The sequence below is a fragment of the Stomoxys calcitrans genome, chromosome 1 (assembly GCF_963082655.1).
Source record: "Stomoxys calcitrans chromosome 1, idStoCalc2.1, whole genome shotgun sequence".
In the NCBI taxonomy this organism is placed as follows: domain Eukaryota; kingdom Metazoa; phylum Arthropoda; class Insecta; order Diptera; family Muscidae; genus Stomoxys; species Stomoxys calcitrans.
In genome coordinates this window covers 80,334,855-80,406,943 of record NC_081552.1, presented here as the reverse complement: position 1 = coordinate 80,406,943, position 72,089 = coordinate 80,334,855, and the positions used below count along the sequence as shown (strand labels likewise).

The window sequence follows — 72,089 nt, the reverse complement described above, 5'->3', positions numbered from 1 at the left end:
CAAATCGAATAGGAATTGAGCCCTCTTAATGCTGAAGAATTCAAGACCCCGGATCGTTTATATGGCATCTCTAACAGGTTATGAACCGATTTGGACCATATTTAGCACAGTTGTTGGAAGTGACACCTTAACACCGTGTGAAAAATTTCACATTTCACATTTCATTTCATTTATTTAACACCAAGCACAACAAGATTATATCTTATATTTTACTGTGCTGGTTCACAGCAGTGCAGTTTCATCAATTAATTCCATTATAAACTATAACTTATAAAAAAATAAATAAATAATTTAATTATAACTTATACTACTAGACTACATACAATTTATACTTATAATAATCATGTAGCTCCTTTTTGAATTCAATAGCATTGCTTACGAGTTGTATATATGATGGGAGGGTGTTCCAGAGACGAATACTGTTTACAATAAATTGCCTTTCAGTGATTTGAGATTCAAATCTAGGTTGAATCAGTTTGCGCCCTCGATTTGATCTAGCAAATTGTAGGTGTTTGTAAAGATATTCAGGTTCTTTGTTATAAAAAACCTTATGTAGTAATTGCAAGCATTTAACATTTAGTAAATTTTCAACTGAAAGATCAAAAATCTGATAAGCAAATTGTGATATGTGGTCATACCGTGGTCTGTTGTATACATATCGTGCAATATCATTGTAGGCAACTTTGATTTTCCTATTGTCATCAGCACAGCAACTTGCAAATAATTCACAATTATATAGAAGAGTTGGGATTAAGTAAGATTTAGCAAAAAGCATACGAATTTCGAAAGGAGTTGACAGACGAGCTGCCCACATATTCCGCAGCATACCACGAACTTTTCCCACAGCTGCATTTATATGATTCGTCCAAGTTAAGGTAGAGTTGAATGTTAAACCCAAGTTTGTTGCTGCTTGAACACGGTTTACAATCGTGTTCTCAATCTTTACTTCAACTTGGTCAGGGATTGTTACACTTCTTTTGTGTATGATGATCAGCTTAGATTTGGTAGGATTTAAACGTAAGGCATTATTAATAGCCCAACAATATATTAAATTCAAATCATTATTTACATTAGAAATACATGTTTGAAAGTCATTCAGTTTCGTGCAGGTATACAGTTGAACGTCATCAGCATACATTTGTATCTTACATGTTAAAGGTACATCGGGCAGATCATTAATGTACATGGTGAATAACAATGGGCCCAAGATTGAGCCTTGGGGCACACCATTTGGAACATGAAGCGTATTTGACCAGATATCATTACAATATACGGACTGAGATCTTTGAGACAGGTACGATGATATCAGTTGACAGGCAGTTCGGGAAAAATTAAATAGTTTTGAGAGCTTGACTACAAGAATTTGATGGTTTACAGTATCAAATGCTTTACTGTGATCCAATAGAAGGAGAAAAGATACCATCTTGTTGTCCATATTTTGTCTAATATTTTCAACAAAGTCTATTAAGACAGATGTGCAACTTCTCTTTTTTCTAAAACCAGATTGCCATTCTGATAATAGATTTTGAGTGCACAGGAATTGTTCGATTTGATTCGCCATTATGCATTCTAGCGCTTTGGATAAGAACGGTAAGATTGCAATGGGGCGGTATTCATTATTCGATTTTCTAGTCGGTATGATTTTAGCGAGCTTCCATTCATGCGGAAAGGTGGACTTGGTCAGAACAGTATTGAAAATATATGTTACATATGGCAGCAATTTTGGCATGATAATTTTGATAAATCTTGGATTTAATCCGTCAGTTCCAGTTGCACCAGATTTTATTGAGAGTATGCTGTTCAAAACGTCAGTTTGGTCTACACAGCAAAAGGAAAATGGATTTTCCACTTGTACAGTGTTCATATTTTCATATATATTTTCATGGGGACATATAGAGCAAACAGATACAAAATGCTCATTCAGTTCATTGATGTTTAGATTGGGCGGAAAGTTGGTGTTGGTTTTCGCTCCTATGCCAATTTTACGAATTTCCTTCCATTTAGATCTGCTGTTAACAGCATTCAGAAATTTTTTCCGAAAGAATAGCGTTTTGGCCTCGTTTATGCTTTTCCCAACATTTCGCCTGGCACACTTAAAGCGCTCATGCAGTTGTGTTGTTCTGTATCGTTTCCATCGTTTGTATGCAATATTTCTTTCATCGATTATCTCCCGCAATAACAATATCATTATATCGTAATGATATTCTTTCAAGGCACGATATCAGCATGTCAAACGGTGTGCTGCTGTTGGGCCTATATACACATCCAATAAGCATTGACGAGTTAGAAATGCCAGTTATTTCAACAAAGAGGTATTCAATACAGTTGCCTTGCTCAGACTTCAGTTTTATAGTACCGTGGATACAGTTTTTTAAATATATTGCAACTCCACCAGCATGGGAGTGCCTATCAGCTCTCAAAACTTTATATCCCGGTAAAGAGTACAAATTGTCAGATATTTCAGGATGGAACCAGGTTTCGGATATACATATTATATCTATATCAGAGTTAACAAATATATCACGAAGTTCATCTAATTTATTATTTAGACTTTGGGCATTGATGTGGACAATCGTTAATCCTGATTTCTGGTTTTTAAGAATTCTAATCATACAGGTATTTGGAAGTTAAGTACACATCTGTTAAAGAATCCAATGTGTCAACGGGGCCTCCCTTACCTTTAAAACCCAGCCGCCCTGCCGTTCAGCAGGACATGTATATCGCGACAATAAATAACTCTAATAATTTTTCTTTTGGGTCAAAGCGTCGGGAGGACCGTCACTCTCCTCCCAATAAAAACAACACAAAACTATCACGTAGGATGACCGAGAAAATATTGTACTCAAATGAGAGGACGTGTAGGAGGGAAATCCCTTTCCCCCTATCCTACCCAAAAATAATATATGAAGGCCGACCAGGATCGAATAGGACAGCAATAAAAAGTCTTTGGTAGTAGAGTATACTTTTAACCCTAAAATTGGAATAGACACAGAAGGGCCTACGGATCTTTAAAAATGTGGTATCACAAGTGGTAACTTTGAAATATGACTTTAATTGTAGTCAGATGTGTGGATCTGAACGAGATGTTGCCCTGAAAAACTTGATCTCCACCTTCAAAATGCTTCACATTATAGGGCTCAATCGAAATCGTGCTCTAGCACGATGCTGATATTATTTCATTGTCCGCCCCCTAAACTCCCTTCAAACCGGCCATGTTTGCCTACTATGGCAATAAATAATAGGTTTTTGATAGTAGAAAATGAATTTCGTATTCAATTTTGAGGCCAAGTATTTGGAGGTCGTCTCACCCCATAAACGGGGCGAAATTTAGTTTGTTTATAATAACTCTAAAGATAAATTTGGTATCCTTATTAAGGATGGGATATTTAGGGGCCCGCTGCACCCCCAAAGCCCATCAAATGGAATTACGAACCAATTATGACAATATGAGGCTCAAATGAATGGACACGAATCTGATATACGGGCGTTTATCTCACCCCCTTACCGAATATATTTACCGACCACAGTAAAAGCTCAAATGAAAGGTACTTGGGTTTGGAGCACGAAAATGATATCCACATTGGGGCGCAATATGTAAAAGGCTGTACCAGCACCCCAAAACAGTACTTATTTCCTGACTCAGATAAAATAAGAGAGTGAATATCTTATATAAAAATCAATTTGTGTTTGTTTGCAGGTTTGTTTGTTTGTGTGTTCCTTATAGACTCAGGTCCACCCCTTTCCCAAAACACCCCCCAAACAGGACTTATTTACTGACCATGGGAATATAGGGCTTAAATAAAAGGTATTTGAGTGCAGAATTAGAATCCGATATCCAAATATGAGACCAAGTGTTTATTTTCAACAATTAAAGAGCTTTCAGTGATATATCATGCTACGAAAATAGTATATCGGTTGACTAACAATTTAACAATATAAGTGCCTTTATCAGAATTCCATATGATCTTTATGGGTCTACGAATTTAAGTTTGGATGTAAGGTGTACTCCATTCTTAAAATATTTTATTTCAGCCCGATATTCTAATGATGTCTGCTTTAGGGGTGTTTTCGGGGATGAGGTGGTACCCCAGATACTTGGCCCTGAAAAATATCAGCATCGTGCTCTTCTCTCAAATACCATTTATTTAAACGCATTTTTCAATTGGTTTTGAGGGCAGTTTACAGGATGAGGCGTCCCCCAAACACACGGCTTCAAGATTGGTTATCAAATTCGTTTTCTAATCTCAAATAACTTCCATTTGAACCACATATTGGCATGGTCGAAAAATTTGTATCCCTTTGGGGAAGTTTTGGGGAAGCAGGGTCCAACATTTGGAATCAAATTCGTATTCTACTTCCAAATACCGTTTTTGAGGACCATATTGCGAAAGTCAGTAAAGAATTGCTGTTTGTGGGGTATTTTGGGAAAAGGGGTAGACCCCCAGAAAATTGGTCCGGAAAATGAGTATCAATTCTTGCTCTACCCCCCAATTCCTTTCATTTGAGCCCTAAATTGACATGGTCGGTAAATATGCCCGATTTAGGGGTGTTTTGAAGAGTGGGTGTTTTATGGTGGTGGGACGTCCCCTAGACAGTTGGTCCCGAATGATGATGTCAGATTCATGGTTTACTCCCAAATACCCTTCATTTGAGCTCCATTTTTCCATAGTCGGCAAACATGTTCGGTTTGGGGAGTGTGTTGGGGGATGGGGTGACTTGGCTTTGAAAATATATTTAAGATTCGTGTTCTACTTTAAAATACCTTTTATTTGAGCATCATATTGCAATATCACCAAATACTTCCTATTGGAGTGGTGTTATGAAGGTGGAGTGACCATAGATACAAACATTGATATCAGATTCGTGCTTTACTTCCAAAAACCTTTCATTTGAGTCCCATATTGCTATGGTCGTAAATTTGTCTCCTTTGGGGTATGTTCTCGGGGATGGGCGGTCCCCATACACTTGGTCCAACTGAATATAAGATTCGTTTTCTACACACAAATACTGTTTATTTAAGCCCCATTTTGCCGTGGTCAGTAAATAAGTTCTGTTTGGCGGGTGTTTTGGAGAAAGGGAGGACCCCCAGAAACTTTGACCCAATTTTGGATATCAGATTCGTATTTTACTCGCAAATACCCTTCATTTAAGTTCCATTTGACATGGTCGGTAAATATATCAGATTTTGGGGTTGTTTTGGGGGTTGGGGTGGTCCCTCAAAGACTTGGTCCGACAATTGGATATCATATACGTTTCTAATCTTAAATACCTTTCATTTGAGTCCCATATGATTCCATATGATGGGCCCCTCCCCTCTATGTACCCCATCCTAAATTTGGGTACCAAATTTTTGTTTGTAGGTTACTATAAGAGAGCATACCACATTTCGCTTAATTCGCAACTCCCATCTCCGAGATCTGGCGTTTCTGAAAATTAAGGATGGAGGGTCCGCTTCCCCTTCAGATATCAAAAAAGTTGATCCTGTTTTCACCACAGGATCAATATGCACCATCAGTGAAAATTTCAAGAAAATCGGTTCACCCGTTTCTGAGCCTATAAGGAACACACAAACAAACAAACAAACACAAATTGATTTTTAAATGTAAGAAGATTTTGACATTTTCTAAGTCTGCCTTTTTTCAAAATATTTGTTTATTTGATTTTTTGTATGTCTGTATCTTTGTTATTTTTTTTTACACATTGTAGGGAGTTGTCCGGAAGGTATTCGGAAGTAGAATACAAATTTGATATCACAGTTTTGATCCAAGGAACTGGAGGACCGCCGCGACGCCAAAAACTTTTTTTGTTTATTGGACGATAATGACAATATGGGACTCGAATGAAAGTTATTCGGGATTAGATTACGAATATGGTCAGGAAGGAGATATAGGCTTTATAATTTGTTGATATCGGATGAGGGGCGTACCCTTACCCAATAAGTACGACTCAAAAAGAAACAAGTAAAAAGCCGTTAGGTTCGGCCGGGCCGAACTTTGGATACCCACCACCTCGTGTATATATGTAATCCACCTTTTATCAAAATCCGGTGAAAATTGCATACCTTATGTCCCATAGCCGTTATATCGAAATATGATCCGATTTGGACCAAATACTAATAAGTACAAGTCATTGTTCAATTGTGTATAGCAAAATATTGGTCTTTTTAGTAGCTATATCTAAAAATAAACCGATCTGAACCATATACAACATGGATGTCGAAAAGCCTAACATGAGTCAAAGTGTAAAATTTCAGTTAAATCGGATTATAAATGCGCCTTTTTTGGGGCCAAGACCTTAAATCGAGATATCGGTTTATATGGCAGCTTTATGCAAATCTTGATCGATGTAGACGAAATTCCAGAAATATGTGGAGGGTCTTAACTTAACACTCTGTCCCAAATTTCGGCATCATCGGACAATAAATGCGCCTTTTATGGGCCCAAAACATTAAATCGAAAGATTGGTATATATGGCAGCGTTGTCCAAATCTGAACCGATTGCGGCGAATTCGGACAATAAATGCGACTTTTGTGGGCTCAAAACCTAACCGAGAGATCGGTCTATATGGCAGCTATATCAAAATCTGGACCGATGTGGACCAAATTGACGAAGGATGTCGAAGGGCCTAACTTAACTCACTGTCCTTAATTTCAGCAAAATCGGATAATAAATGTGGCTTTTATGGTCCTAAGACCCTAAATCGGCGGGTCGGTCTATATTGGGGCTATATCAAGATATAGTCCGATATAGCCCATCTTCGAACTTAACCTGCTTATGGACAAAAAAGAATCTGTGCAAAGTTTCAGCTCAATATCTCTATTTTTGAAGACTGTAGTGTGATTTCAACAGACAGACGGATAGACATATCTAGATCGTCGTAGAATTTTTCGTTGATCAAAAATATATATACCATTTAGGGTCGGAAATGGATATTTCGATGTGCTGCAAACGGTATGACAAAATGAATATACCCCCAACCTTCGGTGGTGGGTATAAAAAGGACTAGTCGTTAAAATATGGTAATCAAATGAAAGGTATTCAGGAGTAGAGTACGAATTTTACATCAACAAGTAAAAAGGCGTTAAGTTCGGCCGGGCCGAACTTTGGATACCCACCACCTCGGGTATATATGTAAACCACCTTTCATAAATATTCAGTGAAAATTTCATACCTTATACTCATATAAATTTCATACCTCATACCGATCTGAACTATATACGACACGGATGTCGAAAAGCCGAACATAAGTCACTGTGTCAAATTTCAGTGAAATGGGATTATAAATGTGCATTTTATGGGGCCAAGACTTTAAATCGAGATATCGGTCTACATGGCAGCTATATCCAATATCTGGACCGATTTGGGCCAAGTTGCATTAACATGTCGAAGAGCCTAACATTAAGCACTGTCCCAAATTTCGGCGAAATCGGACAAAAAATGCCTCTTTTATGGGCCCTAAACCTTAAATCCAGAGATCGGTCTATATGGCAGCTATATTCAAATCTGGACTGATCTGGGCAAAATTGAAGAAGGACGTCGAAGAGCCTAACCAAACTCACTGTCTCAAATTTCAGCGACATCGGCCAATAAATGCGTCTTTTATGGCCCCAAAACCTGAAACCTAGATATCGGTCTATATGGCAGCTATATCCAAATCTGGACCGATCTGTGCGATATTGCAGAAGTATGTCAAGGGGCTTAACTTAACTCACCGTTCCAAATTTCGGGGACATCGGGCAATAAATGAGCATTTTATGGGCCCAAAACCATAAATCAAGAAATCGGTCTATATGGCAGCTATATCCAAATTTGAACCGATCTGGACCAAATTGAAGAAATATGTCAAAGTGCCTAACACATCTCACTGTCCCAAATTTCAGCAAAATCGGATAATGAATGTGGCTATTATGGGCCTTACACCATAAATCGCAGGATCGATCTATATGGCAGCTATATCCAAATCTGGACCGATCTGAGCCAAATTAACGAAGGATGTCGATGGGCCTTACACAATTCACTGTCCAGAATTTCATCAAAATCGGATAATAAATGTGGCTTTTGTGGGCCTAAGACCCTAAACTGGAGGATCGGTCTATATGGCAGCTATATCCAAATCTGAACCGATCTGGACCAATTTAAAGAAACATGTCAAGGGGCCTAAGGCAACTCATTGCCCCAAATTTCAGCGAAATCGGACCATAAATGTGGCTTTTATGGGCCTTAGACCCTAAATCGGAGGATCGGTCTATATGGCAGCTATATCCAAATCTGGACCGATCTGAGCCAAATTGACAAAGGATGTCGAAGGGCCTAACACAACTCACTGTCCCAAATTTCAGCGAAATCGGACCATAAATGTGGCTTTTATGGGCCTTAGACCCTAAATCGGAGGATCGGTCTATATGGCAGCTATATCCAAATCTGGACCGATCTGAGCCAAATTGACAAAGGATGTCGAAGGGCCTAACACAACTCACTGTCCCAAATTTCAACAAAATCGGATAATAAATGTGGCTTTTATGGGCTTAAGACCCTAAATCGGCGGATCGGTCTATATGGGGGCTATATCAAGATATAGTCCGATATAGCCCATCTTCGAACTTAACCTGCTTATGGACAAAAGAAGAATCTGTGCAAAATTTCAGCTCAATATCTCTATTTTTAAAGACTGTAGCGTGATTTCAACAGACAGACGGACAGACGGACAGACGGACGGACATGGCTAGATCGTCTTAGATTTTTACGCTGATCAAGAATATATATACTTTATAGGGTCGGAAATGGATATTTCGATGTGTTGCAAACGGAATGACAAAATGAATATACCCCCATCCTTCGGTGGTGGGTATAAAAATATGTTCAAGTAACTGGGGGGCCGACCCGATTTAAAAACACCTTAAAATAATTTTATTGGAAAATAATGAGAATATTGGACTCGAATAAAAGGTATTCGGGAGTAGATAACGAAGATGACATAAAAAATGAGGTCAAAATGATTGGGGGTCGCCCACAACCAAAAAGCCGCCCAAATGGGACTATTACTCGATCATAGCTGTATTAGACTCAAGTTTATGGTATTTGGGAGCCGATTACTAATATCACATCAAATCGCCTCCAATAGGTTATTTGACCCATAAAAACAATAAGAATCAAGTGATATATATTCAAATTTGTGCTCAAGTGGCAGATGGTGTGTGACGCACAATCATGACAATGTGGGGATTAAATGAAAGGTATTAGGTTGTGGACTGTGAATCAGATATCTTTATTCTGCTCATATATCTGGCGGACCACCTCACCCCAAAACAGTCGATCAATCATAATGACCTAAAATGTTACTGTGTTGGCCGCCATAGCCCCAAAAATTATGAAGTTCAACCTGATAGGACAAGGGGTTCATCGATAAGGGGCATTCTTTTCCTAGACAAGTCTAAAGGACGTGCTTCTGGGCAAAACTTTTTTGTTCAAAATCAAAATTGATCTTACAGCATTTACATTTGTTATAACAATCTATTGGTCTTTTAAATAAAGAAAACAATAAAAATAAACCGATCTGAACTATACACGACACGGATATCGAACAGCATAACATAAGTCAGTATGTCAAATTTCAGTGAAATCGGAATAAAAATGAGCCTTTTATGGGGCCAAGACTTTAAATCGAGAGATCGGTCTATATGGCAGCTATATGCAAATCTTGATCGATCTAGACCAAATTGCAGAATTATGAGGAGGGGCTTAACTTAACCCTTTGTCTCAAATTTCGGCAACATCGGACAATAAATGCGCTTTTTATGGCCCACAAAACCTAAAACCGAGAGATCGGTCTATATGGCAGCTATATCCAAATCTGGACCGATCTGTGCGATAATGCAGAAGTATGTCAAGGGACTCAACTTATCTTACTGTACCAAATTTCAGCAAAATCGGATAATAAATGTGACTTTTATGGACCTAAGACTATAAATCGGAGGATCGGTCTATATGGCAGCTACATCCAAATCTGGATCGATCTGAGCCAAATTGACGAAGGATGTTGAAGGGCCTAACACAACTCACTGTCCCAAATGTCAGCAAAATCGGATACTAAATGTGCCTTTATGGGCCTAAGACCCTAAATCGGCGGATCGGTCTATACGGGGGCTATATCAAGATATAGTCCGATATAGCCCATCATCGAACTTAAACTGCTTATGGACAAAAAAGATTCTGTACAAAGTTTCAGCTCAATATCTCTATTTTGAAGACTGTAGCGTGATCTCAACAAACAGACGGACGGACATGTCTAGATCGTCTAAGATTTTTACACTGATCAAGAATATATATACTTCATAGGGTCGGAAATGGATATTTCGACCCTCCCCCTCCCCCTAATATTCAAAAACACCAGATCTCGGCGATGGGTAGGCCGATTTAATGAAATTTTATTTGCACACTTATAGTAACCTAAAAACAATCAAAATCTAAGGGAGTGCCTACGGGGGCCGCCTACCCCAAAGCCGCCAAACGGATCTATGGGCCAAACACTACAATAGGATTTCGTGGGTCACCCCACTCCCAAAAGAACCTTCAAATTAGACTTAATTGCCGACCATAGTATTATGGATTATAAATGAAGGGTGTTTGGGAGTAGAGCAGGAAATTGACTTTCACTTCTGGGACCAAGTCTCTTTTACTGACCATTGCAATGTGGCATTTAAAAAAGAGGTATTTCGCCATATCGCCAAATCTTGGAAATGGGCGGTTCGATTTAAGCGAAATTGTGAGTGCTCTCTTATAGTTACCTACAAACAAAAATTTGGTACTCAAATTTCAGATGGGGAACCTAGGGGTGGGCGCTCCACCCCAAAACCTATCAAATATATATATACATCAATCACACCAATATGGGACTGAAATGAAAGGTATTTAAGATTAGAAAACGTATATGATATCCAGTTGTCGGACCAAGTGTTTGGGGGACCACCCCAACCCCCAAAACGCTCCGAAATCGGACATATTGACCGACTATGGCAATATAGGACTTAAATGAAAGGTTTGCGAGTAAAATACTAATCTGATTTCCAATTCGGGACAAAGTTTCGGGGGTGCTCCCCCTCCCCAAAACACCCTCCAAACAGGACTTTACTGACCACGGCAATATGAGGCTTAAATAAAAGTTGTTTGTGTGTAGCGAACGAATCTGATATCCAGATGTGGGACCAAGTGTATGGAGGATCGCCCATCCCCGACAACATACCCCAAAGAAGACAAATTTGCGACCATAGCAATATGGGACTCAAATGAAAGGTTTTTTGAAGTAAGCCACGAATTTGATATCAATGTTCGAGAAAAGTATCTATGGGGCCACCCCACCCTCATAACACCACCCAAATAGGAAGTATTTGCTGATATTGCAATATGAGGCTCAAATTGAAGGTATTTTAGAGTAGAACACGTATCTGATATATATTTTCAAGGCCAAGTCAAAGAGTGGCCGCTCCATCCCCCAAAACACTCCCCAAACCGAACGCGTTTGCCGCCTATGAAAAATGTAGCTCAAATGAAGGGTATTTGACATCAACATTCGGGACCAACTATCTAGGGAACGTCCCACCACCATAACAACCTCCAAGCAAGACGTATTTGCTCACCAAGACAATTTGGGTCTTCAAGACTGTGGAACTCGATATTCATAGTTTTTAGGGCCCATACCCCAAACCGGACATATTTGCTGACTTGTTCAATAAGAGATTTAAGTGAATGGTATTTGAGATCATAAAACGAATTTTATATCCAATTTTAAGGCCAATGGCAATAAGGCAATAAATGAGAGGACGTGTAGGAGGACATTCCCCATCCCGTATCCTACGCAAAAAAAAGGAACTCAAAACAAGTAAAAAGGCGTTAAGTTCGGCCGGGCCGAACTTTGGATACCCACCACCTCGCGTATATATATAAACCATCTTTCGTCAAAATCAGCTATATCACTATATATTCAGATCTCTTTGGTAGTCCGAGGTCTTTGGTAGTACAGTACGCTTTTTACCCTCAAATTGGGATGGTCACAGGAGGACCTGCGGATTTCTTAGAATGTGGTATCCCAAGTTGTCGCTTTGAAATATGATTTTGAATGTAGATAACCAATACAACAAATTTATTAGTGTGAATCTAAACGAGACCCGAGTTCTATCACTACGTTGATATAACTTCAGGGTCCTCTTCTAAACTCCCTTCAAACCGGTCATGATTGCCTACTCTGGCGATAAATAATAGGAATTTGATAGTAGAAAACGAATTTGATATCCAAATTTGAGGTCAAATGTTTGGTGGTCGTGTCACCCCATAAACTCACCCTAAACCAACGGTAATTGGGGCTTAAATGAAAGAAATTTGAGAGCAGAGCACTATGCTGATATTTTTTCATGGCTATGTACGTGGGAGGCCGCCCTACCCTGCGTACCCCTCAAACTGAACATATTTGTGCATTATGGCAAAAAGGGGCTCAAATCTGTATCTGTTTCATCAGTGTTTCAGGGACGCCTCACCTCATAAACTGCCCCTAAACCACACACCGACTATAGCAAGAACTATAGTAGCTCCAATGTGGTTTTTGGGAGTGGAGTATGAACCTTTGTATGAACCTGAAAGACTTACCAGAACCTCCAAACAGGTCTAATTTCCAGATAAAATAAGAGAGTAAAAGAAGGCGCAATATGTACGAACTTCAAAAAATTGTCTTGTCGTCCGGTGTATGCTCTCAATGTGTATGCGTATTGAAAATTTCAGACATTTAGCTCAATCCGTAAACAAAGTTCCATTTTATACGTTTTAGTATTTAAATATACAAATTTTTATACCCTCCACCATAGGATGGTTGGTATACTAATTTCGTCATTCTGTTTGTAACTACTCGAAATATTCGTCTGAGACCCCATAAAGTATATATATTCTTGATCGTCGCGACATTTTATGTCGATCTAGCCATGTCCGTCCGTCTGTCCGTCCGTCCGTCCGTCCGTCTGTCTGTCGAAAGCACGCTAACTTCCGAAGGAGTAAAGCTAGCCGCTTGAAATTTTGCACAAATACTTCTTATTAGTGTAGGTCGGTTGGTATTGTAAATGGGCCATATCGGTCCATGTTTTGATATAGCTGCCATATAAACCGATCTTGGGTCTTGACTTCTTGAGCCTCTAGAGTGTGCAATTCTTATCCGATTGGGATCAAATTTTGCACGACGTATTTTGCTATGATATCCAATAACTGTGCCAAGTATGGTTAACATCGGTCCATAACCTGACATAGCTACCATATAAACCGATCTTGGGTCTTGACTTCTTGAGCCTCTAGAGTGCGCAATTCTTATCCGATTGGAATGAAATTTTGCACGACATGTTTTGTTATGATATCCAATAACTGTGCCAAGTATGGTTCACATCGATCTATAACCTGATATAGCTGCCATATAAACCGATCTTGGGTCTTGACTTCTTGAGCCTCTAGAGTGCGCAATTCTTATCCGATTGGGATGAAATTTTGCACGACGTGTTTTGCAATGATATCCAATAACTGTGCCAAGTATGGTTCACATCGGTCCATAACCTGATGTAGCTGCCATAAAAACCGATCTTGGGTCTTGACTTCTTGGGCCTCTAGAGAGCGCAATTCTTATCCGATTTGCCTGAAATTTTGTACGACGGATCCTCTCATGACCGTCAACATACGTGTTTATTAGGGTCAGAATCGGTCTATAGCCCGATACAGCTCCCATATATTTTACTTTTTGAGGCCCCAACATATAATTTAATTGTGGTCTAAACCGGATCATATCTTGATATCGCTCTAATAGCAGAGCAAATCTTTTTTTATATCATTTTTTGCCTAAGAAGAAATGCCGGGAAAAGAACTGACAAATGCGCTCCATGGTGGAGGGTATATAAGATTCGGCCCGGCCGATCTGAGCACGCTTTTACTTGTTAAAAATCACCTTGTCCCCCGATATGAACTGTCGCAAAGATACTGCATCCCGATTTTGAGAGCTGTAGGTCAATTTGTTAAGAAAGTTAAATTGTTGACCTTTTAGTACTTTAATATACGTATTTCAAGAAATTCTTCTAGCCGGCTGGTGTATACTCTTAAGGTGTACCTGTATCCCAAATTTCAGAGCTCTAGCGTAGTTCGTAAAAAGTACTATTTTGTACGTTTTAGAACTTAAATGAACAAATTTCGAAAAATCACCTTGTCCTCCGATATATACTGTCAAGTGTAACTATGTCCCAATTTTGAGAGCTTTAGCTCAATTCTTTAAAAAAAAAAACCATTTTGTACGTTTTAGTACCTTAATGTACAAATTTCAAAAAATTCTTCTAAACGGCCATACCTCCCAAATTTAAGAGCTCTAGCTCAGTTCATGCAGAAAGTGTCATTTTGTTGCTTTTAGTACCTACATAGAGCGATACGTATATATGAGAGCTATGTGCGCATCTTATCCGATTTGGATAAAACTGAGCAGAGATGTGTCTCTGATAAAAAATTTATATGGGCAAAATTTCGTGACGAGTGGGTAACAAATGCGAAATGTGCCTTGATTACAAGACACGGACAGACAGAAAGGCAGATTAGCGGCCAAACGGACATGACTAGATAGAACAATGAACTAATTCTGAATCGATCGATACAATTTTACATACAAGACTAATGCATGTAGATGTAACTTGTGTTTAACTAACAATAAATTCCATATAAATGTTTACTTTATGCTCAAATTGAATTCCAAGATTTAAAATCATCCAATGGATCCAAAAAACAAGTAAAAGCGTGCTTAGTTAGGCCAGGCCGAATCTTATATACCCTCCACCATGGATCGCATTTGTCGAGTTCTTTTCCCGCCATCTCTTCTTAGGCAAAACAGGATATAAGAAAAGATTGGCTCTGCTATTAGAGCGATATCAAGATATGGTCCTGTTTGGACCACAATAAAATTATATGTTGGAGACCTGAGTAAAATGTCAGCCAATTCGAATAAGAATTGCGCCCTTTGGGGGCTCATGAAGTAAAATAGAGAGATCGACTTATATGGGATCTGTATCGGGTTATAGACCGATTCAGACCATAATAAACACGTATGTTGATGGTCATGAGAGAATCCGTCGTACAAAATTTCAGGCAAATCGGATAATAATTGCGACCTCTAGAGGCTCTAGAGGCTCAAAAAGTCAAGATCCCAGATCGGTTTATATGGCAGCTATATCAGGTTATGGACCGATTTGAACAATACTTGGCACAGTTGTTGGATATCATAACAATACATGTCGTGCAAAATTTCATTCCAATCGGATAAGAATTGCGCACTCTAGAGGCTCAAGAAGTCAAGACCCAAGATCGGTTTATATGGCAGCTATATCAAAACATGGACCGATATGGCCCATTTACGATACCAACCGATCTACACTAATAAGAAGTATTTGTGCAAAATTTCAAGAGGCTAGCTTTACTACTTCGAAAGTTAGAGTGCTTTCGACATACAGAGGGGCGGACGGACGGACATGGCTAGATCGACATAAAATTTTACGACGATCAAGAATATATATATTTATGGGGTCTCAGATGAATATTTCGACTTGTTACAAACAGAATGACGAAATTAGTATACCCCCCATCCTATGGTGGAGGGTATAAAAATCATTTTTTTCGTTATCGGTAACCTATTGTTAGTCGTATTTTACTTATTGGGATCAAAAGGAAAAAAATGGAGGAAATGTGTTTCAAAAAAAAAAAAACGCTTTTTGTTTTTTGGGACACTCCTTCCAGACACCCTAAGACTCGAGTATATACTTCAGGATGTTCTACGTATAACAGCGAAGTGGGCTACCGAAACTGGCTTAGGCGTTAATCCGTCTAAGGGTTGGTTTTCTGTTCTGCTTTCGGAATATTCGCTGAAATGTTTAATTATTTCGCTAGCGAAATTTGACAGCAATAATTTGTTTTTATTATATTTACATACCAAAATACGTTTTTTATCTGCACTTATGGATTTATATTTTTTCGCAAATAAATAAAATAACAAAAAAGACAGAAAACCCAATAAAACAAACAAAATGATGCCAACAATGGTTTCAAGCGTTGTGACTAAAATTTCGTCTTGCTATTTTCCTCATTATTAACAGAGTACTACTTTTTCGCCTATTTATCCCAACGTTTCGCCGACGTTTTTTTATATGGAGTTATATAGCATTCCGCATGAAAATCTGAACAGAATACTCAGCTTAAGACGGATGTTGTTCTTTTCAAGCTATCCACAGGAGAGAATATTCCATTTACTCAAAACGCCAAATTCCTGGGGGTTTTGCTGGACACCAAATCGAACTCCAAACATTTTGGAAAGGGCAAGAAATGCAACTCTTGCCCTATACGCCTGCAAGAGAGTAATTGGCAAATGTTGGGAAATTACACCGCGTGTCATTCACTGCAGTTATCAGACCTATAACGCTATATAGTGTTGTGGTCTGGTGGACGGCGCTTCAAAAGTCCACCTACTGTTCAATACTCAACACTGAGGACAACACCATGTGATTAACTGAAATTAAGGCTACATCTAATGCCTCTGTACATCGTGGCTAGTCAAATCGTTGCGTCCACTACCCTGAGGCTATGTTAGCTTTTTCTTTAGTCATGCAGCAGCTACGGACACTGTGTCAAGCTTAATACATTTGCCGATGTTTGAGAAATAGTTCTGTACTACTATTCCTGATAGAACCGATTGCAAATTTGCCCATGCACATATCAGTGAGTGCTATGCGATTCACTTTTAAGCTCAATGATAAGGGGGCCTTTTTTCTATAGCCGAGTCAGAACAGACTGCCGCATAGCGACACCACTTGGTAGTAAAATTTTGACAAATAACCAATTAAATATACGATATCACTGTAATAAAAGTTGCATAGACTTCTATACGAATGTCCTAAAATGAGCCCCTTTTCATTGACATTAAATTTTAGTCCAACTGCACTCACTGATTGAGAGACGTATCTATGTTGCAAAATTTATGTTGCAAATTTATTAAGCAATGCAATTAAGGGCCTTCCAAAACGGCTTTGCATATTTGGATGCGGCAATGAATAATTTTGCCCTATTTCGCCAGTAAAATCTTCGCCTTACGTTAAAGCCTGCTTCGTTTGTTACATAGCAATTAAAATGCATCTCAAAAGCTGAGTTACTGCATTCACGATAATACAGACATATTCTTTTTAAGTTATATCCATACGTACATGCTTTCTCCACATATACCTGTCATACACGTGAACATTAATTGTTATAGCTTGAACATATCCCAAAAAGTTGTTGTTTTTAGTCTTTACCTTTCTTTTACAAATGCGCTAATGCGGTAAAAGCTGCAGATTACGTTTTGTTTTAACATAGTAATAAGAAAACCACAAAAAGTATTATTTTTAAGGGAATGGGGTGTGAATGAATGAAGTGATAGAACGGAAACTTTTAAATAAAAGATTTTATATTCCGGAAAATGACGATTTACTCTCAGACACCCAATAACGATACATTCGAGGAAAATTAATATATTTTTATACCCTCCACCAAAGGATGGGGTATACTAATTTCGTCATTCTGTTCGTTACTCCTCGAAATATTCATCTAAGATCCCATAAAGTGAATATATTCTTGATCGTCATGTCATTTTAGGTCGATCGAGCCATGTCCGTCTGTCTGTCGAAAGCACGCTAACTTTCGAAGGAGCAAAGCCTGCCGCTTGATATTTTGAACAAATACTTCTTATTAGTGTAGATCGATTTGGATTGTAAATGGGCTATATCGGTCCATGTTTTAATAAAAATTTTGCATGAGGGGTTTTGTTATGATTTCCAACAACTGAGCTAAGTATGTTTGAAATCGGTCCATAACCTGATATATCTGTCATATAAACCCAATTGCAATTATTATCCGATTTGGCTGAAATTTTTTAAAATTTTATTTAATCGATAGAGAACAAATGGGGGCACGAAATCTCGCTCTAATTGTTGATTATATTTTTCCGTATCTTTTTGGTATTTGCAATATATTTTCTATTCATTTAAAATTCCTCTACTGGATAAAAAAAAACGGGTAAAAATCTAAACATAATTGCAAGAAAACTTTTTAAAAGCAGTATTAGCATTAAATTTTGGAGCTTGAGAGTGAGTTTTGCCAAGGGAAACGCAAAGTTAGATACAAATTTTTTATTTAATACTAGCTGACCCGGGCCCGCTCCGCTGCGCCTTCTTTCACTTTATATGGATCAAAGGTTTCCTTGGAATATTTATTTTCGACTATTAAAGAGCTTTTAGTGAAATACCATGCTAAGAAAATAGTATTTCGCTTGACAAACAGTTTTACAATATAAGTGTCTTTATCTGAATTCCATATGATCTTTATTGGTCTACGAATTTGAGTTTGGATGTAAGGTATATTCAATTCTAAAAATACATTATTTCAGCCCGATATCCCCATGATATCTGATTTAGGGGTGTTTTCGGGGTTGAGGTGGTCCCCCGGACACTTGGCCCTGAAAAAATGTGAGGTAATGCCCTAAATACATGGTCCTACATTTGGATATCAAATTCGTATTCTACTCCCAAATACCTTTATTTGAGCCCCATATTGCGGTGGTCAGTAAAAAATTGCTGTTTGTGGGGTCTTTTAGGAAAGGGGTAGACCCCCAGAAAATTGGTCACGAAAGCGAGTATCAATTCCCCAATACCTTTCATTTAAGCTCCACATTGACATGGTCGGTAACTATGCTCGATTTAAATATATCAGCAACGTGCTCTATTCTCATATATCTATATATCATTTATTTGAACCCCATATTGCCATTGGCCTCAAGATTGAATATCAAACCCGTGTTCTAGTCTCATTTAAAGTCCTTATTGTAAAAGTCAGCAAATATGTTCGGTTAGGGGTATTGGCCCTAAAAACTATAAATATTTAGTTCCACTCTCTTTAAGACCCAAATTGTCGTGGTGAGCAAATACCTCCTATTTGGGGGTTGGTATGGTGGTGGGATGATACGTGGTCTACTCACAAATACCTTTAATTTCAGCCCCATATTTCCATAGTCGGCAAACATGACCGGCTTGAGCGGTGATTTGGGGGATGAGCGGCCACTCAGTGAGTTGGCCTTGAAAATATATGTCGGATTAGTGGCCTACTCTAAAAAACCTCTTATTTGAGCCTCATATTGCAATAGTCAACAAATACTTCCTATTTGGGTGGAGTTGAAGGGGTTGATTGGCCCCATAGCCACTTTTCCCGAATATTGATATCAGATTCGTACTTTACTCCCAAAGACCTTTCATTTGAGCCTCATATTGGTCGTAAATTTGTCCGTTTTGTGGGATGTTTTTTGGGGAGAGGCGGCCCCCAAACACTTGGTGCCCTATTTAGAAAACAGATTCGAATTCAACACCCAAATACCTTTTATTTAAGCCCCATATTCCCATGGTCAGGGTGTTTTGGGGAAGGGGTGGACCCCCAGAAATGTGGTCCCACATTTGGACATCAGATTCGTATTCTACTCGCAAATACACTTCATTTGAGTCCCATATTGCCATGAGACAAATAAAGGGTGATTTTTTTGAGGTTAGGATTTTCATGCATTAGTATTTGACAGATCACGTGGGATTTCAGACATGGTGTCAAAGAGAAAGATGCTCAGTATGCTTTGACATTTCATCATGAATAGACTTACTAACGAGCAACGCTTGCAAATCATTGAATTTTATTACCAAAATCAGTGTTCGGTTCGAAATGTGTTCAAATTTTGACAAATTTTGTTCAGCGATGAGGCTCATTTCTGGTTGAACGGCTACGTAAATAAGCAAAATTGCCGCATTTGGAGTGAAGAGCAACCAGAAGCCGTTCAAGAACTGCCCATGCATCCCGAAAAATGCACTGTTTGGTGTGGTTTGTACGCTGGTGGAATCATTGGACCGTATTTTTTCAAAGATGCTGTTGGACGCAACGTTACGGTGAATGAACACATTTCGAACCGAACACTGATTTTGGTAATAAAATTCAATGATTTGCAAGCGTTGCTCGTTAGTAAGTCTATTCATGATGAAATGTCAAAGCATACTGAGCATCTTTCTCTTTGACACCATGTCTGAAATCCCACGTGATCTGTCAAATACTAATGCATGAAAATCCTAACCTCAAAAAAATCACCCTTTATATGTCAGATTTAGGGGTGTTTTGGGGATTGGGGTGGTCCCCTTACACTTGGTCCGACCATTGGATATCAGATACGTTTTCTTATCCTAAACACCTTTCATTTGAGTCCCATATTGTCGTGATTGATCTTAATATATGTTTGGTAAGTTTTAGGGTGGGAAAGCCCCTCTAGGTACCCCATCCGAAATTTGGATACCAAATTTTTATTTTTAGGATACTATATGAGAGCACACAAAATTTCGCTTAAATCACACCACCCACCTCCGAGATCTGGCGTTTCTGAAAATTAGGGTATGGGGGACGGTCCGCCCCAACTTCAGATATCAAAAAATGTAGTACCCTATTTTCAATCCGGGATCACTATGCACCTTCTGTAAAAATTTCAAGAAAATCGGTTCAGTCTTTTGTGAATCTATAAGGAACACAGAAACAAACAAACAAACAATAAAATAAACTAACACAAATTGATTTTTATACCCTCCACCATAAGATGGGGGGTATACTTATTTCGTCATTCTGATTGTAACTACTCGAAATATTCGTCTGATACCCCATAAAGTATATATATTCTTGATCGTCGTGAAATTTTATGTCGATCTAGCCATGTCCGTCCGTCTGTCCGTCCGTCCGTCTGTCCGTCCGTCCGTCTGTCCGTCCGTCCGTCTGTCCGTCCGTCCGTCTGTCCGTCCGTCCGTCTGTCCGTCCGTCCGTCTGTCTGTCGAAAGCACGCTAACTTCCGAAGGAGTAAAGCTAGCCGCTTGAAATTTTGCACAAATACTTCCTATTAGTGTAGGTCGGTTGGTATTGTAAATGGGCCATATCGGTCCATGTTTTGATATAGCTGCCATATAAACAGATCTTGGGTCTTGATTTCTTGAGCTTCTAGAGTGCGCAATTATTATCCGATTGGAATGAAATTTTGCACGACGTGCCAAGTATGGTTCAAATCGGTTTGTAACCTGATATAGCTGTCATATAAACCGATCTTGGGTCTTGACTTCTTGAGCCTCTAGAGGGCGCAATTCTTATCCGATTGGAATAAAATTTTGCACGTGGTGTTTTGTTATGACATCCAACAACTGTGCCAAGTATGGTTCAAATCGGTTCACAACCTGATATAGCTGTCATATAAACCGATCTTGGGTCTTGACTTCTTGAGCCTCTAGAGTGCGCAAGTCTTATCCGATTGGAATGAAATTTCGTACGACGGATTCTCTCATGACCATTAACATACGTGTTTATTATGGTCTGAATCAGTCTATAGCCCGATATAGCGCCCATATAAATCGATCTCTCTATTTTACTTCTTGAGCCCACAAAGGGCGCAATTCTTATTGGAATTGGCTGACATTTTACACAGGTCTCCAACATATAATTTAATTGTGGTCCAAACCGGACCATATCTTGATATCGCTCTAATAGCAGAGCAAATCTTTTCTTATGTCCTTTTTTTGCCTAAGAAGAGATGCAGGGAAAAGAACTCGACAAATGCGATCCATGGTGGAGGGTAGATAAGATTCGGCCCGGCCGAACTTAGCACGCTTTTAATTGTTATATATGTACTAGCTGACCCGGGCCTTCTTTTAATTTATATGGATCAAAATTTTAATTGGAATATTTTTTTCGACAATTAAAGAGCTTTTAGTGAAATACCATGCTACGAAAATAGTATATCGCTTGACTAACAGTTTATGATCTTTATTCGTCTACGAATTTAAGTTTGGATGTAAGGTGTACTCCATTCTTAAAATACTTTATTTCAGCCCGATATTCTCATGATATCTGATTTAGAGGGTGAGGTGGTCCCCTAGAAACTTGGCCCTGAAAAATATCAGCATAGTGCTATTCTCTCAAATACCATTTATTTAAACCCCATATTGCCATTGGTTTAAGGTGAGTTTACACGATGAGGCGTCCCCCAAACACATGGCCCCGAAATTGGTTATCAATTTTGTTCTCTTATCTCAAATACCTTTCATTTGAGCCATATATTGGCATGGTCGAAAAATGTTTACCCTTTGGGGGGTGTTTTGGAGAAGGGGAGATGCCCTTAATATTGGGTTGCCCAAAAAGTAATTGCGGATTTTTCATATAGTGGTATATTTTGAGCTGCTTCCAAGGAACCAAATGATTAATTCGGATGTTTACTGTCAACAATTGGACAAATTGAATACAGCCATCAAGGAGAAGCGACCAGAATGGGTCAATCGTAAAGGTGTCATATTCCACCAGGACAACGCTAGACCGCACACATCTTTGGTCACTTGCCAAAAACTGAGTGAGCTTGGCTGGGAACTTTTGATGCATCCAGCATATAGCCCTGACCTTGCACCACCAGACTACCATTTATTTCGATCTTTGCAGAACTCCTTAAATGGTAAAACTTTCGGCAATGATGAGGCTATAAAATCGCACTTGGTTCAGTTTTTTGCAGATAAAGGCCAGAAGTTCTATGAGCGTGGAATACTAAATTTGCCAGGAAGATGGCATAAGGTTATCGAACAAAATGGCAATTATATATTTGATTAAAGTTCATTCTAAATTTTATTAAAAATGCTTTTACTTTCTTTAAAAAAATCCGCAATTAATTTTTAGGCAACCCAATACATGGTCCAATATACTATTATTTGAGCCCCATATTGCGATGGTCAGTAAAAAATTGCTGTTTGTGGGGTATTTTGGGAAAGGGGTAGCCCCCCAGAGAATTGGTCCCGAAAATGGGTATCAATTCTTGCTCTTCCCCCCAATACCACATTGACATGGTAGGTAAATATGCCCGATTTAGGGGTGTTTTGGGGATTGGGGTGGTCCCCCCACATTTCAAATGCAAATTTTGCCCATGAACATTCCACTAGGGAACAGGGGCAAACTTCTCACATATCAATGAGTGGAGTCCGATTCAAGATTTTAAACTTAATGATAAGGGGCCTCCTTTTTATACCGGAGTACAGACGGCGTTCCGCAGTGTGACACCTCTTGGGGGAGAAGTACCACCGAGACCGTCGATGGTCTCGCCAGCATTCGCCTGGGTTCGACTCCTGGCGAGACCATCAGAAAAAAATTTTCAACGGTGGTATTCTCCACCTTATGCTGACAACATTTGTGAGGTACTATGCCAAGTAAAACTTCTCTTCCAAGAGCTATCGCACTGCGTCACGCCGTTCGCACTCGGCTACAAAAAGGGGGCCCCTTGTCATTGAGTTTAAACACTTGAACCGGACTGCAATCATTGATATGTGGGAAGTTTGCCCCTGTTCCTAAGCGGAATGTTCATTGGCAACATTTGCATTTGCAATGGGGGGGGACCACCCCAATCCGCAAAGCACCCCAAATCGGACATATTTACCTACCATGTCAATGTGGAGCTAAATACAAGGTCTTGGGGGGTAGAGCAAGAATTGATACCCATTTTCGGAACCAACTCTGGGGGTCCACCCTTTCCCAAAATACCCCACAAAAGGCAATTTTTTACTAACCATCACAATATGGGGCTCAATTAAAAGTATGTAGGACCATGTATTTTAGGCATCACCCCTTCCCCAAAACTACCCCAAAAGGGTGAAATTTTTTCGAAATCAAATTTATTAACCAATTTCGGGGCCATGTGTTTGGGGGACGCTTTCGTTTGTAAATATGTTACTTGTTTTCGTTTGAAAATATTGAATGTTATTGAAATTTATTGAAATCTTTCTGTTAGAAAAACAAAATTTCGAGTGGGCATATTTTTTACATTTTGCCTTTACACAATATTTCATTAAAAGTTAGCCTTTAGAAAAATAATATACATACATAGAAAACATTTCATTTTGTGATTTTTCATTCCGTTTTTGTTTTTATTTGGGACAAACAAGCATAAAAAAAATTTTAAAATATTCAGGCAAAGGGTAGTGTCGCAAAATGCTTGAACGGGCACAAAAAATTTTATTGAAATTTTGGTTTTATAAAATAAGTAGCTGCGCCTTCTTTAACTATATATGGAACAAAAGTTTCCTTGGAATATTTATTTCCGACAATTAAAGATCTTTCAGTGAAATGCCATGCTACGAAAATAGTATATCGCTTGACTAACAGTTTAACAATATAAGTGCCTTTATCTGAATCCCATATGATCTATTCTTAAAGTACTTTATTTCAGCCCGATATTCTCATGATGTCTGATTTAGTGGCGTTTTTTTGGGGGATAGGTGGTCCCCCAGATACTTGGCCCTGAAAAAATATCAGTATCGTGCTCTTCTCTCAATTACCATTTATTTAAACCCCATATTGCCATTGGTTTTGAAGGGAGTTCACAGGATGAGGCGTCCCCCAAACACATGACCCCAAAATAGGTTATCAAATTCGTTTTCTAATCTCAAATACCTATCATTTGAGCCACATATTGGCATGGTCGAAAAATTTTTTCCCTTTGGGGGTGTTTTGGGAAAGGGGTTCGTATTCTACTCCCAAATACCTTTATTTGAATCCCATATTGCGATGGTCAGTAATAAATTGCTGTTTGTGGGGTATTTTGGGAAAGGAGTATATCCCCAGAATATTAGTCCCGAAAATTGGTATCAATTCTTGCTCAACCCCCTAATACCTTTCATTTTAGCTCCACATTGACATGGTTGGTAAATATGCCCGATTTAGGAGTGTTTTTGGGATTGGAGTGGTCCCTAAACAATAAGCCCGGAAAATATATCAGCAACGTGCTCTATTCTCATATATCTATATATCATTTATTTTAACCCCATATTGCCATTGGCCTCAAAATTGGATATCTAATTCATTTTCTAACCTCATTTAAACTCCTTATTGCAAAAGTCAGCAAATATGTCCGGTTTGGGGTATTGTCGCTAAAAACTATGAATATTTACTTCCACTCTCTTTAAGACCCTAATTGTCTTCATGATCAAATATTGGGTTACCCAAAAGTAATTGTCGGTCATATAGTAGTAATATAGTCGGCGTTGACAAATTTTTTCAACGGCTTGTGACTCTGTAATTGCATTCTTTTTTCTGTCAGTTATCAGCTGTTACTTTTAGCTTGCTTTAGAAAAAAAGTGCGCGAAATTTTGTTTACATTTGTTTGTTTGGCGTCAATTTTAATATGGGTACCACATGTATTGAAAGAAATTCATTTATCCGAATCAACCTTAAACGCAATGAATTCGATCCGTTTTTAAAACGAATCATAACTGGAGATGAAAAATGGATTGTTTTCAACAACGTTAGTCGAAAACTGCACAAATCTTTGGTCACTCGCCAAAAACTGAGTGAGCTTGGCTGGGAACTTTTGATGCATCCACCATATAGCCCTGACCTTGCACCATCAGACTACAATTTATTTCGATCTTTGCAGAACTCCTTAAATGGTAAAACTTTCGGCAATGATGAGGCTATAAAATCGCACTTGGTTCAGTTTTTTGCAGATAAAGGCCAGAAGTTCTATGAGCGTGGAATACTAAATTTGCCAGGAAGATGGCATAAGGTTATCGAACAAAATGGCAATTATATATTTGATTAAAGTTCATTCTAAATTTTATTAAAAATGCTTTTACTTTCTTTAAAAAAATCCGCAATTACTTTTTAGGCAACCCAATACATGGTCCAATATACTATTATTTGAGCCCCATATTGCGATGGTCAGTAAAAAATTGCTGTTTGTGGGGTATTTTGGGAAAGGGGTAGCCCCCCAGAGAATTGGTCCCGAAAATGGGTATCAATTCTTGCTCTTCCCCCCAATACCACATTGACATGGTAGGTAAATATGCCCGATTTAGGGGTGTTTTGGGGATTGGGGTGGTCCCCCCACATTGCAAATGCAAATTTTGCCCATGAACATTCCACTAGGGAACAGGGGCAAACTTCTCACATATCAATGAGTGGAGTCCGATTCAAGATTTTAAACTTAATGATAAGGGGCCTCCTTTTTATACCGGAGTACAGACGGCGTTCCGCAGTGTGACACCTCTTGGGGGAGAAGTACCACCGAGACCGTCGATGGTCTCGCCAGCATTCGCCTGGGTTCGACTCCTGGCGAGACCATCAGAAAAAAAATTTCAACGGTGGTATTCTCCACCTTATGCTGGCAACATTTATGAGGTACTATGCCATGTAAAACTTCTCTCCGAAGAGGTGTCGCACTGCGGAACGCCGTCTGTACTCCGCTATAAAAAGGAGGTCCCTTATCATTAAGTTTAAAATCTTGAATCGGACTCCACTCATTGATATGCGAGAAGTTTGCCCCTGTTCCTTAGTGGAATGTTCATGGCAAGCGTCATAGGCGGACATGCTAACCTCTGCGCTACGGTGGCCTCCAACATTAAGATGGTCCCCCAACATTAAGAGGGTCCCCCAACATTAAGCCCTGAAAATATATCAGCAACGTGGTCTATTCTCTTATATCTATACATCATTTATTTGAAACGTATTGCCATTGGCCTCAAAAATTGACATCAAAATCGTTTTCTAATCTCGTATTCAGTTCCACTCTCTTTACTCACCAAATAGTCTTAGTGAGTAAATACGTCCTATTTGGGGGTTGGTATGGTTATGGGACGTCCCCTAGAGAGTTGGTCCCTAATGTTGATATCAGATACGTGGTTTACTTCCAAATGCCTTTAATTTGAGCCCCAAATTTCCATAGTCGGCAAACATGACCGGATTAGGGGGGTGTTTTGTGGGATGGGCGGCTACTCAGTGATTTGACTTTGAAAATATATATCGGATTCGTGTTGTACCCGGAAATCCCACTTATTTGAGCCTCATATTGCAATAGTCAGCAAATACTTACTATTTTGGTGGTGTTGTGAGGGTGGCGTGGCCCCATAAACACTTTTCCCGAATATTGATATCAAATTCGTGCTTTACTCCCAAAGACCTTTCATTTGAGCGCCATATTGCTATGGTCGTAAATTTGTCCCCTTTGAGGGATGCTTTTGGTGAGAGACGGCCCCCCAAACACTTGGTCCCATATTTGGATATCAGATACTAATTCTACATTCAAATACCTTTTATTCAAGCCCCATATTCCCATGGTCAGTAAATAAGTCCACTTTCCTTTGCCTTTCAGTAATGACGACGCACCGTCTCTGTCCGTGGCACCACCGGTTGAGTAAAAAAAGAAGCACCCACACAGCGCCTTTCGAGCAAGATTTACCTTTTTTATACCCACCACCGAAGGATGGGGGTATATTCATTTCGTCATTCCGTTTGCAACACATCGAAATATCCATTTCAGCGAAATAAGAAGATCTAGACATGTCCGTCCGTCTGTCTGTTGAAATCACGCTACAGTCTTCAAAAATTGAGATATTGAGCTGAAACTTTGCACAGATTCTTTTTTTGTCCATAAGCAGGTTAGGTTCGAAGATGGGCTATATCGGACTATATGTCGATACAACCCCCAATTAGACCGAACCACCGATTTAGAGTCTTAGGCCAATAAAATCCACATTTATTATCCGATTTTGCTGAAATTTGGGACAGTGAGTTGCGTTAGGACCCCCGACATACTCCGTCAGGTTGGCTTAGATCGGCCCAGATTTGGATATAGCTGCCATATAGACCCATCCTCCGATTTAGGGTCTTAGGCTCATAAAAGCTACATTTACTATCCGATTTGGCTGAAATTTGGGACAATGAGTTGTGTTAAGCCCTTCGATATCCTTCGTCAATTTGGTCCGCCGATTTAGGGTCTTAAGCCCATATAAGGCGCTTTTATTGTCCGATGTCGCCGAAATTTTGGACAGTGAGTCAGGTTAAGCCCCTTGAAATACTTCTGCACTATGGCCTATATCGGTCCAGATTTGGACATAGCTGCCATATAGACCGGTCTCTCGATTTAAGGTTTTGGGCTATAAAAAGCGCATTTATTGTCCGATGTCCCAAAATTTGGGACAGTGAGCTGTGTTATGGCCTTCGATGTCCGTTTTCAATTTGGTCCAGATCGGTCCAGATTTGAATATTTGGACATAGCTGCCATATAGACCGATTTCTCGATTTAAGGTTTTGGGCCCATAAAAGACGCATTTATTGTCCGATTTCGCCAAAGTTTGGGATAGTGCTTTGTGTTAGGCTCTACGACATTTTTCTGCAACTTGGCCCAAATCGGTCCTAATTTGAATATAGCTGCCATGTAGACCGATATTTCGATTTCAAGTCTTGGCCCAATAAAAGGCGCATTTATGATCCGATTTCACTAAAATTTAACACAGTGACGTATGTTATGCTTTTCGACATCCGTGTCGTATATGGTTCAGATCGGTTCATTTTTATTTTTAGACATAGCTACTGCACTTATTAGTATTTGGTCCAAATCGGAACATATTTCGATATAACTGCTATGGGACATAAGGTATGAAATGTTCACCGGATTTTGATGAAAGCAGGTTTACATATATACCCGAGGTGGTGGGTATCCAAAGTTCGGCCCGGCCGAACTTAACGCCTTTTTACTTGTTGTTAATTCGTTTGATAATATTAAGCAAACTCCGAAATAGTTTAAATTTCACAATGATTTTATTTCTATTCAACGTATGTGAAAATATAGCTTATTGCTTATATACAAAAAAATAACACTAGAATGTCACCACTTGTGTTCTGGGAGCTCTTTTTCGTTGCGCGAGTGCTGCAAGCCGGTCAAGTACGGGAATATAAGTGAGCACCCAAAAGTAAAACGAATAGAAGAAAAAGGGCATCCAGAACCCAGAGGAGGAAAGACCGAGACGATCGCCGTCAAATGCGGGGTACAGCGACGTTTATGCAGAAGTACTGCCAATGCAGCGTTTTCTACATAAACATCCCGCCTCCTTGCGATCACCTCGCAATAAATTAAATTAATTTCCAAGCAAAACTTCAAAAATTAAAGGTAAATAGAATTCAAGAGATCAGTGGTGCTTAGCAGTAATTAAAAATATAATTTAGCAAGTTCCATCCGGCGAAACGCTTGTCCTTCAGTGCCTCTCCAAAGAACGTCCACCCAAAAATGGTATTCTAGGCGTAGGGTAGGCCCCGTTCCAAAATTGGCAAACCCATGTACACGCGTTCTGCAACATCTTTGCCCAAGATGACATGGATATTGGTGGGCATATGGGGTGTCTTGTTTGCCAGCGCATCTCCCGGATATACCTTGAGCAAGTCCTCCAGGTCTAACATCTTGGCCGGTTCGGTTATGGAGGCCGGTCTTTTGCGGAGTACTCTTGTGAGAGTGCGCACATTATTATTTCAGAAGAGAGTACCACTGGAAGATTTAGTCCAATGTCCTGTTTCGCCAGAGGAAGGGGATATCCGAAGAAGGTGGAACTGGATTCGGCAAACGGATCCAAAAATGCCCTTACGAGAACCGGAGAATCAATTTTACCCGGGCTGGTTAACATCATCGCCGCCGTCATTCGCACCCACAACTTCTGATGGAGATTGATGGGGTGCAGAAGCGTGTGGTGCGGGTTGTTGCACTTGGGGCATCCCGTTTGTAAAGGGCAGTTCAAAACCGTGTGGGACATGCTTAAGCAATTAAGGCAGAAATCGGGACTCCTCACGTATGCTTCCTTATTGACCAGCGCCATTTGGAGGAAGGCTCGACAGTGACGCAGCGAGTGCCGTGTGTCACAGATTGGACATTTAAAATCATCCTGGAAGGGCATTCCTAAAAGGAAGATTGAAAACAGCATGGTTGAGAGGCACACTAATAGAATTTAACCTAGGATAGAGTAAGGGACAACATTGGCTGGATTGTATAAGAGGCTAGTCGGAACGAGGAAGCAAAACGAGTTTATGAACTGGGCGTGAAATAACCCCGGATTGGGTTCGCAAGTCCACAACTCTGACCTTTTTATCATAGCCGTAATAGAGTTTTACCACTCGTCCTAAGCGCCAATCGTTCCGAGCAAGCGATTCGTTTCGAAGCACAACAAGATCGTTGACCCGTAGGTTCTCTTGGGTACTCTTCCATTTTGTACGCTTGTGTAGTTCCTTAAGATATTCCAACGACAACAAAATTCGTGTTGAGCCAGCTTCAAACGTTGCCAGCGATTGAGCAGCGATAACTTTGTGTCAACCTGTTCGGGCTCGGCTGGAGAAAGCAACGTGCCACCTATGAGAAAGTGGCCCGGATTAAGCTCACCAAGGTCGTTAATGTCATTTGACAACGGCGTAAGTGGCCTAGAGTTAAGGCAGGCTTCGATTGACGATAGAATAGCTGCGACTCTTCGAAGGTGTGCCTAATTTGCCCTGGCATTTTTTAAATGGCTCTTGCAGCTCTTAACGCCTGCCTCCCACAGACCTCCCATGTGAGGGGCAGAGGCAGGTATTAAGTGTCATTCCAATCGTTGATGGCCATAACGACTCACAGCTTCATCCTTAAGCATGGAGACAGTTTTCTTAAAGTTCGTTCGCAGCTCCCTGTCAGCGCCCACAAAATTCTTTCCGTTGTCGGAGTAGATACGATGAGGACAACCCCGGCGAGAAACAAAGCGTGACAGTGCAGCTAGAAAAGCAGAGGTAGGGAGGTCACTGACAGGTTCTAAATGAATTGCCTTTGTAACAAAGCAAACGAACAAGCAGATGTAGCCCTTTGAGATACGACACCCACGACCACTAAAGTTTTTAACCTCGAAAGGGCCAGCAAAATCCACACCAGAGATAGAGAAACGACGACCGAAAGTAGTTCTTTCGGGAGGAAAAGCTGCCATGAGTTGCTTTTGGCGGTTCTTGTTAGCAATAACACATTCTTTGCAATTACGATAGGACGACTTTACCAAATTCTTCCCCTTAATTCTCCAGCATTCGAGTCTGGTGGTGGTCAGCTGAATTCCCCCATGGTTTGTCAGCTGGTGGACAAATGCAACATAGAGTTTAGCAAGGTACTCTGATAAGCCAATATGACCGGATGTCTTTCGTGGTACGGCAAGGCCTTTGTCGACCCCAACCGGCCATTGGCGCGAATAATGTGATCGTTGTCCAAGAAAGGAGTCAGAGAGAGAAGTGAGCTACCGGGCCCCAAATTATGTTTGTGTAGAAGGCAGTCGTATTCGGATGGGAAATGGATCCATTTCGAAAGAGCCATCAAGCGGTGTCGGGAAAAACGTAACTCTCCTGCTGAGAGGCGAATACTTTCGTGATTAAAGGCGGTCTTCCGTACAGGGTGAGAGTGTCGAAAAAATCTAAACATATAAGAAATTACATGGATGGCCCTAGAGAGACTAGAGAACCTTGCCAAAATATCTTCATCATTTAATCGCCTTCGATTCAACTTTGGTCTCCGGAATCACTACGCCTGATGACCACACATGTTGGGAATATTTGAGCAAATCTGGCCCATGCACACCATAAGTGGTGCACTTTGTATTGCCTTGACTTATCAAAATGGGTATACTACTTCTGGGGGTTCTGAGAATTTTAAGAAAGATTAACGCTGGTAATATCTGATACACTCTTTAGTACTTGAAATCTGTCTGTGAGGAATTTGTTTAATTCGTCCCAACGAGGCTGCCCTGTTTTATTCATTAATGACTGCTCCCACAGAGCCAGTGTAAGTTTCTGCATCTTTGTGGAGCATTGATACACAAATATCGGGTCCCACGACTTTACGTCAATTTTATACAATTCTAGGACCGTAATACAATTTGTGACATCCCTCTGAAGTTTTTTGATACCACTAGCAGACTCTTGTGAGCAAGGGGCCAAGTTAAATAGGTTCCTAAATTGCGAATTAATTAATATTCTCTTATTTTCATATTGACTCTTAAGGTCTTCCCAAGCAACACCAAAACCATCAGCATTCAATTTGATATTCCTATTTATCTCTCTCGCCTCGCCAGCCGTTTTCTGAAACAGATTGTATAGTTTCTCGACAGCGCTCAATTTCTTATTATTGACGTATATGGCCGTGAATAAATCACGAAAGCTACGCCAAAAGACATAGTCCCCGTAAAATATCTCCGTGTCGCACGGTGGGACAGCGATCGATGAAGATGATTTCTGATTGAGCGAGCTCACACCCACTTTAACTTTTTCTCTCCAGTCGCCCAAGATACTAACATTCATACAAAACCTTTTTCTTCGCTTTAAGAACCTCCTTGTTCTTTTTGTTGCACTCTGGATCCGCCACACAGTTCTTGTAGGCTTCCTTCCAATCAGCCCATAAGCTTTGTATCTCTGACCTTGCAGCTTCGATCGCTGACTCATTATAGTCAGTGGCATCAGTGTCGCTGAGCTGTTGCCCAAACCCAAGTACCTCCTCACATTGAGTAAGAAAATCTTCTAAAATGGACATTTCCACAAGGAGGAATTCACTTCAAACCAAATCAAACTATCTTTATTACCAGAGGCGAGACAGACAAACACGGTCGAGGTCCAAGAGAAAGTTACATCCAATATTAAACTGGCACTCGGCAGACAAATCACAACACTTTTCGAGAAAAAGTTAACTCGGTTTTAAAATGTTCTATTTCTTTCTACTAAGCGATAACTAAATATAATTTTGTACGCAGTGACTGCAACATCACCATTCTATTTCGAGGAAGCACTTCTGTCTTCTTTATTACCTTAACAATGAAGTTTAAACTCCAAATATATTCGTACCAAATATGGCAGACAGTTTCCCAATATTTTTGTTTTATCAAATTTCCTTACCGTTGCTGCGATACAATCTACTTTTCGATTGTCAATGACAAATACTAATGCACCCAATGTGTCATCAAATATCGTATGATTGTCCGATACAACGAACGGTAATTAAGCCAATGAGCCAGCTGCAATTTGCCTTAATACGCCAATGTGCCTTAATATAACCACGTATGTCTTCTTTCAATCAACGAGAGACCAATTTCTGTCACCACATCTTCTCCAAATCACAAGATTTACTTATTTTATTTTAAATGATAAATTATCTTGCTGTTGTATTTCTTAAAATACACAATCTCAAGCGGGGATAACATAAAGGTTGTCGTTATGAGCCAAAAATATATCTTTTTGCGAGAAAGAACCAAGTTAATTTATTTATAACTTATACGACTTATAAGCTCTGCAAACCACTGTGCCAGTGTTTTTCTAATTCTTTTTTCCTTTTCACTGACCTACTTTCAATTTCGTTTTCTCGTCAGTTCATTGACCTACTTTCAGCGTTTGTTTTGCTCTCGTTTCGTACATCACTGACCTAATTTGCAAAATTCGTTTCCATACTGCTTTTCTTCATTTGTTTTCATCAAACTTTTGCTTAAAATAATGGCCATACATGTAGGCAAACGAATTGATGTTGAAACAAAAAGAACAATGTCGGAGTGAATGCAGCTTTTAATAAGTAAGGGCACATGCGCCAGAAAACAAAAGCAGCATAATCAGTGACACAGGCGCTAACCGAACCAAAGAGTATAAGATCTAAAACAAGAGAGGGTTTCTGCTTTGTCTTCCCCGTATCGTAAAATAACTCGCGTTAAAGACCTTTTCAATGTATTCCAATTGGAATCACTTTGAGGGTTGCAACATTTTTTTGTTTTGATTTGCCATCCTTTGGAAAATTTTTTTGTATTTCACTTCGTGTTATTAATTCATCGTGAATTAATTTTAGTTCCTTTCGGGTTTTCAAAACGCAAAGTATTTTTTTCGTGTTGCTTGTGCTATTTGTTAACTTTTGATTTTATTTTTTGTTTAATGTGAAAAAAAAAATGATTAAATTTAAAGGGAATTAGATTTGTAGTCTAAGTCCCTTTGGATTTACTCATTTTAATAGTGAAAAGTGTCGGTTTATTACGGGTGACAAACTTCGGTCGTCGCGAGTTAAAATGTTAAAAAAATAAGAAAATAGTTTTTTAAAGTGGTTTAATTTAAAGGCACTTAGATTAACAATCTAATTTCCTTTAAATTTAATCACTTTATGTGCCAAAAATTAAAAAAAAGGTTTCGGTTGTCGCGTGTGTTTGTGTGTTGATGTCGTATTTGGTAAAAAAGTTCAAAAATAAAAACAATTAACATAATTTAAAAATGTTCAATAAAAAGTTTAGTGAAGTGTTTTAGTGTGAAGTGAAACAGAACATCCAGGTAAAAACTCAATTTCATCCGTTTACTGTAATTTATTTAAATATTCGGTAATGGATGAAATTGTGTCCTTAACTGGATGGAGCATCGTATATAAACTCCAAATTTTCATAAACTCCAATTTTCTGGAGTGTTACAGGATTCCATCGTGGAATGAAACCCTATAACAGTTGGAAATTTGGGGAAAGTAATTTCTCTCTTGTATAAATCTCTTTCTAGGAGAGAGCTATCCATTTGGCGCGCTGTCAATGGAAATCGCGCAAAATTTCCATTATTATATAAAGGAAAATTCTCAGTGCGGTCGAGAATTTATAAAAAAGTAAGGAAAATTCTCAGTGCGGTTGAGAATCAATTAAAAATAATGAAGTGCGTACTGTGCCGGCGGGAGAGGAAACTTGGCGAAGTGGATATCCACTTCGTCACGTTTCCAAAAGACGATATGGACCAGTGGTGCGCTAACCTGCGTATTAAAAAAATTGAAGTTAATAGTGGTACACGGCTATGTGGTAGACATTTTGAGCCGGAATGTTTTCTAAAGCGTCGGCTCCGCAAGGGATCCAGGCCTACCCTGTATTTAGGTAAGTACCCTCGTTCTGTCCCTTGTATGTGTTTCTTTTTTTTCATGTAATGAGGCAGAACTACTTTGGTTTGCCGGGGAATCCAATTTCTTGAGGTGAAAAGGCGTAGAGTGCCACAATAGGTGCTCAACAGCCTATAACTGCTCCTCATCCACACAAATCAAACATAGCTCCATTACATGTCAAAGCCCTTACATTGCAATGTTTCCCTAAACCACCACTGTGGTACAGGGTATTAAAACTTTTTGTATTTGTTTGCATCGCTTTGAATTAGATGGTCCAATCTTAACAAAATTTACCATGAATCTTACATTGGACTATGGACTGTGGTAAATGCAGCAGCGTTCAGGATATTCGAAGTTATCTAATCCGTATTGAGTAGCTTCATGAGGTAGTCTCTAAAAGTTGACGCTGATATATTCGGGTCCATATGAAAGTGGTTATTGTTAATTTTCCTTACTAATTTCCTTATTGTTTTTAATATTGTTGTTTTGTTCGCTTAACATGCTGTAATGAAGCCTTTTTGGTCGTAACGGCTTTATGTAAATTGACTTGTTTTCTTATGTCCTTTTGAAAAACATCTCAACCATCCACACTGGTTGAGATGCTTTGGCAATTTCTCTTTTCCACAATCCAACATAAATGTTATAATTATTTTTTTTTTGCTTTGTCGCAAATTTTTATTCATTTAATAATTTGTTTTTTCACATTATTCAGGGCTGTGCTTATGTAGCACAATTTAGTATTTCTCACCCTCTTTTATGTAGTTGGGCTCTTGTGCTGTTATTGACTCATTCAAATTAAATTTCATTTTCAAATCAATGGATTGGTGGTCGCACCCGATATTTCCCTCGACGGTAAAATTGTCCACATTGTGCAATACAATGGTAGTACCTGGAAGTTAAGTTGGCCTAGTTTTAAATATAATGTTTTTATTCCAGTATATATAGCGAATTGATGTTACCCAACCAATTGCTCGCGTTAATAACAACGCCGTAGCAACAGCTAAGTTTTTAGCTACTGTTAATGAAGGCTTCGACTTAAGCAACGGCCGAAGTTTTGGGCATAAGAACCCAAATAAACGACCGATCACTAGAGGAAACTACATTTTGGCCAAAGTTGCAAAATTCACTGGATGTTTAAAGACTTTGATCATCGCGGGTAGGAGCATCAGCATCAATAACTTAATCAGTTATTTCGAAGCCATGTCTGATATCGCCAAGTACATCTTCGATACGATGCCTGATGTGGAATTTATTTGTCAAGGCCGGTTTAACCACTATGCTTTGGAAAACCTGATTGCAGGAGCACGTTCTCGTGGCCGAAACAATACCCACCCTTCGGCTCGAGAATTTGCATAGACGGTGTCGAATTTAAGCTCCATGACATTTGTCGAAAAGCATTGCAAATTGTCAAATTGTGAAGAAGATGGAGGTGAAGACCTAAACTGCAAAGTGCCAGTTTTAAATGAGTTAGATTGTGAGGTAGACTTGAGTGATAACTGCGTTGCTAATAAACCAGCAGATGAGCTAAAAACTCTTCAAAATGTAGAGACTACATCTGTTCATTTTGATAAGAATGAGGCTCTTTTGCTGGACGAAACAATGGATATGATATCTGCAGATGAAGTTTCTCATGATACTTTGTCTGCAGATGAAGGGTCCATTATAATCTCTGCAGATACTTTATCTGCAGATGAAATTAGCAACGCCAGTGTGGAAACCATATCCGCAGATGAAAACTACGGATTTGGTAACTTCTTGGCAGATTTATCGGTCAACGAAGAAGGAGCATTGAGGTATTTTGCCGGCTACAATGAACGATGGCTTATAAAGAAGGGACACCCCAACTTCACTTGCCACAAAGATTTGACAGAAGCCGAAAAAATAAGCGAAGTGTCAGAAAAATTTATTGCTTTGCGAAATTATAATGAGGATTTGCGTCTTTCAAATCCCAGCGATGAATTCTATAAAGTTATTCTTGTACACGTTTCGACTTTTATTCGCATCCTCGAAGACAATCTTGAAATGGTGGGAATTAAAAAAAAAATCATGGATGAAAGTCTGAAGGCGATAAATTGTATATCACCTGAATTTTTTGACGAAAGACATCCTTGTTGTGGCCACAGATTGGAAATTCTCGACCATTTCACCATGGTCCTTTTGCGCAAAAATGGCCAATGCATAACCGAGGCTCTTTCGGTAGCAACTGCAAAGGAGATGGAGAGAAGAAAAATCCAAAAGAAATTTCATTCTCTTCCATCGTAAAACTTTGTATTGTAGGGTAGCTTTTCATATAATAGCTAATTAATACGTCGAAGTTATCAGTTTTGGGGGTCGCTAACACGTCAGTTTTGGGGGTCGTACAAATGTCCCTTCGCGGTCGCAAAATATTTCTTCGCGGTCGCAAAATGTTCCTTCGCGGTCTCAAAAATTCGCTTCGCGTTCTTCAAAATGAGGTAGTTTGCGAAAATTTCCGATAGCTAGTCCGCGAGTTCGATTTCGGTTTTCGTAATTCCGTACACTAGGTGGGTCACAAATGTCCCAATTAGATGAAAACATACAATTCCCAAAGCAGAAATCATGAATAATTTTTTTTTTATTGGATGAATTTCTATTTTTGTATATTTGAATTATAGACTTTTTTTCTCATCCAATAATTTAATACATGAATTTTTATATTCTTAACTTGCGATTTTTATTTAAGTAATCTAACTTTTATTTATTTATTTTGTTTGTTTTTTTTCTAATTATTTATTCTATAGGTAGGTCGCGAATGTGCAACGTTTAATAATCAGTGCAATATTTGGTCAGTTGTGACCAAATTAGGTAGAGTATAGGTGGGTAATAGTTGCCCAATCAGAAAGAGGAATGAAAACCCAAAAAAGACTACAAAAGTTTGAAAATTAATTCATTTTGTTTCTTTCTATACCCACCACCGAAGGATGGGGGTATATTCATTTTGTCATTCCGTTTGCAACTCATCGAAATATCCATTTCCGACCCTATAAAGTATATATATTCTTAATCAGCGTAAAAATCTAAGACGATCTAGACATGTCCGTCCATCTGTCCGTCTGTCTGTTGAAATCACGCTACAGTCTTTAAAAATAGAGATATTAAGCTGAAATTTTGCACAGGTTCTTTTTTTGTCCATAAGCAGGTTAGGTTCGAAGATGGGCTATATCGGACTATATCTTCATATAGCCCCCATATAGACCGATCCGCCGATTTAGGGTCTTAGGACCATAAAAGCCATGCTAATTATCCGATTTTGCTGAAATTTGGGACAGTGAGTTGCGTTAGACCCTACGACAACATTCATCAATTTGGCTCGGATCGGTTAAGATTTGGATATGGCTGCCATTAGACCGATCCTCCGATTTAGGGTCTTCGGCCCATAAAAGCCACATTTATTATCCGATTTTGCTGAAATTTGGGACAGTGAGTTGCGTTAGGCCCTTCGACATCCTTCGTCAATTTGGCTCAGATCGGTCCAGAGTTGAATATAGCTGTCATATAGACCGATCCTCCAATTTAGGGTCTTAGTACCATAAAATCTACATTTATTATCCGATTTTGCTGAAATTCGGGACAGTGAGTTGTGTTGTGCCCCTCAACATCCTTCGTCAATTTGGTTAAGATCGGTCCAGATTTCGATATAGCTGCCGTATAGACCCATCCTCCGATTTAGGGTCTTAGGCCCATAAAAGCCACATTTATTATCCGATTTTGCTGAAATTTGGTACAGTGAGTTGTGTTAGGCCCTTCGACATCCTTCACCAATTTGGCTCAGATCGGTCCAGATTTGGATATAGCTGCCATATAGACCGATCCTCCGATTTAGGGTCTTAGGCCCATAAAAGCCACATTTATTATCCGATTTTTCTGAAATTGGGGACAGTAAATTGCGTTAGGCTTTTCGATATACTACGTCAATTTGGCTCAGATCGGTCCAGATTTGGATATAGCTGCCATATAGACCGATCCACCGATTTAGGGTCTTAGGCCCATAAAAGCCACATTTATTATCCGATTTTGCTGAAATTTGGGACAGTATATTGTGTTTGGCCCTTTGATATCCCTCATCAATTTGATGCAGATCGGTCCTGTTTTGGTTATAGCTGCCATATAGACCGATCTCTCGGTTTTGGGCCCATAAAATGCTCATTTATTGTCCGATCGCGCCGAAATTTGGGACAGTGAGTTAGGTTAAGCCCTTCGACTTTCTTCTGCAATATGGCCCAGATCAGTCCAGATTTGAATATAGCTGCAATACAGACCGATCTCTCGATATAAGGTTTTGGGTCCATAAAAGGCGCATTTATTGTCCGATTTCGCCGAAATTTGGGACAGTGAGTTGAGTTAGGCCCTTCGAAGTTTTTTGAAACTTGGGCCAAGTCGGTTCAGATTTGGATATAGCTGCCATATAGACCCATAACTCGATTTAAAGTCGGCCCCATAAAAGGTGCATTTATAATCCTATTTCACTGAAATTTGACACAGTTACTTATGTTAGGCTTTTCGAAATCCGTGTCGTGTGTAGCTCAGTTCGGTTTATTTTTAGATAAAGCTACTTAAAAGACCAATATTTTGTTATACACAATTGAACAATGACTTGTACTTATAAGTATTTGGTCCAAATCGGAGCATATTTTGATATAACTGCTATGGGACTAAAGGTATAAAATTTTCACCGGATTTTGATGAAAGATATTTTACGTATATTGCCGAGGTGGTGGGTATCCAAAGTTCGGCCCGGCCGAACTTAACGCCTTTTTATTTGTTTTATTTTTTCTAAAAAAAACTTTTGTCTTATTTTTGGGTTTTTAATTTTTTTTGAGGGTACATAAAAATCCCCACAGTGCTGTAGTCTCTACTCTTTAGAAAGTACAGTATTATTAGATAAATTAGGAGGCTGGCAAAAATTCTTCACCTGAACCCTTCACGAGGGTGTCGGCTGCTACGGGTTCTCAAAAAGAACTTAACGAAGGACTAAATGCAACACATCCACTGCAGTCCATGGGTTGAAGGTTAAATAATAGATTTATGCCGATATATGACGGCACTTTGCCAATACCGCCTGGTATTATTTTGTTCGCGTCATTGGCAAAGATTTTTAATACCATTTGCTATCACTTCAATACCAGACAAAGGAAGCTGTTAAGAATTGATGGCGTCAAATTTATATTCTTGTCACCGCGCCAGCAGTGTTGTTGGGCTTTGTACTTTAAATATTGTTGCCATTATAAAATATTAGTTAAACAAATAAATAAAATGTTTTCATACAATTTGAGTGCGTAAAAACCCGCTCAAATAATCGAAAGCGCTGCTATGTTCGTATATTCATTTGAAAACCACTCTGGGAATCAATGGATATGGAATCAATTGTTGAAAACAATAAATTTTGGTTGGTCACGGTGTAACATTACTTTTTGTAATTATTTACATTGATAATCGAAATAAAAAAAAGATTTAAATTATTTTCCATGGTTTTTCGTTTGGTACATTAGGAGGTGAAATAATCAATAACGGTAAAATATTAAAAGATTGGTATTGAAACCTATCATTTATACTAATCACTTTATGTTTCATTCATACCATACGGTATTGCTTTTTTATACCCTCCACCATAAGATGGGGGGTATACTAATTTCGTCATTCTGTTTGTAACTACTCGAAATATTCGTCTGAGACCCCATAAAGTATATATATTCTTGATCGTCGTGACATTTTATGTCGATCTAGCCATGTCCGTCCGTCTGTCCGTCCGTCTGTCTGTCGAAAGCACGCTAACTTCCGAAGGAGTAAAGCTAGCCGCTTGAAATTTTGCACAAATACTTCTTATTAGTGTAGGTCGGTTGGTATTGTAAATGGGCCATATCGCTCCATGTTTTGATATAGCTGCCATATAAACCGATCTTGGGTCTTGACTTCTTGAGCCTCTAGAGTGCGCAATTATTATCCGATATGCCTAAAATTTTGTACGACGGATCCTCTCATTACCATCAACAAACGTGTTTATTATGGTCTGAATCGGTCTATAGCCCGATACAGATCCCATATAAATCGTTCTCTCTAATTTACTTCGTGAGCCCCAATGGGCCCAATTCCTAAACGAATTGGCTGAAATTTTACACAGGTCTCCAACATATAATTTAATTGTGGTCCGAACCGGACCATATCTTGATATCGTTTTAATAGCAGAGCAACTCTTTTCTTATATCCTTTTTTGCCTAAGAAGAGATGCCGGGAAATGATCTCGACAAATGCGATCCATGGTGGAGGGTATATAAGATTCGGCCCGGCCGAACTTAGCACGCTTTTACTTGTTTACCATACGGTGTTGCTTACTATCAATAACGTATGGTACTGAAATGAGCAAATTTGGTATAAACTTTTTCTGGGTGTATCCTCACTCCCCTTTAATCCACTATGGCCTAGGAGCATATCGATACCATCAATCCCACGGCAGCCGGTTGTACGCACTGGATTGAACCGATGGAATCTTCATCGGTAAGGGTTGTCGCTCAGTGTACGTGCTCTCCCACAAAATGGACCTCTATGTTCTCGTCTGTGTAGTGCTTACAGCTATCCCATACCACCTATCACCTTTCAAGACAAACGCTGCAACGCTTTACTACCAAAGCAGTGGTTTTAGGTGTAACTTGTGTTTAGTTAAAAATAAGTGTCATATAAATGTTTATTTTGTGCTCAAATTAAAGATTTGTACTATTTTTCGTGGGGCTATGAAAAAAACTCATGTCTTTGCAGACAAGCCCGCTTTAATTGACGCATTGGACGACAACATTGAAGCATTTCTTCGTGATACCGGCTGAAATGTTGGAAGGAGTAGACAAAAATTTAACTAAGCTAATGGACCATTGGAGGCGCAATCACGGTCAACATTTGCATGAAATAATCTTTAAACATTTAATTGTATGGACCGTGCTATCGATTTATTCTCATTATCATTGCTTAAGTTTCACATTATGGATTTTCTTTTTTTTTGAATTGTATAGCTTCCCATGTATGGTCCATGAATATTCCATATCAATGACTGCAGTTCGATTAATGTTTAAGCTCAATGATAAGAGGTATCCTTTTTATAACCGAGTCCAAACGGCATGCCACAGTGCGACACCTCTTTGGGGAGACGTTTTTAAATGGCATAGTACCTCACAAATGTTGGCAGCATTAGAAGGGGTTAACCACCGTTGTAAATCAATCCCATGGGCAGGCAATATGGTCAGAATCGATATATAGCTTGATACAGCTCCCATATAAACCGATCTCCCCATTTTGCTTCTTGAGCCCCGAATCAGACTATAACTTGATATAGCTCCTCCTCCGTCCTTATTCATTATTCTTTGTTTGCCTAGGGAAGGTTAAGTTTGTTTCCCGGAAAGCTTAGGTTAGGTTTAAGTGGCAGTCTGCCATCAGACGCACTTACACGTTTTCCTCCAATATGATACCATAGGAACAAGAGAAGGAAGATGCTTTCTAGTTCCAACCGTATGTGTCCATCTCTCTATGAAAACCACCAAGTTTTTATTGAACCAACCTAGCAGCGCATGACGATTTTTTTTTGCACTTACCGAACATAGAATAGCTCCTTGATCTTCTGTCCTTTTTTTATACTCTCTAACACCAACTTTCAAGGTGTCTCCCACTATTTAATCTTTCCATCTGCCTTTTTTGTCCACAGCAATGACGATGACAATTTCTTTTAATTCATTTTTACATACGTCAACTTTGATTGACGTCATTTCAATGTGAATTATTAGGGGTTGTCTTCTTCTCATTCCACTTGAAACCAAATGTTGGAATAAAAAGAAATACGAAATATTGTATGTTCTACCCCTTCAATCCAAACATGCTGTGTCTTTAAACTTTGTCACTCGTTATCTTGAATTGCGGTCTAAAGCCAACTCTTCTTCTTTCTTACGCTCTTTGATACATGTAGGCAAACGAATTGATGTTGAAACAAAAAGAACAATGTCGGAGTGAATGCAGCTTTTAATAAGTAAGGGCACATGCGCCAGAAAACAAAAGCAGCATAATCAGTGACACAGGCGCTAACCGAACCAAAGAGTATAAGATCTAATACAAGAGAGGGTTTCTGCTTTGTCTTCCCCGTATCGTAAAATAACTCGCGTTAAAGACCTTTTCAATGTATTCCAATTGGAATCACTTCGAGGGTTGCAAAATTTTTTTGTTTTGATTTGCCATCCTTTGGAACATTTTTGTATTTCACTTCGTGTTATTAATTCATCGTGAATTAATTTTAGTTCCTTTCGGGTTTTCAAAACGCAAAGTATTTTTTTCGTGTTGCTTGTGCTATTTGTTAACTTTTAATTTTATTTTTTGTTTAATGTGAAAAAAAATGATTAAATTTAAAGGGAATTAGATTTGTAGTCTAAGTCCCTTTGGATTTACTCATTTTAATAGTGAAAAGTGTCGGTTTATTACGGGTGACAAACTTCGGTCGTCGCGAGTTAAAATGTTAAAAAAATAAGAAAATAGTTTTTTAAAGTGGCTTAATTTAAAGGCACTTAGATTAACAATCTAATTCCCTTTAAATTTAATCACTTTATGTGCCAAAAATTAAAAAAAAGGTTTCGGTTGTTGCGTGTGTTTGTGTGTTGATGTCGTATTTGGTAAAAAAGTTCAAAAATAAAAACAATTAACATAATTTAAAAATGTTCAATAAAAAGTTTAGTGAAGTGTTTTAGTGTGAAGTGAAACAGAACATCCAGGTAAAAACTCAATTTCATCCGTTTACTGTAATTTATTTAAATATTCGGTAATGGATGAAATTGTGTCCTTAACTGGATGGAGCATCGTATATAAACTCCAAATTTTCATAAACTCCAATTTTCTGGAGTGTTACAGGATTCCATCGTGGAATGAAACCCTATAACAGTTGGAAATTTGGGGAAAGTAATTTCTCTCTTGTATAAATCTCTTTCTAGGAGAGAGCTATCCATTTGGCGCGCTGTCAATGGAAATCGCGCAAAATTTCCATTATTATATAAAGGAAAATTCTCAGTGCGGTCGAGAATTTATAAAAAAGTAAGGAAAATTCTCAGTGCGGTTGAGAATCAATTAAAAATAATGAAGTGCGTACTGTGCCGGCGGGAGAGGAAACTTGGCGAAGTGGATATCCACTTCGTCACGTTTCCAAAAGACGATATGGACCAGTGGTGCGCTAACCTGCGTATTAATAAAATTGAAGTTAATAGTGGTACACGGCTATGTGGTAGACATTTTGAGCCGGAATGTTTTCTAAAGCGTCGGCTCCGCAAGGGATCCAGGCCTACCCTGTATTTAGGCAAGTACCCCCGTTCTGTCCCTTGTATGTGTTTCTTTTTTTTCATGTAATGAGGCAGAACTACTTTGGTTTGCCGGGGAATCCAATTTCTTGAGGTGAAAAGGCGTAGAGTGCCACAATAGGTGCTCAACAGCCTATAACTGCTCCTCATCCACACAAATCAAACATAGCTCCATTACATGTCAAAGCCCTTACATTGCAATGTTTCCCTAAACCACCACTGTGGTACAGGGTATTAAAACTTTTTGCATTTGTTTGCATCGCTTTGAATTAGATGGTCCAATCTTAACAAAATTTACCATGAATCTTACATTGGACTATGGACTGTGGTAAATGCAGCAGCGTTCAGGATATTCGAAGTTATCTAATCCGTATTGAGTAGCTTCATGAGGTAGTCTCTAAAAGTTGACGCTGATATATTCGGGTCCATATGAAAATGGTTATTGTTAATTTTCCTTACTAATTTCCTTATTGTTTTTAATATTGTTGTTTTGTTCGCTTAACATGCTGTAATGAAGCCTTTTTGGTCGTAACGGCTTTATGTAAATTGACTTGTTTTTCTCATGTCCTTTTGAAAAACATCTCAACCATCCACACTGGTTGAGATGCTTTGGCAATTGCTCTTTTCCACAATCCAACATAAATGTTATAATTATTTTTTTTGCTTTATCGCAAATTTTTATTCATTTAATAATTTGTTTTTTCACATTATTCAGGGCTGTGCTTATGTAGCACAATTTAGTATTTCTCACCCTCTTTTATGTAGTTGGGCTCTTGTGCTGTTATTGACTCATTCAAATTAAATTTCATTTTCAAATCAATGGATTGATGGTCGCACCCGATATTTCCCTCAACGGTACAATTGTCCACATTGTGCAATACAATGGTAGTACCTGGAAGTTAAGTTGGCCTAGTTTTAAATATAATGTTTTTATTCCAGTATATGTAGCGAATTGATGTTACCCAACCAATTGCTCTTGTTACGCTTGTATATTTAATAGTAAAATAAAAACAAGTAAAAGCGTGTTAAGTTCGGCCGGGCCGAATCTTATATACCCTCCACCATGGATCGAATTTGTCGAGTTCTTTTCCCGGCATCTCTTCTTAGGCAAAAAAGGATAAAAGAAAAGATTTGCTCTGCCATTAGAGCGATATCAAGATATGGTCCGGTTTGGACCACAATTAAATTATATGTTGGAGACCTGTGTAGAATGTCAGCCAATACGAATATGAATTGCGCCCTTTGGGGGCTCAAGAAGTTAAATAGAGAGATCGATTTATATGGGAACTGTATCGGGCTATAGACCGATTCAGACCATAATAAACACGTTTGTTGATGGTAATGAGAGGATCCGTCGTACAAAATTTTAGGCATATCGAATAATAATTGCGACCTCTAGGGATCAAGAAGTCAAGATCCCAGATCGGTTTATATGGCAGCTATTTAAGGTTATGGACCGATTTGAACGTTATTTGACACAGTTGTTGAAAGTAAGAATAAAATACGTCATGCAAAATTTCAGCCAAATCGAATAGGAATTGGGCCCTCTAGAAGCTCAAGAAGTAAAATCCCCAGATCAGCTTATATGACAGCTATATCAGGTTATGGATTTATCGATTTGAACCATACTTGGCACAGTTGTTGGATATCATAGCAAAATACTACGTGCCAAAATTCATTCAAATCGGATAAGAATTGTGCACTCTAGAGGCTCAAGAAGTCAAGACCCAAGATCGGTTTATATGACAGCTATATCAGGTTATGGACCGATATGAACCATACTTGCCAAAGTTGTTGGATATCATAACAAAACACGTCGTGCAAAATTTCATTCCAATCGGATAAGAATTGCGCCCTCTAGAGGCTCAAGAATTCAAGACCCAAGATCGGTTTATATGGCAGCTATATCAGGTTATGGACCGATTTGAACCAAACTTGGCACAGTTGTTGGATATCATAACAAAACACGTCGTGCAAAATTTCATTCCAATCGGATAAGAATTGCGCACTGTAGAGGCTCAAGAAGTCAAGACCCAAGATCGGTTTATATGGCAGCTATATTAAAATATGGACCGATATGGCCCATTTGCAATACCAACCGATCTACACTAATAAGAAGTATTTGTGCAAAATTTCAAGCGGCTAGCTTTACTCCTTCGGAATTTAGCGTGCTTTCGAAAGACAGACGGACGGACGGACCGACAGACGGACAGACGGACGGACGGACGGACAGACGGACGGACATGGCTAGATCGACATAAAATTTCGCGACGATCAAGAATATATATACTTTATGGGGTCTCAGACGAAAATTTCGAGTAGTTACAAACAGAATGACGAAATTAGTAAAATAAACAAGTAAAAGCGTGCTAAGTTCGGCCGGGCCGAATCTTATATACCCTCCACCATGGATCGCATTTGTCGAGTTCTTTTCCCGGCATCTCTTCTTAGGCAAAAAAGGATATAAGAAAAGAGTTGCTCTGCTATTAAAACGATATCAAGATATGGTCCGGTTCGGACCACAATTAAATTATATAATGGAGACCTGTGTAAAATTTCAGCCAATTCGTATAAGAATTGCGCCCATTGGGGCTCACGAAGTAAAATATAGAGAACGATTTATATGGGATCTGTATCGGGCTATAGACCGATTCAGACCATAATAAACACGTTTGTTGATGGTCACGAGAGGATCCGTCGTACAAAATTTCAGGCATATCGGATAATAATTGCGACTTCTAGGGGTCAAGAAGTCAAGATCCCAGATCGGTTTATATGGCAGCTATATCAGGTTATGAACCGATTTGAACCTTATTGGACACAGTTGTTGAAAGTAAAAATAAAATACGTCATGCAAAATTTCAGCCAAATCGGATAGAAATTGCGCCCTCTAGAAGCTCAAGAAGTCAAATCCCCAGATCTGTTTATATGACAGCTATATCAGGTTATGGACCGATTTCAACCATACTTGGCACAGTTGTTGGATATCATAACGAAAGACGTCGTGCAAAATTTCATTCTAATCGGATAAGAATTGCGCATTCTAGAGGCTCAAGAAGTCAAGACCCAAGATCGGTTTATATGGCAGCTATATCAGGTTATGGACCGATTTAAACCATACTTGGCACAGTTGTTGGGTATCATAACGAAACACGTCGTGCGAAATTCCATTTCAATCGGATAAGAATTGCGCCCTCTAGAGGCTCAAGAAGTCAAGACCCAAAATCGGTTTATATGGCAACTATATCAGGTTATGAACCGATTTGAACCATACTTGGCACAGTTGTTGGATATAATAACAAAACACGTCGTGCAAAATTTTATTTCAATCGGATAAGAATTGCGCCCTCTAGAGGCTCAAGAAGTCAAGACCCAAGAGCGGTTTATATGGCAGCTATATCAGGTTATGGACCGATTTGAACTATACTTGGCACAGTTGTTGGATATCATAAAAAAACACGCCGTACAAAATTTCATTCCAATCGGATAAGAATTGCGCACTCTAGAGGCTCAAGAAGTCAAGACCCAAGATCGGTTTATATGGCAGCTATATCAAAACATGGACCGATATGGCCCATTTACAATACCAACCGACCTACACTAATAAGAAGTATTTGTGCAAAATTTCAAGCCGCTAGCTTTACTCCTTCGGAAGTTAGCGTGCTTTCGACAGACAGACGGACGGACGGACGGACGGACGGACGGACGGACGGACAGACGGACGGACATGGCTAGATCGACATAAAATGTCACGACGATCAATAATATATATACTTTATGGGGTCTCAGACGAATATTTCGAGTAGTTACAAACAGAATGACGAAATTAGTATACCCCCCATCTTATGGTGGAGGGTATAAAAATATTACATACTCAATTTTTATACCCTCCACCATAAGATGGATTGTTTAGGTTTGTTTTTTGCGGATTGGGGTGGTCCCCCCACATTGCAAATGCAAATGTTGCCCATGAACATTCCACTAAGGAACAGGGGCAAACTTCTCACATATCAGTCCGATTCAAGTTTTTAAACACAATAATAAGGGGCCCCTTTTTTGTAGCCGAGTACTTATCTCATTTAAACTCCTTATTGCAAAAGTCAGCAAATATGTCCGGTTTGGGGCATTGGGCCTAAAAACTAAAAATATTTAGTTTCACTAACGTCGGGACGTCCCTTAGACAGTCGGTTCCTAATGTTGATATCAGATACGCGGTCTTCTCCCAAATACCTTAAATTTGAGGCCCATATTTCCATAGTCGGTAAAAATTACCGGCTTGGGGGTGTTTTAGGGGATGGGTTGGCTTTGAACATATGTATCGGATTCGTGTTCTACTCTAATAACCCTCTTATTTGAGCCTCATATTGCAATAGTCAGCAAATATTTCCTATTTGGGTTTTTTCTTTGGGTGTGGGGTGGCCCCATAAACACTTTTTGATATCATATTCGCGTTTTGCTCCCAAAGACCTTTCATTTGAGCCCCATATTGCTATGGTCGTAAATTTGTCACCTTTGGGGAATATTTTTGGGAAGTGGCGGCTCCCCAAACGCTTTGTCCCATATGTGGATATCAGATTCGAATTCTACATTCAAATACCTTTTATTTAATCCCCATATTCCCATGGTCTGTAAATAAATCCTCTTTGGGGGTGTTTTGGGGAAGGGGTGGATTTTAGATCCGTATTCTACCCGCAAATACCTTTCATTTGAGTCCCATATTGCCATGGTTGATAAATATGCCCGATTAAGGGGTGTTTTGGGGGCTGGGGTGGTCCCCCTAACACTTGGTCCGACAATTGGATATCAAACACGTTTTCTTATCCTAAATACCTCCCATATTGTCTTGAATGGTCTAAATATATGTTTGGTAGGTTTTAGGGTGGGGCGTTATCCCTAGACACCCAATCCGAAATTTAAAAACAAAATTGTTATTTTCAGGGTACTATATGAGAGCACACAAAACTTGGCTTGAATCGCACCACCCATCTCCGAGATCTGGCGTTTCTGAAAACTAGGGTAAGGGGGAGGGTCCACTCCCCCTTCAGGTATCCAAAAACGTAGTACCCTATTTTCACCACGGGATCATTATGCACCATCCGTGAAAATTTCAAGAAAATCTGTTTAGCCGTTTCTGAGTCTATAAGGAACACACAAACAAACTAATCTACAGACAAACACAAATTAATTTATATACCCTCCACCATAGGATGGGGGTACACTAATTTCGTCATTCTGTTTGTAACTACTTGAGATATTCGTCTGAGACCCCCATAAAGTATATATATTCTTGATCGGCCGTCCACCGTCTGTCTGTCGAAAGCACGCTGACTTCCGAAGGAGTAAAGCTAGCCGCTTGAAATTTTGCACAAATACTTCTTATTAGTGTAGGTCTTCGTCTGGTTTGCATGATTTTTAGCTGTTACCTTTACACCTTTATAATTGCATTAAAGCTATGTTTGGTACTACTGAGAAGAATGGACTTAATAATTTCTGTTATAATATCTGCGAACCTAAGTTAATCATAAAACAAAATTTTAAGTTAAAACTTATAATTGAATTAAATTTATTCAATTACACTCAAATTTTAGAAAAGTGTAAATTATTTTGAATTGGTTCAAACTGAAGAATTTGGGTGCATAGGAAGCGTTAAACTTAACATAACAACATGTTTATTAGGTAACTAAAAACGTTGTTTGCAATAGGATTATTTAACTTGTTGAGAAGAAACTTGGTTAAGTACAATTATTTGATTAATGACTACAGCGCACCATTTTTCTGAGTGTACTAACTAAATTCCAAAGCATTTTTTTTAGAAACACAATTTCAATACCATATTTTCTAAAAACAAAATTTAAATGACTTTTTTTGTAAAAACCAAAATGTAATTTTTTTTTAAAGAAAAAATGTTTGAGTTTTTTTTAACAAATTATTATAAACATTTCTTTGAAGATAATATTTTCGCAAAAATTTCTCGAAAAGTCAACATTTAACAAAGTTTTCTCTAAAGGCATAAATTTCTATTTGAATCGTTGAGTGGAGCGGACGTTTTGTTACTTCGCTCCGAGAGAATTTTTCTGTAACTCGTAATAGGTCATTATTTTTAGAAGAACAAGTAAGACCGTGCTAAGTTCGGCCGGGCCGAATCTTATATACCCTCCACCATGGATCGCATTTGTCGAGTTCTTTTCCCGGCATCTCTTCTTAGGCAAAGAAGGATATAAGAAAAGATTTGTTCTGCTATTAGAGCGATATCAAGATATGGTCCGGTTTGGACCACAATTTAATTATATGTTGGGGACCTGTGTAAAATGTCAGCCAATTCGAATAAGAATTGCGCCCTTTGGGGGCTCAAGAAGTAAAACAGAGAGATCAATTTATATGGGAGCTGTATCGGGCTATACACCGATTCAGACAAAATTAAACATGTATGTAAAAAAAAGTAAATTGGATAATAATTACGACCTCTGGATGATCAAGAAGTCAAGATCCCAGATCGGTTTATATGGCAGCTATATCAGGTTATGAACCGATTTGAGCCTTATTTGACACAGTTGTTAAAAGTAAGAATAAAATACGTCGTGTAAAATTTCATTCCAATGGGATAAGAATTACGCACTCTAGAGGCTCAAGAAGTCAAGAACCAAGATCGGTTTATATGGCAGCTATATCAGGTTATGGACCGATTTGAACCATACTTGGCACAGTTGTTGGATATCATAGCAAAACACGTTGTTCAAAACTTCATTCCAATCGGATGAGAATTGCGCACTCTAGAGGTTCAAGAATTCAAGACCCAAGATCGGTTTATATGGCAGCTTTATCAAAGCATGGACCGATATAGCCCATTTACAATACCTACACTAATAAAAAGTATTTGTGCAAAATTTCAAGCGGCTAGCTTTACCCCTTCGGATGTTAGCGTGCTTTTGACAGACAGACGGACGGACGGACATGGCTAGATCGACATAAAATGTCGCGACGATCAAGAATATATATAATTTATGGGGTCTCAGACGAATATTTCGAGTAGTTACAAACAGAATGACGAAATTAGTATACCCCCCATCCTATGGTGGAGGGTATAAAAATTTAAGTCACTCACGGATAGCTACGATATGATAGTGGTATCCATAAGCCGGTTGATAATCTACGTCTCTTTCCAGAGGAGCTGCAGATCTAGAGCCCGGGAGTAGGCTTACAATGGACTCCAAAGACCCAACAGCTGCAGTGGTGGTATCAGGCCGTAGCATGTTGTCTGCTACTGAAATCTCGACTAGTGGAGCGGTAGATCCAGGCTCCACAAGCCGACAGACGTCTGGTCAGCAGGGGGATTTGGCGAAGACACCAGGTTTAAGTCTTAAGGATAAGGCCGAACCTATTCTATCTTCGCATGCCTATAATTTGGGATAGTCAATGGACTGTCATCAGTATTTCCTGGGTCTTCTCCAGATTGTGACGATGCAGGCTGGTATCGGAACCGATACAAACTAATTGACTTCGGGGATCAACGCTCTATTGAAATGTATCGTTGTGCGCTAAAAAAAAAATTGGTGAGATCTGGCCAAGTGCAGCACTACATTTGGTCGAGAAGGAAAATATTCCATCTCGACTAATAGCGCATGCTTGGATACCAAGGATTCCCTCAGATCCTGAATCATTACTTGGAAGACTAAGGGAATGTAATCAAAATCGTTCAACTACCGACTGAGGCTGATGGTTACCGGAGAGATGCAGTATTCGTACTAAACTCCGGCTGTCTCGAAGACCTCAACAAGTCTGAAGGAGTTGTATCCTACGAGTTCAACAAGTTGAAACTGAAGGTCTATAGAAGCGATAGGGTTGGGGAATCAGGAGACGATTCAGCAGTTATTACTGAAAACTTGCCTAAGGAACAATCGCATACATCGCTAAAGTCTGGCGGATTGCAGGAGACTGAAAATCCACCTGCCACAACCGAGACAGGAGGGAAGGCATCAAACCGGGACCCGACAAGCCATGTGTGGGTGGTTCATCCCGTTGGACTAGGCTCAAGGGGTGCTCCAGCGGGAAGGGCGAAACTTCGACAGCAGAAGCTAGTGAAGCATCTAAGGAAAAATCGTCCACACCGTAATTATTCAGTGTCCTGAGGAAGAGTGGTTCCAATGCTTTCGCACCTACCTCTGTATGGATACGGAAGTTCATCATGACAAAAACTTATGAATACATGAGTGCTGGACAAGAAATTGAACTTCAAATTCAATATTTTGGAAAGGGCAAGAAAGGCAACTCTTGTCCAATACACCTTCAAGAGAGCCATTGGTAAAAGTTGGGGATTAGACCGCGCCACATGCTTTGGGTATATACTGCTTGTTTAGGGCTTAAACCCTTTTTTATACCCACCACCGAAGGATGGGGGTATATTAATTTTGTCATTCCGTTTGCATCACATCGAAATATCCATTTCCGACCCTATAAAATATATATATTCTTGATCAGCGTAAAAATCTAAGACGATCAAGACATGTCCCTCCGTCTGTCTGTTGAAACCACCCTACAGTCTTCAAAAAGTAGAGATATTGAGCTGAAACTTTGCACAGATTATTTTTTGTCCATAAGCAGGTTAAGTTCGAAGATGGGCTATATCTTGATATAGACCCCATATAGACCGATCCGCCGATTTAGGGTCTTAGGCCCATAAAAGACACATTTATTATCCGATTTTGCTGAAATTTGGGATAGTGAGTTGCGTTAGGCCCTTCGACATCATTCGTCAATTTGGCCCAGATCGGTCCAGATTCGGATATAGCTGCCACATAGACCGATCTCCCGGTTTTATGTTTTGAGGCGATAAAAGGCGCATATATTGTCAGAATTCGCTGAAATTTGGGACAGTGAGTTGTGTTAGGCTCTTCGACATTTTTCTGCAATGTGACCAAAATCGGTCCAGATTTGGATACAGCTGCCATGTAGACCGATATCTCGATTTCAAGTCTTGGCTCTATAAAAGGCGCGTTAAAAATTCGATTTCACTGATATGTGACACAGTGACTTATATTAGACTTTTCGACATCTGTGTAGTACGTGGTTCTGATCGGTTTATTTTTATACCCTCCAACACTGTATACTAATTTCGTCATTCTGTTTGTAACTACTCGAAATATTCGTCTTAGACCCCATAAAGTATATATGTTCATGATCGTCGTGACATTTTTTGTCGATCTAGCCATGTGCGTCCGTCTGTCTGTCGAAAGCACGCTTACTTCCGAAGGAGTAAAGCTAGCCGCTTGAAATATTACACAAATACTTCTTATTAGTGTAGGTCGGTTGGTATTGTAAATGGGCCATATCGGTCCTTGTTTTGATATAGCTGCCATATAAACCGATCTTGGGTCTTGACGTCTTGAGCCTCTAGAGTGCGAAATTCTTATACGATTGGAATGAAATTTTGCACGACGTGTTTTGTTATGATATCCAACAACTGTGCCAAGTATGGTTTAAATCGGTCCATAACCTGATATAGCTGCCATATAAACCGATCTTGGGTTTTGAATTCTTGAGCTTCTAGAGGGCGCCATTCCTATCCGATTTGGCTGAAATTTTGCATGACGTATTTTATTCTTATTTTCAACTACTGTGTCAAATAAGTTTCAAATCTTGTCGTTAACTAACGCTGAAAGCACTTGTGGAAGCAGATCGAGAGGATGCGAAACTGAATTCAAGTGTTTAACTGAAGTTGTCTTGAGCTTAAAAGTAACAGGACTTTTCCAAGCTACAAAAGACAATTCCAGGTAAACAAATGACAGTCAAAAATTAAGTACAGAAGAATTTAATGCCTTTTTTGAGACGGCTACTTACAGTGGGATTCATACACATAGGTTTGCACAGTGGAAGATGTGTGTTTCGATCCCCTGTTCAAAGAGCTTCGAACACCGATGTTCTCCCTGACGTTAGATCGGGAACCCAAATCTTGTCACCCGGTGCGCTATACGGGAAATTGTGGCTGATTGACAAAGCAGAGCCCGTACTTCATGCCAACGTTCAACATCAACCTCCCCAATTTGTACCATCGCAGTGGGTACAAACAAATTCGCCTGGCGGAATGGTAGCTCAATTTCACGGACTGAGGGTTCTGATTCTTCGCGGTTGGGCCGTTCTACCCAAAGCGTCCTCCAACTGAGGTGCACCGTGCATCAGGGTGTGGTGTCTTGTGTCGCATATCCGGCACGCCGTCACCACTGGGCAGTCCGGTGCTAGGTGGCTTCTGGCCAGACAGTTTCTGCAATAACCACGGCGTTCAACAGTTTCATACCGTTGGTATGGAGTATATTGCAGAAACCGCCGGCACTGGCGAGAACTGCCAATTCGGGTGGCTATGCCGGAATGCAGACCTGCTGGGACGAGCAATGCCGTTATGCCTGTGGCCATTGAGTCGGTGAGCGCGTACGGGTCGTGATCGGGTCGGTGACGATTCAGATCAAGGGAGATATCCCGCCATTTTCTTAAATTAAATCTCGTGAGTACAGTATTTTTATTGTGTGCCTGGGAAGGGCTATTGATTTTTGGAAAACAATTATACGATTTTCGTTATGGGTCTAGTAACGATGCCATTACAAGTCTATACGTCGACAACACGGACGTTCTGATCGGGTCCCGAATATGTTTTTTCGATACGACCTAATTTCCACTCATTGGGGGCTAGTCTCTCATCCTTGATAACTACTACATCATGTTCGGCAAGGTTTGCTAGCTGTCGCTTCCACTTATGGCGACGGTGCAGCTCGTTTAAATATTCTACCTTCCATCTCATACAAAAGTTCTGTGAAATAATTCGGATTCTTTTCCAACGATTCACCAGAGTAATATTTTCGTTTGAAAGGTCGGGTTTTGCGGGAGTCAACATTGATGTGCCTATTAAGAAGTGGGCGGGGGTCAAGGGTGATAGATCGGCTGGATCGTCGCTGGCTGGGATGAGTGGCCTCGAGTCCTAGCCTCAATCCTAGCTAAAATTGTAGAGAACTCTTCAAAAGTGAAATTCATATGTGGTATATACTTTTTTAAATGGGTCTTAAAGGATTTCACTACGGCCTCCCAAAGGCCGCTCATATGGCGTGTCCCTGGAGGAATAAAATCACGGCCAAGTTTTGGCGCACGTTTGTTTGTATGGCATGATCTTGAAGTGATTTCATAAATTGAAATCTGTCTTTTCTATGAGTTCTGCAGCTCCTACAAAATTTGTGCTATTATCGGAGAAGATTTTCGCTGGACAGCCACGTCTTCCAATAAATCTAGGTAAGGCTGCTAAAAAAGACTGGGTCGATAAATCGCTAGTGAGTTCAAGGTGAACGGCTTTGGTAGAAAAACATTCGACTATGGAAACATACCCTTTGGTAACAAGACAAGCTCGGCCTGTGAAATTTCTGATGCTAAAGGGTCCTGCCAAATGTACTCCTGTGTTTGCGATGGGTCTAGTCAGGATGGTACGTTCTGGTGGTAATGATGGCATGATTTGAGATTGGGTCTGATGACGATATAATGTGCACATTCAGCAATGGTGTATGATCTTTTTATACCCACTACCGAAGGCTGGGGGTATATTCATTTTGTCATTCCGTTTGCAACACATCGAAATATCCATTTCCGACCCTATAAAGTATATATATTCTTGATCAGCGTAAAAATTTAAGACGATCTAGACATGTCCGTCTGTCTGTCTGTTGAAATCACGCTACAGTCTTTAAAAATAGAGATATTGAGCTGAAATTTTCCACAGGTTCTTTTTTTTGTCCATAAGCAGATTAAGTTCGAAGATCGGCTATATTGGGCTATATCTTGACTCATAGGGTCTTAGGCTCATAAAAGCCACATTTATTATCAGATTTTGTTAAAATTTGGTACAGTGAGTTGTGTTAGGCCCTTCGACATTTTTCGTTAATTTGGCCCAGATCGGTCCAGATTTGGATATAGCTGTCATATAGACCGATCCTCCGATTTAGGGTCTTAGGCCCATAAAAGCCATATTTATTATCCGATTTTGCTGAAATTTAGGACAATGAGTTGTGTTAGGCCCTTCAACATTTTTCGTCGATTTGGCCCAGATCGGTCCAGGTTTGGATATAGCTGCCATATAGACCGATCCTCCGATTTAGGGTCTTAGGCCCATAAAAGCCACATTTATTATCCGATTTTGCTGAAATTTGGAACAGTGAGTTGTCTTAGGCCCTTCGACATTTTTCTTCAATTTGACCCAAATCGGTGCAGATTTGGATATAGCTGCCATGTAGACCGATCTCTCGTTTTGAAGTCTTGGCCCCATAAAAGGCGCCTTTGTAATCCGATTTCACTGATATTTGACACAGTGACTTATAGTAGGCTTTTCGACATGTGTCGTATATTTTTAGATATAGCTACTAAAAAGGCCAATATTTTGTTATACACAATTGAACTATGACTTGTACTTATTAGTATTTGGTCCAAATCGGAATATATTTCGATATAACAGATATGGGACATGATGAGCAAAACGAGATTCATGAGGGTTGAGAATTGAATGTCTTTCGTTATATGTAAGTGCTGGTGATTGAACAAGACGACCATTGGATCTAATTACTCCTTTTTTGTCTATGAATAGATTGAATGGTAAAAGACTTCTACTAGTTGAAAGTCGTTCCTTTTGGGTTAATGCATTGTTCTCTTCGACGAAGTAATGCTTTTGGGTTGCTACTATAAGACGCATCTTTATGTCTAGGAGTTCAGCGCTTGTTATTGTTAGCGAAGGATTTCTAAGTGTAGATCTCGTAGAAACTGTGTTACGCCAAAATCTAATTGCATAAGACAAGACCCTATAAGCTCTATCCAAAGACGAAAAACGAGTCAAAGGGGCATCGAATGTTGTTGTAGCGAATACTTTAACTTGTTTTGCTCCAATGGTTTCCTGGCAACTTAAGCCACTGGGGTCCCGTCCACCATAAATGATGAAAAATTAAGTCGTCAGGAGAACAGCCACGACTTGCAACATCTGCGGGGTTGAATTCTGAGTCAATATGTTTCCAATTCTCAATACCGACATTCTTTATAATTTCTGAAACTCTATTACCGACGAAGGTGCTCCAGAAATGGGTCGTGAAATCTGATAATTGTATGGGGCACAATGGCCTTTGTTAACTTAGACAACATAACCGCGCCGCATAATTCTAACCTAGTCAGAGAAATTTTCTTGACTGGGGCTACTCGAGTCTTGGCTGCTAGCAGAAAAGTGTCTACAGTTTTATCTATGTGTTCTACGCGTATGTAAATTGTGGCAGCGTATGCGCTTTCTGACGCGTCACAGAATCCATGTATTTCCACAATGCTAGAAGGTGTAAACTTAGCCCATCTGGGTAAAGATACATTATCTATTGAGTGACTATTTTTCATAAAGTTGTTCCAATCCATCTGCGTAACTGGCTTTAAAGCATCATCCCTTTCTATTTTATCTAGCCAAATAATGCAGCAGTTATTAACTTTGCTACCACTATTACTGGCGCGAGCCATCCGCATGGGTCAAAAAACTTTGCTATTGTCGATAATACTTCACGTTTGGTGCTCAATGACTTTTCGTTGACTACTGGAGCCCTAAAGGTGAAATTATCCGCGGTTACATTCCGGGTTGACGGGTAAAAGAATATGTGGATTAAGGACTTTGAGTAGACGAGGGTCATTCGATGTCCATTTTCTAAGTTCAAAGCCGACAGATTTTAAGGCGGCTGATAATTCGTTTCTGGAAACTAAAGCTTCATCTAAACTATGGGCTCCTGCCTGCACGTCGTTGACGTAAAAATTTTCTCTGATTATTTTCGCACCGAGGGGATATTTATCTTTTACATCTTCAGCCAGTTGAAGTCATGTACGAAGGGCTAGAAATGGGGCGCAGTTAATACCGAAGGTAACTGTGAGGAGTTAAAAATCCTCTATTGGGTCCGATGGAGATTTCCTAAAGAGTATACGCTGAAAAACCGCGTGGTGTTGCAAATAGTAATGTGGTGTCTTTCCTATTTCATGGGTCTCACCTTTCCTCATATGCCCTAATTCTAAGTATTCTAGAATGGCTGAATCATATTGTAATTTATTCTTTATTCTCTCGGATATAAATGTTTATTGAGATCCATAGTCAAATCTCTGGCCTTTGGACTTGATTTGTACGATACCTGTGAACAAAAGTGTTTCTCTAGGTTTTGGAGCGGGTCTACTTTCTTACTGGGTTACAGTCGTTACACAAGGTGTTTCAAAACTAGATTTGGACTGTATGCTTGATTATGATAATTGTACTAGGGTGGTTAAAAAAGCAGCACTGGTACTAGGTCGTGCGTACTCATTAACCTGTTGAACTAGGGTCGTAGGATCAGTTGCACTGGTACTAGGGCATGCATCCTGTCTACCGGGATGAACGAAAGTGTTGAAAACGGCAGCACTTATACTAGGTCGTGCTCCGTCTCGTTTAATGTGTGTGGGTTGTAGGGTACTGGGTCTCGTTGCCTTTATGTAATAAACTGTGATGACGTTAATTACACTCCCTACAACTGTAACGACTCTTGCATTCCCTAACTCCGTGATCTGAAGAAAGGCAATTATAACAAAGGTGGTTGGTTTTGACTATGCGTATTCTTTCGTTGGGTGATTTTTCTATGGATTGTGTACATTCTCGCAAAAAGTGGTTGGCCTTGCAAAGTTGGCAAACTATTTCTATGTTCCTGCGGCCAGATACTGAATTGTTTGATTTGAAACTGGATCTATTGTCTAATCCCTTGAATTTCTGTGATGTTTTAGTTTGGAAACTATTAATATTCCTATCAGTTCTATCGAAATCGGATCTGGGCTGGCTGGGTTTTAAAAATTAGGGCTTAATATTTCCTACCGATTCTAAAGTTTTAAATTTATGTGTCAAAAAATCATTTAATTGTTTCCACGATAGAAGCGTTGAGCAATCCTCTAAAAAACTCTATTATTCTTTCAGAAATGTTCTAGGTAATTTTGTTGAATCTATGTAAAGTAAAATTGGATCCCACTCCTCCGTTTTAACATAAAGTGTCTCCAAAGTGTGAGCGCAACTAATAATTGTGCCTTGTAGCCTTTGTACTGATGCGGCGGATTCAACCGAAACTGCGGGTAAATTAAAAAGGGTCTTGAGTTGTTCATTTACCTGCATACGCTTGTTTTCAAATCAATTTTTTAAGTTTTTTCATGCTATATCAAAACCTTCATTGGTTATTATTTCGTTGGCTTCTCCTGAAGTTTTTTGGGTCAAATGCAATAATCTCCAACTTTACTTAACTCTGAATTCTTTAGGTAAACCGCGGTAAATAAATCTCTAAATGTGGGTCATTCACGATAGCCTCCTTTAAAAATGTCTGTGTCACAGGGCGGTAATCTTAAAGCTGGTGACAAATCATTTGTGTCTCGTTGCTGAGCCATTGAAATTCTTTCTTCTCTCTTCTGGCTTTGTTGTTCGTTGAGCGCTAAAATTTCTTCATTTAGGGCGCTTAAACACCGTTTATAAGCTTCTAGTGCCTATTTGTAATTATTTCGAAGTTTATTTTTGTCTATAGGGGTCTCATCCTTTTCTGGAAAACGATCCCTGCAATCTAAATATGCTTTCTTTATTTGATCCCAAAGAGAATTGAGTTCTACCCGCGTAATTTCTAGCGAATGTAAATTGTCATCCGATTTTGCCGCACAGTAAACACCCTCAAAATCTAATAAATCATTTATACTGTTTACAAATCTTTCGCGCAAAATTTTATCCATTTTGTAATGGGCTTATATATGCTTTTTAAATAGGGTCAAGAAACTATAAAACCTTGAAAAATCTACAACAAAATGTCCTTAAAAAATATTTGGTTATTTGTAGAAATCAGATTTATTTCTAAAAAACCTGGTGCGAAAAAAATATGTATTGATGATGGGTCAAGCCGAAAACTTTACAAAAATTATGATAAATGTTTTGTCTGGGTCCTAGAAATGACAACGGATCCAAAAAATTTTTATGATATAGATTATATTTCACAGCAGGGATAAACGGGTCAAAAAAATTTTGTTTTCTTCCAAGTTCCAATGAACTAGCAATTTAATTCTGCTCGAATCAAAGTTGCTTTTAAACGTTGTTTTTATTTAAACATTCCAATATTTCCCTAAATGGCATACAAAGCGATTGCACAAACGACTACAACCTTTTGGGTCATTATCCGCTCAAATTTGTGAAATGCAGTTTTATAAATTTGTTGGGTCTTTGCAATTCATACACAAAAAACAACATCAATTGCAAAAACAACTACAATCCTTTTTCGATCATTATCCGCTTAAATTTGTGCAATAATTTGATGTTTTTTTCCATTTACAAAGCTGGGTGAACAATATTAATTTTTTTTTGATGTACCAAGATTTACGAAACACCGAACCTTTTATAATTTATTCACACGAAACAAAATTGACCTTTTGAACAATTGGAAGGTATTTCCTTTTTGGTAAAAAAAAATCTAATTATTTTCTCTTTTTTCAAAGTAAAGTTGGGTTCTTTTGCAAAATAACACGGGTGTGCGTTGGAATATTAAAGTTAGAAAGTTAAGTGGCAGGAGTCGATTGAAAAAAGGGTAAATTCAAATAGGTCAGCGCGTACAAAAAAAAATGTTCCTCCAAAAAGCGGATCCAAGTAAAATTTTCCACAAATCAAAGCACAATAAAAACAATATTAATGTACGCTGGGAAAATTGTATAAAAGTTTCCTTTTAAAAATGTTATGTATTGCGTAATACCCAAGCGCACTTTAATAAAAATCAATGTAGTGGTACTCACTTTGAATATATATGTATGTGTGGGTCTGTGTTGGTGATGCTGTTGTGTTGTTTGCGCGCCTTTTTGCTGCGTCTAATTTTAATCTACGTTTTATATAGTTTTGTGGATCGTTGTTTTTGGGTTCTTGTGTTAAGTGTCTTTTTCTAGAATTCTGTAGCTTGGAAAATGACCGTTGTTGCGGTTGTTTCGATTGATCAAGGTCCAAGCGTACAGTTTTTTTTTTAAGTTTTTGTTGTATTTTTAATTTGCGCTACCGTACCGAATTGCTTAATTATGGAAAAACAGAAAAAATTAAAAATATTAATATTGGGTCAAACTTTACAAATTTTCGTGCAGCTACTGATTTTATTCCGCCTTTTAATTTGATTTTGCGTTTCAAATGCTTAATTTAACAATTTTGTAAGAAAAATATCAAAAAAGCCAATTTTTTTTTTAATAATAATTTTTAGTTAGACGACAAATCGTTAAAATGTTAAATTGTTATGAAACTTTGGTACAATAAACACTTCATAACAGATTTTCACACTTTATTCAAAAATTTTTTAAAGTATTAACGTTTTTACGTTTTTGCACTTTTGTCCCATTGTGCGAGTCACTTTCAAGTTTTTTGAGCCTTTAACACACATTTTTCAATTTGCCACAACTTTAAGTTTCACTTTCAAGTTTTTCGGGCCTTCAACACACATTTTTCGATATGCCACAACTTTAAGTATTTGGGTCAATTATTGCACATTAACAATTTTAATTAATTATTAATATTTTTGAGCGGGTCGCCCTGTTGTTGTTTTTGCTTTTAGTTTTACTTGAGTCTTCTTGTATTTTAATCGTCACTTTGCAACTTTGTTAATATTTTGGTTTTGTTATTTAGCTTTGATCTTCAATAAGTTGGAATATTTTATAACAAATTTAATCAAATAAAGTCCACAACCAAAGTAAGAACACTGAGGGCCGCTAAATAATTTTTAATTTGTGATTTTGGGCATTCTTTGTTTTTAATAAACTGTAAAAAAACTCATTCATCCACCATAGGAGGGTATACAATCATTCTGATTGTAACTACTCGAAATATTCGTCTGAGACCCCATAAAGTAAATATATTCTTGATCGTCGTGAAATTTTATGTCGATCTAGCCATGTCCGTCCGTCCGTCTGTCTGTCGAAAGCACGCTTCCGAAGGAGTAAAGCTAGCCGCTTGAAATTTTGCACAAATACTTCTTATTAGTGTAGGTCGGTTGGTATTGTAAATGGGCCATATCGGTCCATGTTTTGATATAGCTGCCATATAAACCGATCTTGGGTCTTGACTTCTTGAGCCTCTAGAGTGCGCAATTCTTATCCGATTGGGATGCAATTTTGCACGACGTGTTTTGTTATGATATCCAACAACTGTGCCAAGTATGATTCAAATCGGTTCATAACCTGATATAGCTGTCATATAAACAGATCTGGGGACTTGACTTTTTAAGCTTCTAGAGGGCGCAATTCCTATCCGATTTGGCTGAAATTTTGCAAGACGTTTTTATACCCTCCACCATAAGATGGGGGGTATACTAATTTCGTCATTCTGTTTGTAACCACTCGAAATATTCGTCTGAGACCCCATAAAGTATATATATTCTTGATCGTCGTGACATTTTATGTCGATCTAGCCATGTCCGTCCGTCTGTCCGTCCGTCCGTCCGTCCGTCTGTCTGTCGAAAGCACGCTAACTTCCGAGGGAGTAAAGCTAGCCGCTTGAAATTTTGCACAAATACTTCTTATTAAAGTAGGTCGGTTGGTATTGTAAATGGGCCATATTGGTCCATGTTTTGATATAGCTGCCATATAAACCGATCTTGGGTCTTGACTTCTTGAGCCTCTAGAGAGCGCAATTCTCATCCGATTGGAATGAAATTTTGCACGACGTGTTTTGCTATGATATACAATAACTGTGCCAAGTATAGTTTAAATCGGTCCATAACCTGATATAGCTGCCAAATAAACCGATCTTGGGTCTTGACTTCTTGAGCCTCCATGGTGCGCAATTCTTATCCGATTGGAATGAAATTTTGCACGACGTGTTTTGCTATGATATCCAATAACTGTGAAAGGATAGTTCAAATCGGTCCATAACCTGATATAGCTGCCATATAAACCGATCTTGGGTCTTGACTTCTTGAGCCTCTAGAGTGCGCAATTCTTATCCGATTGGAATGGAATTTCGCACGACGTGTTTTGTTATTATATCCAACAACTGTGCCAAGTATGGTTCAAATCGGTTCATAACCTGATATAGCTGCCATATAAACCGATCTTGGGTCTTGACTTCTTGATCCTCTGTGGGGCGCAAATCTTATCCGAATGGAATGGAATTTCGCACGACGTCTTTTGTTATGATACCCAACAATTATGCCAAGTATGGTTTAAATCGGTCCATAGCCTGATATAGCTGCCATATAAACCGATCATGGGTCTTGATTTCTTGAGTCTCTAGAGGGCGCAATTCCTATCCGATTTGGCTGAAATTTTGCACGACGTATTTTATTTTTACTTTCAACAACTGTGTCAAATAAGGTTCAAATCGGTTCATAACCTGATATAGCTGCCATATAAACCGATCTGGGATCTTGACTTCTTGACCTCTAGAGGTCGCAATTATCATCCGATTTGCCTGAAATTTTGTACGACTGATTCTCTCATGACCATCAACAAACGTGTTTATTATGGTCTGAATCGGTCTATAGCCCGATACAGCTCCCATTTAAATCGATCCCTCTATTTTACTTCTTGAGCCCACAAAGGACGCAATTCTTATTCGAATTGGCTGACATTTTACACAGGTCTCCAACATATAATTTAATTGTAGTCCAAACCGGAACATATTTTAATATCGCTCTAATAGCGGAGCAAATCTTTTTTATATTTTTATTTATTTCCTTTTTGTTGATAAGGGGTTTGTGCAATTTAGATATAAGGTATAAAAAAGGGAAAACAAGCTGTATTAGGTTTAAGGTAGGGTTTAATTCAAAGGGTTTTGGCAATAAATTTAGATAGAATTCAAATGGGGAAGATGGAATAGTAAGTATAAGTTCCTATAAGTTACCCACCACCGAATAATGGGGGTATATTCACTTTGTCATTCCGTTTACGACACATCGAAATATCCTTTTCCGACCCTATAAAGTATATATATTCTTGATCAGCGTAAAAATCTAAGACGATCGAGACATGTCTGTCCGTCTGTCTGTTGAAATCACGCAACAGTCTTTACAATAGAGATATTGAGCTGAAACTTTGCACAGATTCTTTTTTGGTCCATAAGCAGGTTAAGTTCGAAGATGGGCTATATCGGAATATATCTTGATATAGCCCCCATATAGACCGATCCGCCATTTATTATCCGATTTTGCTGAAATTTGGGACATTGAGTTGCGTTAGGCCCTTCGAATTCATTCATTAATTTAGCCCAGATAGGTTCAGATTTGGATTTAGCTGCCATAAAGACAGATCCTTTGATTTAGAGTCTTAGGCCCATAAAAGCCACATTTACTATCGGATTTTGCTGAAATTTGGGACAGTGGGTTGTGTTAGGCCCTTCGACATCATCCGTGTATTTGGCTCAGATTTGCATATATAGCTGTCATAAAGACCGACCTCTCGGTTTTAGGTTTTAAGGACATAAAAGGCGCATTTATTGTCCGATATCGCTGAGATTTGAGACAGTGAGTTGCCTTAGACCCTGCAACGTCTTCCTTTAATTTGTTCCTGATCAGTTAAGATTTGTATGTAGCTGCCATATAGACCGATCCTCCGATTTATGGTCTTAGGCCCATAAAAGCCACATTTATTATCCGATTTTGCTGAAATTTGGGACAGTGAATTGTGTTAGCTCCTTCGACATCATTCGTCAATTTGGCCCAGATCGGTCAAGAATTGAATATAGCTGCCATATAGACCGTTCTCTCGATTTAAGGTTTTGGGCCCATAAAAGGTACATTTATTGTCCGATTTCGCCGAAATTTGGGACAGTGCGTTGTGTTAGGCTCTTCGACAATTTTCTGCAACTTGACCAAAATCGGTCCAAATTTGGATATAGCCGCCATGTAGACTGATATCTCGATTTAAAGTCTTGGCTCCATAAAGGCGCATTTATAATCCGATTTCACTGAAATGTGACACAGTGACTTATATTAGGCTTTTCGATATCCGTGTCGTATATGGTTCAGATCGGTTTATTTTTAGATACACAATTGAACAATAACTTGTACTTATTAGTATTTGGTCCAAATCGCAATATATTTCGATATTACTGCTATGGGACAAAAGGTATGCAATTTTCACCGGATCTTGATGAAAGGTGGTTTACATATATACCCGAGGTGGTAGGTGTCCAAAGTTCGGCCAGGCCGAACTTAACGCCTTTTTACTTGTTATACCCTCCACCATAGGATGGGGGGTATACTAATTTCGTCATTCTGTTTGTAACTACTCGAAATATTTGTCTGAGACCCCATAAAGTATATATATTCTTGATTGTCGCGACATTTTTTGTCGATCTAGCCATGTCCGTCCATCTGTCCGTCCGTCCGTCTGTCTGTCGAAAGCACGCTAACTTCCGAAGGAGTAAAGTTAGCCGCTTGAAATTTTGCACAAATACTTCTTATTAGTGTAGGTCGGTTGGTATTGTAAATGAGCCATATCGGTCTATGTTTCCGATTGGAATGAAATTTTGCACGACGTGTTTTGTTATGATATCCAATAACTGAACGATTCGGTTTTAAAGACGGCGCGAAACTGAATTCAAGTGATCACCTGAAGTTGTCTTGAGCTTAAAAGTAACAGGACTTTTCCAAGACACAAAAGACAAATCCAGGTAAACAAATGACAGTCAAAAACGAATTACAGAAGAATTGAATGCCTTTTTTGAGACGGCTACTTACAGTAGGATCCATACACATAGGATTGCACAGTGGAAGATGTGTGTTTGGATCCTCTGTTCAAAGAGATTTGAACACTGCTGTTGTCAGACCTATAATGATATATGGCGTTGTGGTCTGGTGGGCGGCTCTTCAATAGTCCACTTAACGATCAACACTCAACCGGATACAAAGAATGGCTTGTTTGTGCATCACAGCCGCACTGAGGACGACACCATCTGATGCACTGAATTTAATGCTACATCTTAATCCTCTGGACATTATTGCTAGACAAATTGCTGCGACCACTGCCGCGAGGATAAGGGAGATTTCTCTTTGGTCATGTGGCGGCTATGGACACTGTGGTATCCTTGATACAATATTTGATGTTCCAGGAAGTGTGGATTACATCCTACCTGAGCCCTTTTTTTTAATAAAAAGTTCAATACCACTATTCCTGCTAGCACCGATGGGAACTATGACATCGCTAGTAATAGAAGTTACATAGACTTCTATACGGATGGTTCCAAACTAGACGACCAGGTGGGTAATGGGGTGTACTCTAAAGATCTAGAACTGGTCACATCAAGCGGAGATCCTTGCAATTATGGTAGTGGGGTAATGGCTAAGATATAATGTCATAACGACAACTGGTATAAATATCTTCTCAGACAGCCATTAAATCCCTGGAGAATGAATTTCTGAACTTAAAACCTTCTTCGTCTGGTCTCTTTACAAAATTTATCAGCCCAATTCTGAAAACTCCTGGGAAAAAAACTCCCAGGGTATTAATTTCTCCCGCGAATAAAACATTCCTATTCTGATTGAATGGGGAGATGCAGTTTCCAATTTTCGGAAACAGTTTGCGCCCTATAGAAGCCCAAGAAGTCTAATCGATCGGTTTATTTGGCGGCTATATCAGGTTATGGACTGATAGAGACCATATTTGGAACAGTTGGTGGAAGTCATCCCTCAACGATATGTGCAAAATTTCAGCTAAATCGAATAAGAATTACGCCCTTTAGAAGCTCAAGAAATCAAATCAGGAGATCGGTTTATATGGCAATATACTGATTTAGACAATACTTGACACAGTTGCTGGAAGTCAAACCAAAACGATTTGTGCAAAATTTCAGCCAAATAAGAAAAAAATTGGCTCCTCTAGAAGCTCAAGAAATCTAATCGGGAGATCGGTTTTTATAGCAGCCATATCAGATTATGAACCGATTTGAACCATACTCATCACAATTGTTGGATGTAATACCAAAACACCACGTGTAAAATTTCAGCCTCTACACGCTCAAGAAATCAACACCCAAGATCCGTTTATATTGCAGCTATATAAAAAGATGGATCGATTGGTACATTTTCAATCCCACCGGACCTACCCTAAAAAGAAGTTTTTGTGTAAAATTTCAAGAGCCTAGCTTTACTCCTTCGAAAGTTAACGTGCTTTCGACAGACAACGGATATGGCGAGATCGACATAAAATATTATGACGATCAAGAATATGTTTACTTTATGGAGTCTTAGATGCATATTTCGAGATGTTACAAACAGAATGACGAAATTAGTATTCCTGGGGGTATACTATGGTGGAAGGTATAAAAATAAGCAAGAAATTATAAATGTTGTTAAAAATGTTTACAAACATGTTAAGGGTTGCTTTTGTTATGTTTGTTTTACATTTTTTAATAGTTTAGTAGCACAATTATGGCCTACGGCTTGTCACGATATTAATGTGTTGTGATAAGAACAGTCTTTTTCATCCAACAGTTTATACCTAAAATTAGATGCTTCCAGAGTGGTCTGGTGGTCAAATAAACAGATTGCGTCACATCCTACACGTTGGCGTTTTCCTTGTCAAAAGGAGTTAAGGTGGCTGAATCTACCGTATCGTTCTTGGGGCAGAACTTCTCTAGTGAGTAGTAAAGAGGTTTGTTTCTATTTAGTAAACATGAATGTTTTGGTTGTCTGCCTAAACCGCTGCTTTATCTAAAGACTCACCTTTATGGTGCTAGAACTTGAATATCTTCTCGACATTTCCGGGAGGCGGTCGCTTTTCTTGGTGGTTGGGATGGATTCTGGACATATTGCTGCCAAAAATGCGACTCAAAGATTTATTCCTACACCTATGGAGTAAATGCTGCCAAATGTGGCACCAACTATTGTATATCACGTTTGGATGCAAGAGCAAATAAGAAGCAACAAAGTTTTAATTAGGGGTTTAAATGCGTCCAACGAACCGGCAGCGGAAATTAATAATTTATTCACAAATAAGTTGCAAATTAGCCCTGTGATAAAATATGCTCGCAAAATATTTGAAAGAAATGGGAAAATGAACGTGGTAGTTGAGTTCAACAGCCACCAGGGGGTAGATGATGTGTTCCGAAACGTCAGAAAATTGATTGGCTCGAACATATACATAGAACGCGATCTTATACCAACAAAGCGACAAATTAAGAAAGCTTCACTACTTCTAAAATATAAAATAATGGCAATTAGCAAACAGCATCGAATCATTGTGCAGGAGAACAAACTTAAAATTAAAGATACCTGGTTTCATTGGGATAGAGAACATAAATTAATGGCCGGAAAAAACGATGCAAAACATGAACTTTTAAAGCTATATGGAGATTGCATGGAACAGTTTGATACTGACTATGAAACTCTGCTAACCGAATTGAATTCAAAAAACTAATGAAAGTAAATAATATATCATCACAAAAACTTTCAATAATAGCATATAATGTAAACGGAATAGAAAATAAGTACATGTATCCATCTTTTTTCAACTATGTTTGCAAACACGATGTCATTGCACTAACAGAAACACATATAACAGAAAATAAAGTTCAAAATATAAAAAAGTACTTCCCAGGGTTTGAGTTGCATTTTGTACCTGCCACCAGAGATTTTAATTTTGGGCGAGCTATTGGTGGCCAAATTATTGGAATAAATAAAACCGTTGCACATATGGGTGTTAAATATAAAAAATTTAATCATGGAAGTACAGAATATTATGAATTCTACACCCAGAAAGAACAAATTTTTAATATTATCCCTCAGTACTGGAGACCTGCGCAGTGGACAAATGCATATACCAATATCCTCAAATTATTTGAAGAAACAGATCTTATAAGACCGATTCTTATTGGAGATCTTAACGCCAGGATAGGAGAGTTAACACAAGATGTAAATGAAATTTATGATCAATTATTTACGGCAGGAACTGAAATACGAAAATCGAACGACAAAAAGGTGGATAGAAAAGGCAAACAACTCGTCGAATTATGCACAAATAATAATTTATTAATTTTAAATGGGAGAACATGTGGCGATGAAGAAGGATCTCTTACTTTCATTAATTCTATTGGTAAATCTGTAAATGACATTTGTGCAGTGTCTCAAGAAATTCTAAGTCTTGTAAATGAGTTCATTGTAGAAGACAAAACATGGTCGGATCACCTGCCAATAAAACTAAACATCTCAATACAGACTTACAATAAAGTAAATAAAAATCTTAATTTATTACCAAAACTCTCATGGAAAAATAGCAACATAAACCGATATCATAAAAATCTTCAAACAAATTTGCATAAAGCTCTAAACGAAGATAATGAACCAACATTAGATGACCTTGGTAATGTTATAAAAGAGTCAGCCAAGATGAAGATGAGTAGAAATGTTGAGTTTACACCAAAACAACCGTGGTACAATTTGAAGTGTCATACAGCAAGAGAAAAAATGTTTAAATTGCTAAAAATGTTTAAAACAACAGACACTTCAGATGCAAAACTAAAATACTTAAACTCGCTAAAACAATATAAAGATAATTGCAGCTCAAGTAAACAGAGTTATAATGAAAAACTGATGTACACTGTAAATAATGTAACGAATTCCAAGGAATGGTGGAAGGCAGTTAAAGAAATTAGAAATCATAAATTCCAAATAAGTAGCGTGTTATCAGCAGATAATTTCAAAATACACTTTGAAAATTTATTGAACCCATCACACAGTTCGTTAGAAATGAGTTATGCGCCCAACTGGAACACCGATGCTATACTAGATAGAGAAATAAGCATGGATGAGCTCAAATATGTTTTGAAAAACTTAAAGATGAACAAAGCTCCGGGAGAGGATCGTATCCCATATGAGCATATCGTATATGCCTCAGATGATTTCCATAAACAAATATTGAAAAGATATAACACAATCTTTGATACTGGAATAATTGATAATACATTTATAAGAACGGTAATATTTCCAATTCACAAAAAAGGTGACTTGTACCAACCAACAAATTATCGAGGAATTGCGTTTATGAATTGTTTAGCGAAAATAATGATGGGTATTCTAAATGAACGACTTTGCAAGTGGGTGGAATACCACCAAATTTTAACAGAATACCAGGCTGGATTCAGAAAAGGCTACTCGACTGTAGATAACATATATAATCTGGCATCTATTGTAAGCCTAAAATTAAAAGAAAAGAAGAAGATATATGCATTTTTCGTAGATTTTAAGGCGGCATTTGATAATGTTTTCAGAAAGTCTCTACTATATAAACTTTCACAGATGGGCGTATCAAACAAATTTATAACATTAGTTCAAAGTATATACAACAACACACAATACGCAGTCTGGACGGGAGAAGAATTATCAGATTATTTTGAAACTAATTCAGGAGTTAAGCAGGGATGTCTACTATCACCGATACTTTTCTCACTGTACATTAATGATTTGCATGAATATCTTGAAGGAGGAATTTATATTCAACATCTAAACATAAGACTTCTGTTATACGCGGACGATATAGTAATACTTGCCGATGATATATCAACAATGCAGAGCATGATTTCCAAATTAGAAATGTACTGCAATACCTGGAACCTTAAAGTAAACATGGACAAATCAGAAATGTTGATATTTAGAAATGGAGGACGTCAGAGCCACAACGAAAAATGGACATACGGAGGGCAGCCGATAAAAGTAGTAAATGAGTATAAGTATTTAGGAGTAACATTTACGCCGAAACTAAAATTTACAAAACATATAGAAAAGCGAACAGATGAGTCAAAAACAGCTATAAATGCAACGTGGGATTGCTTACTTCGAAAGAGAGAAATAAAGATAGGAAAGAAGTGGGACGTATATCAAGCTGTCGTTCGATCAATTCAGACATATGCGGCTCAGGTATGGGGCTTTTCTCACTTTGAGGAAGTTGATAATTTGCAACGCTACTTTCTGAAGAAAATACTTAAAATACCAAATTTCACCCCGAATTACGCGTTGATGCTGGAGACATCTGTCGAAAATTGCCATTTATACACAATAAATCTTCATCTACATTACATTTACCAAATAATGTACAAGTACCATGAAAATCGATTGCCAAAAATACTAACAAAATTGCTGTTGCAGGAAGAAGTATTCTGGGTAACGGAGGTCAAAGCACTAGCGGAAAATTTGAACGTCCAATGGCCAAATACTTCCCAGGAACATGAATGGAAAATTTTTAATTCACATATTGTTTATAATAAAAAAATACAATTAATAAATGAAAATCTGAGGAAAAAATCACAAAGCATGTCAAGAATATATAAATTCTTAGATCACACTAGAGGAGAATTTTACTTTACTGATTCTTTTTCCAGCGAGGAAATATCTTGGATATTTAAGGCGCGATGCGGATTAGTCCATTTGAATGCAACGAATTTTTACGCGGAGAATGAAATGAAAAATTGTTCCCTTTGTAATCTGAATGAAGAGGAAACTATACGCCATTTCTTGGGAGTTTGTCCAGTTATGAGAGAGTTCAGAATACGAATCTTTCAAACACCAATATTAACTGAAGAAGATACAATAAACATTTTAAACGGCAGTAATGTAAACCACTGGAGAAAACTTGTCACATATTTAAAATCTGGTTCAAAGTACAGAGAATTCTTAATAAATGAATATAATTTTACGAGAACATGATATTAACTTCTATTTTACGACTGACGGTTTTTTCAAAACCATTGTCAAAGTAACTTGCTTGTTTCTTGTTTGCAAAATTAATTAATTTCAAATGAACTGTAAATATTTATATATATAAACCAAACATTATTAATTTTGTATGAAATTATGGACTAAAATGATAATTGCAAAATAAAGAAACGAATAATAAAAAAAAAAAAAAAAAAATATCACGTTTTGGTCGGATTCGGACTAAAATTGAAATGAATGTTGGAGACCATAATAAAAGTCATTGTGTAA

At 38.7% G+C, this 72,089-nt stretch overlaps 1 protein-coding gene and 1 long non-coding RNA gene across 4 annotated transcripts; one reads left to right on the top strand and one right to left on the bottom strand.

The window, feature by feature from the left end:
* Positions 1-28,685: 28,685 nt before the first annotated feature.
* LOC131994271 (uncharacterized) lies at positions 28,686-42,571 on the bottom strand. Of its 3 annotated transcripts, XR_009396588.1 has the most exons (3): positions 42,394-42,571; positions 42,249-42,326; positions 40,917-42,173 (listed from the first exon to the last, which is right to left on the bottom strand). XR_009396588.1 is itself a non-coding variant. In XM_059360950.1 (2 exons), the coding sequence occupies exons 1-2, from the start codon at positions 42,398-42,400 to the stop codon at positions 29,355-29,357; spliced, it is 483 nt and encodes a 160-aa protein (XP_059216933.1). In that variant the 5' UTR covers positions 42,401-42,571; the 3' UTR covers positions 28,686-29,354. The 3 variants fall into 3 exon arrangements, 1 of the variants encoding a protein (XP_059216933.1); XM_059360950.1 differs by lacking the exons at positions 40,917-42,173; positions 42,249-42,326 and adding an exon at positions 28,686-29,830; XR_009396587.1 differs by having other exon boundaries at positions 40,917-42,326.
* Positions 42,572-56,524: 13,953 nt separating this feature from the next.
* On the top strand, positions 56,525-57,543 carry LOC106094717 (uncharacterized). Its single transcript, XR_001222617.2, has 2 exons — positions 56,525-56,672; positions 56,738-57,543. It is a non-coding gene; the product is annotated as an uncharacterized LOC106094717 (long non-coding RNA).
* Positions 57,544-72,089: the final 14,546 nt, after the last annotated feature.